At 40.9% G+C, this 72,089-nt stretch overlaps 1 protein-coding gene and 2 long non-coding RNA genes across 3 annotated transcripts; 2 read left to right on the top strand and 1 right to left on the bottom strand.

Annotated features, from left to right (window-relative positions):
- Positions 1-34,649: 34,649 nt before the first annotated feature.
- On the bottom strand, positions 34,650-35,708 carry LOC138909624 (uncharacterized). The gene is made up of 2 exons (XM_070200832.1): positions 35,450-35,708; positions 34,650-35,185 (listed from the first exon to the last, which is right to left on the bottom strand). The coding sequence occupies exons 1-2, from the start codon at positions 35,706-35,708 to the stop codon at positions 34,650-34,652; spliced, it is 795 nt and encodes a 264-aa protein (XP_070056933.1).
- Positions 35,709-39,458: 3,750 nt separating this feature from the next.
- Positions 39,459-41,375, top strand: LOC104102404 (uncharacterized). Its single transcript, XR_011412562.1, has 2 exons — positions 39,459-39,982; positions 40,805-41,375. It is a non-coding gene; the product is annotated as an uncharacterized lncRNA (long non-coding RNA).
- A 5,455-nt stretch (positions 41,376-46,830) lies between these two features.
- On the top strand, positions 46,831-49,202 carry LOC104102403 (uncharacterized). The gene is made up of 2 exons (XR_687691.4): positions 46,831-47,546; positions 48,974-49,202. It is a non-coding gene; the product is annotated as an uncharacterized lncRNA (long non-coding RNA).
- Positions 49,203-72,089: the final 22,887 nt, after the last annotated feature.

The raw sequence follows: 72,089 nt of genomic DNA, 5'->3' as shown, positions 1-72,089 counted from the left end.
CTCGCCCATGAAGCTCTCCCCAACTTGTGCTGCCCGTAAGATGTCAAGGCACTTGGCCCTAGACATGTCATGGCGCTTCTCACATTAGGATCATAATCTATGCACGCCCTGGGGGTTGGCTTAGGACATGGCTTGTCCCTCGCCCAAGACTGAGCATCGCTCTCGCATGCACAACACAATCCTCAAGCTTAGCACTTGCCTAGTGCATCCGCAACCATCTCGTGCCTCGCCCGAGTAAGGCAACCTTAGTCCTTGGTCATTGTCATGCGCGTATTTCGTGACATGCCCATACATAGACCTCGCGACATGTTTCCATCCCGAATAGTGCAGTGTCACCCCACAACTGCACATTTAGGCCAACGGACCCTTGCTCGCATGGTTGAACCCAAGCCATGCTCACAAGTCGACACATGATGCCCCTAAGATAGGTGCGTCAAGTATCCAATCGGCACAGAGGTCTCCTTCTAACATTTCAGCAGCCCGCGGGACTGGCCGTCCCACACATCAAGCCTCTAACGCTTACTTGATGCCCAACGCTATCCCGAAGGCATTGCGCCATCCATAGAGTTCCCAAAGGATACCTAGGACACTCCTTTGAGTCATCCAGGCAGGCGCTTGAGGTTTCCCCCAAGGTAGCTCGTTTAATATGGCTTGGTGGAAGCACGTATGGGGGAGGCAGGTCGGAGCTTTCATCACCTATACCCCCCTTATATATGCTTAAAATTAAAAAGCCCAAGTTGCCCGAGTAGACAGATCTACGTCAGACAATCAGAAGAGCCTTTTCTCACCAGTTCTTGGCCGAAGTCACAACCCCAAAGTGCGGGTTGTGACATCCTCCCACACTCATTCTGTCATCGTCCCCGATGACACATCATGGTCTACGACATCCCGGAGTCTACCCCCTCAGGTATGTACTTCGTGGCTCCCTTGGTCCTGTGGGTTGGACTCCCTCGAAGTCCTGTCTCAAAAGGAGTCATACCCCATGCACTTCTCCCCAAGTATCTTCCAAGCGTGCCTCTGCACCTCACCTCCATTCGGTGTTCACTTGGAAAGTACCTCTGCACTTGCACCCTCTAGTGTCTCACTTTGTAGTTGACCCACACTAGTCAACTACACTATAACTGTAACACCCCGGAAAATTTTGAAGTACTTAAGTGTAAAGCCCAGTAAAGTTTGCAAAGGAAATAATGTTTCATGGTGCCAGAATAGGCTTACGTATTAGAGGATTGTAGAACAATGTATCGGAAAGTAAAGGAAAATTTTTAGCAGAAAAGTGCATTTCTACGGTCCATTATGCGATCGCAGAACCACTATGCGGACCGCATAATGGCCGCAGAGTGAGGCAGTTAATTGGGCCAGTTGGAAGCAACTATGGGGTCGACTATGCGACCGCATAACTATTACGCGGTGCATTATGCGACCGCATAATAGTTATGTGGACCGCATATTGAACGTATACACATGCAGTTCTTTTGGCTATTTTGTAACCAATTATGCGACCGATATGCGGTCCACATATCGGTTATGCGATCGCACACCTTGTTCCGGATCTCCATTTTTGGGTTTTTAAAACCCGACTCTATTTCGTTAAATACACTCTTTGGGCCATTTTTGAGACATAATCTGATATTCTAGATGAGAGAGAGTGCCCTAGAGTGAGAAGGTGTTCTTCAATAATTTTTCTTCAATTCTTGCTCAAGTTTTGGAAGATTAAGAAGGGAAGCTCACTAGGTCTTCATCCTAGAGGTAAAATTCTACACCCTAAACCCTAATTTCGAAATTTTCTGAAAATGGGTAACTAGCAAGATAAATTTCTGGGCATGAGAGTTGTTTATTTGACATGCATGTGTTATCAAAGGGTGTAGGAAGATTATTGAGCTAAAAATGGCAAAGATTGGGTTGTGGGATGATGAAATCCTTCATAAAAAGGACATTGAAACCTTATGCACACCTAGTGTTTGATAAAATGCTCAAGTGAGCTAGAACCATGATCATCTTCCTAATTTTGGTTCAATTTGTTATATTTTTACAATAGATTGAAGTTGCTATAAATTCCGAAACATTTAGAGTGTAAGGAAGCTCAAGTGAGGTATGTTGTCTAAACTCTTCTCTTAGAATTGAATCCCACGATATTCATGTAAATTATGTAAGTTCCGAGTGATTCATTATGAAATTGGCTATTCCGAGTAAGATTGGGTTGAACGATATATGTTCAACAAGAATCACAAATGCTCTATTCATGTTATGTTACCAATTGAGGATGTGTTAAAATATGGGCTGTGCATTAATAATGTTTCGACTTTAAGTCAAGTTCAAATGAAGGCTATTATGCCAAATTTTGTGAAATATCTCTATGTGCATTAGACTCTAAATTGCTCACATGTGTACTACACACTTTGATTTGAATTGTGTTTGTTGTTGATGATGAGGATGATATTTGAAATTGATAATGTGAGCATGAAATACTGAATATGGCCAATGTGCCAAGAATGATCTTATAATTATGGCCACTAGTGCCAATGAAATGAAAAGATGTGAAAGTATTATGAAATGCGATGATTGATATAAAAATGTTGATGTCTCAAATAAGACGGCCTAACCGATCGGGTCATGATCGGACACCATGCCGCACACATGGTAGTGATTGTGCTAGAAATTATATTTGAAATTGTGATTGTGGTCGATGTCCCTAATGGATAGCCTAGCCGATCAGGTCATGATCGGACTCCGTGTTAAAGACAGTGGTATTAATATTGAGAGAAATTGTGGTTGATGTCTCTACTGCGATAGCCTAGCCGATCGGGTCGTGATCGGACTCCGTGCTAAGAGTGCGGTGGTACTGGTTTTGTGAATAATAGTATTATGAATAGTGGTATTGGTATGTTTAATAATGGTACTGGTATTGTGGACAATGGTATATCGATACTAAAAATCTCCCAATGTGAGATATGGAAATTAATTTGAACACTGTCTTGATCCTAAATTGAGGTTTGATGTTAATTAAGGCTTTCATTGATATTATGATAATCTTATTTGTATTATTTGTAATTCTATTGAGAGGATGTTTAGTTATACATACTAGTACTATTCGACAGTACTAACGTCCCTTTTACCGGGGGCACTGCATCTTTCAATGGATGCAGGTGGTTCCACAGCAGGAGATATTGATCAGTGATAGCAGTGCACATTCTTCCCAGCTGACTTGGTGAGCCCCACTTCATTCCGGGGTCATAAATCTCTTGTACTTTGTGTATTCTGCTTGAGGTATAGTCGGGGCCTTGTTGCCGGCATTATCATTGTACTCTTCTTTATCTATAGAGGCTCCGTAGACATAGTGTGGGTTGTGTATTGGTGATGGGGAAAGACAAACTATGTTATGTTGTGGATGTATTACTTGTCCATTTGAGACTTTAAAAATGATGAAACAATTGGAAATTAATTGGTATTATAGACATGAACACATTTTTGTCTAATTAATGATAATATGTATTATCTCTATTCATGGATGAGTTTAGGTAGAATGAAATCTAACAGGCTTGCTCGGTCGGGTTCGCTCGGTTGACCGCCGGTCGCGCTTCTCAATTTTGGGGCGTAATAAACTTAGTATCAGAGCCTAAGGTTTTAAAGTGTCTTAGGATATCTCGGAGCCGTGTCTAGTAGAGTCCTTATTATCAGTGTATTGTCGACCACATCTATAATTAGGATGCTACATGGGCATTTAGGAATAATACCCTTCTTTCATGTTCTTGATCGTGTGATAAAGCTTGTTGTAAGATTGTTCCTCATTTAACTCCTGAGTTGCTCTAATTTTCAGTACATGGCACCTAAGAAGAAGGCAAGAACTGGCTAAAAAGCCAATGTTACCCCAGGAGTGACAGTTGATCGTATAATTGATGATGCGGGTGAGCACCCGAGGAGTGAGAATATTCCTCCAGTTGCTACAACTGATCAGACCGCACCTGTCCCTACACCTACTGAAGGTGCAACAGTTCCTCCAACTGATATACCAGTTCCACCTCCAGTTCCAGCTTCCGATTCTAGTGTTTTTGATGTTGATCTTAGGGGAGCCATACAGATGTTGGCTCAAATAGTGGATTCCCAGACCCAGAGGTCAAATGTTGCACCCACTTCTTCTAGTCAGCCAGGGGATTCTACTTGTTCCAGGGTGAACCGGTTTCTCCAGTTGGATCCTCCAGTGTTCACGGGTACTAACCCAGAGGAAGATCCCCAGGATTTCATCGATGAGATGCACAAGACTCTCCGAGTCATGCGTGCTACTGAGATAGAGGTAGTGGAATTGGCCTCCTACCACCTGAAAGAGGTGGCATATTCTTGGTTTGAACTATGGGAGGAGTCCCGTGAAGAAGGGTGCCCTCCAGCGAGGTGTGGTGAGTTTGCCGATGCCTTCATTGATCATTTCTTGCCTGCCGAGACTAAGTCAGCCCGTGCTGCTGAGTTTGAGAACTTGAGGCAAGGTAGCCTGAGTGTGTGGGATTACCATATGACATTTGCGTACCTGTCTAAATATGCTATTTACATGCTGCAACTATGAAGGCTAGAGTTTGCCGATTTGTACAGGGCCTTAGTCCCTTGGTAATTAATTAGGCCGCTACAGCAGCCTTGAATTCTGATATGAACTATGGAAAGATGGTGGCATTCACTCAAGCCACAGAGACCCTCAAATTAAGGAACAGAATGGAGCGAAAGGGTAGTAATAAGGCCCGGTCTACGGGCAACTTTGGTGGTTCTTCAGGCGGTGGCAAGTCAACATTCAGAGGAGGGTTGTCAGGGCCATCACAGTCCTTTGCTCAGTCTTCGGCTAGTGTACCGCCATCAGGGCCTAGTCAGTAGCAGCAATGGATCCATTTCAGGCCCAGTCAGGGCAACAGGGGATCCAATCAGCAGGGTCATCATGGTGGTAGATTCCAGCAGCAGAGGAAGCCCCCATGCCCTAGGTGTGGAAAGATGCACCTAGGAATATGCTACATAGACTTACCCATATGCTACAGATACAGATTGAGGAGTCACATTCAGAGAGATTGTCGTTCGTCCCGCCAGGGTGCGGGCAGGGGCATGGAACAGCCAGCCAGTTCTGTAGCTACTACATTCGCAACACCTCCTCCAGCTCGAGGCACTCTAACACCCGCAGGGCGTGGTATAGCTAGGGGTGGAGCACAGAGTTCAGGAGGATCCAACCGTTTCTATGCTATGAGGGGTCGCCAGAATTCAGAGGCTTCTCCAGATGTTGTCATAGGTATATTAACCATCCAATATCATGATGTATATGCTCTTATTGATCCCGGTTCCACTTTGTCATATGTCATACCTTATGTTGCTATGGAATTTGGGATAGAACCAGAACAGCTTTATGAGCCGTTCTCTGTATCTACTCCGGTTGGTGAGTCTATTTTAGCCACGCGAGTTTATAGGGATTGTGTTGTTACGTTGCGTGGTCGGGACACCAACTTTTAGGACCCGGTATGGGCATTTGAATTTCTGATAATGTCTTTTGGGCTAACAAATGCTCCAGCAGCCTTCATGGATCTTATGAATCGTGTTTTTAAGCCATTCCTCGACTCCTTTGTGATAGTGTTCATTGACGATATTCTTATATATTCAAGAAGTTAGGAGGACCATGCTGACCATCTCAGGGTAGTTCTGCAAACCCTGCATCAGTACAAATTATATGCAAAGTTTTCAAAATGTGAATTTTGGCTTGAGTCGGTCATATTCTTGGGCCATGTTGTCTCTAATGAAGGAATTAAGGTTAATCCTCAGGAAATTGCGGCTGTGAAGAATTGGCCGAGGCCTACAACTCCAACAGAGATTCGCAGTTTCTTAGGCTTAGCTGGTTATTATAGAAAATTTGTGGAGGGGTTTTCTACTCTTGCCTCTCCATTGACTAAATTGATGCAGAAGACAATTAAGTTCTAATGGTCAGATGCTTGTGAAAAGAGTTTCCAGGAATTGAAAGCAAGATTGACTATGGAACCGGTGTTGACTCTACCAGAGGGTATAGATGGATTTGTGGTATATTGTAATGCTTCAAGAATCGGGCTTGGATGTGTATTAATGCAACATGGGAAGGTGATAGCTTATGCTTCTAGGCAATTAAAGAATCATGAAAAGAACTATCCAACACATGATTTAGAACTTGCGGCGGTAGTATTTGCATTAAACATTTGGCGTCATTATTTATATGGGGTCCATGTGGATATATTCACGGACCATAAGAGCCTTCAATATATTTTCAAACAGAAGAAATTGAATCTAATGCAGAGAAGATGGCTTGAATTACTCAAGGATTATGACATTGATATTTTATACCATCCGGGGAAGGCTAATGTTGTGGCGGATGCTCTTAGCCAAAAATCTATGGGTAGCTTAGCACACTTGGAGGCATATCAAAGGCCATTAACCAAAGAAGTTCACCGATTGGCTAGGTTAGGAGTTTGTCTTGTGGACTCTAGTGAAGGAGGGGTAATTGTGCAAAATAGGGCTGAATCATCGCTTGTTGTGGAAGTCAAAGAGAAGCAATATAATGATCCATTGTTGGTGAAATTGAAAGAGGAGATTCATAAATATAAGATCATGGCCTTTTCTCTTGGCATGGATGATGGTACACTAAGGTTCCAAGGGCGACTATGTGTTCCAAATGTGGATGGTCTCCAGGAAAGAATTATGACTGAAGCTCACACTTCTAGGTATTCTGTGCATCCAGGTTCTACAAAAATGTATCATGATCTTAAGGAATTCTATTGGTGGAATGATATGAAGAGGAATGTGGCAGACTTTGTGGCAAGATGTCCGAATTGTCAGCAAGTGAAGGCCGAACACCAAAGGCCTGGTAGGTTGGCACAAAACATAGAAATTCCAATGTGGAAGTGGGAAATGATTAATATGGACTTTGTGGTAGGATTACCACGCACCCCACATAAGTTTGACTTGATTTGGGTGATTGTGGATCGACTCACGAAATCAGCACACTTTTTGCCGGTTAAGTCAACCAACACAGTGGAGCAGTATGCTCAGTTGTATATCAAAGAAATAGTCAGGTTGCATGGCACCCCAGTTTCCATCATTTCTGATCGGGGAGCACAATTCACAGCTAACTTTTGGAAGATATTTCAGCAAGGTTTGGGTACTTAGATGAATCTTAGTACAACCTTTCACCCGCAGACTGACGGGCAGGCAGGCATAGCGGACTATTCAGATGCTTGAGGATATGTTGCGCGCTTGTGTTATAGACTTCAAAGGTAGCTGGGATGATCATTTACCACTCATAGAATTTGCATATAACAATAGCTATCATGCTAGTATTCAAATGGCACCATTCGAGGCTTTATATAGTAGGAGATGTAGATCTCCCGTTGGGTGGTTCTAAATTGGGGAAGCAGATTTGATAGGGCCAGACCTTGTGCATCAGGCTATGGAAAAAGTTAAAATCATTAAGGAGCGGTTGAAGACTGCTCAGAGTCGTCAGAAATCCTATTCAGATGTTCGTCTTAGGGATTTGGAGTTCAAAGAAGATGATTGGGTATTCTTGAAAGTTTCCCCCATGAAAGGGGTAATGCGATTTGGTAAGAAATGGAAATTGAGTCTGAGGTATGTCAGACCGTACAAAATCATTCAGAGGATCGGTGAGGTGGCGTACAAGGTTGAGCTACCACCTGAGATGTCATTAGTACACCCGGTGTTTCATGTGTCAATGTTGAAGAAAGAAGTTGGAGATCCGACACTCATTGTTCCGGTTGAGACCATTGAGGTAAATGAGAAATTGACTTACGAAGAGATTCCGGTTTCTATTATTGATCAGCAAGTCCGAAAATTGAGAAATAAAGAAATTGCCTCCGTGAAAGTATTGTGGCAAAACCAACAGGTTGAAGATACTACTTAGGAGGCCGAGGAAGAAATGAAGAAAAAGTATCCTTATTTGTTTGAATGACCATATATTTAAAATTGTAATCTAGGAATTTTTTTTATAAGACTTACTTTTATGAATTTTGTATCATGTGAACAATTGGCATTAAGGGTATTCCTTTCTGGATATATATATTTCTTATGAGACCACATTTGGTGTTGTTTTGTATTATGTTACGTCGTTGGAATACGTATATGTTGTTAGGATATGTTTCTGGGGCTCTCTGACAGGTGGATAGGCATAGTTACAAGGGAAACTCTGGCGAACTTTTTGGAGATTTTGGGAGTTAGTCAAATTTGGGGTTGCTCGAAAGTGGTATGAAACAAACCGAGTTGCATAAGATGCTAATGACGGATTTTAACCCTCATTCGAGGACGAATGATCCTAAGCGGGGGAGAATGTAGCACCCCGGAAAATTTTGAGGTACTTAAGTGTAAAGCCCGGTAAAGTTTGCAAAGGAAATAATGTTTTATGGTGCCGGAATAGGCTTACGTGTTAGAGGATTGTAGAACAATGCACCGGAGAGTAAAGAAAACTTTTTGGCAGAAAAGTGCATTTCTGCAGTCCATTATGCGACCGTAGAACCACTCTGCGGACCGCATAATGGCCGCAGAGTAAGGTAGTTAATTGGGTCAGTTGGAAGCAACAATGCGGTCGACTATGCGACCGCATAGTGACCACATACGCAGGCAGTTCTTTTGGCTATTTTGTAACCAATTATGCGACCGATATGCGGTCCGCATATCGGTTATGCGATCGCATACCTTGTTCCGGAGCTTCATTTTTGGGTTTTTAAAACCCGACCCTATTTCGTTAAATACACTCTTTGGGTCATTTTTGAGATATAATCTGATATTCTAGAGTGAGAGAGAGTGCCCTAGAGTGAGAAGGTGTTCTTCAATAATTTTTCTTCAATTCTTGCTCAAGTTTTGGAAGATTAAGAAGGGAAGCTCACTAGGTCTTCATCCTAGAGGTAAAATTCTACACCCTAAACCCTAATTTCAAAATTTTCTGAAAATGGGTAACTAGCAAGATAAATTTCTGGGCATGAGAGTTGTTTATTTTACATGCATGTGTTATCAAAGGGTGTAGGAAGATTGTTGAGCTAAAAATGGTAAAGATTGGGTTGTGGGATGATGAAATCCTTCATAAAAAGGACATTGAAACCTTATGCACACCTAGTGTTTGATAAAATGCTCAAGTGAGCTAGAACCATGATCATCTTCCTAATTTTGGTTCAATTTGTTATATTTCTACAATATATTGAAGTTGCTAAGAATTCCGAAATATTTAGAGTGTAAGGAAGCTCAAGTGAGGTATGTTGGCTAAACTCTTCTCTTAGAATTGAATCCCACGATATTCATGTAAATTATGTAAGTCCCGAGTGATTCATTATGAAATTGGCTATTCCGAGTAAGATTGGGTTCAACGATATATGTTCAACAAGCATCACAAATGCTCTATTCATGTTATGTTACCAATTGAGGATGTGTTAAAATATGGGTTGTGCATTAATAATGTTTCGACTTTAAGTCAAGTTCAAATGAAGGCTATTATGCCAAATTTTGTGAAATATCTCTATGTGCATTAGACTCTAAATTGCTCACATGTGTACTACACACTTTGATTTGAACTGTGCTTGTTGTTGATGATGTGGATGATATTTGAAATTGATAATGTGATCATGAAATACTAAATATGGCCAACGTGCCAAGAATGATCTTATAATTATGGCCACTAGTGCCAATGAAATGAAAAGATGTGAAAGTATTATGAAATGTGATGATTGATAAAAAAAAGGTTAATGTCTCAAATAAGACGGCCTAGCCGATCGGGTCATGATCGGACACCATGCCGCACACATGGTGGTGATTGTGCTAGAAATTATAATTGAAATTGTGATTGTGGTCGATGTCCCTAATGGATAGCCTAGCCGATCGGGTCGTGATCGGATTTCGTGTTAAAGACGGTGGTATTAATATTGAGAGAAATTATGGTTGATGTCTCTACTGCGATAGCCTAGCCGATCGGGTCGTGATCGGACTCCGTGCTAAGAGTGCGGTGGTACTGGTTTTGTGAATAGTGGTATTGGTATGGTTAATAATGGTACTGGTATTGTGGACAATGGTATATCGATACTAAAAATCACCCAATGTGAGATATGGAAATTAATTTGAAACTGTCTTGATCCTAAATTAAGGTTTGATGTTAATTAAGGCTTTCATTGATATTATGATAATCTTATTTGTATTATTTGTAATTCTATTGAGAGGATGTTTATTTAAACATAATAGTACTATTCGACAGTGTTAACGTCCCTTTTGCCGGGGGTGCTGCGTCTTTCAATGGATGCAGGTGGTTCCACAGCAGGAGATATTGATCAGTGATAGCAGTGCACCTTCTTCCCAACTGACTTGGTGAGCCCCACATCATTCCGGGGTCATAAATCTTTTGTACTTTGAGTATTCTGTTTGAGATATAGCCGGGGTCTTGTTGCCAGCATTATCATTGTACTCTTCTTTATCTATAGAGGCTCCGTAGACATAGTGTGGATTGTGTATTGGTGCTGGGGAAAGACAAACTATGTTATGTTGTGGATGTATTACTTGTCCATTTGAGACTTTAAAAATGATGAAACAATTGGAAATGAATTGGTATTGTAGACATAATCACATTTTCGTCTAATTAATGATAATATGTATTATCTCTATTCATGGATGAGTTTGGGTAGAATGAAATCTAACAGGCTTGCTCGGTCGGTTTCACTCGGTTGAGTGCTGGTCGCGCTCCTCGGTTTTGGGGCGTGACAATGACCTTCACGGCCTTCAAGTCCGTCTGAAGTTTTCCCTTCACAGGTAAGCACATCAACAAGCTCTTTGGTGCGGCTCTAGTAGCTTTTCCTTGCCCACATTACCTTGAAGCTGTGTTGGCTTCCGTACTCACTACTTCTCCCATATGCCTCTTGCATAGGCGGGATCCTCCCACACTCAATGTGGAGGATACTTCTTAGCGTTGTCGTCCCACTTGGCCATCGACCAGCTCTTGGGATGACTGTTGGTGAGTACTACATTCTCAAAGTCATAGCATCGCTGCATTCCCGAACAAAGCTCTTTGTTTTCCAACTGTCACTTCCTCAGAAAGTACCCAATGCTCCCGGTAGTACTTCAATACTCACCCTATAGATAGGTACTCTCTTGGTAGTGCCTCGCACTTGGACTCTCAATGGTCCCCGATCATTCGGCGTACCCCTTTCCAGAATGATGACACCTTCTAACTTGGAAATCCGCCCAATTCTGAAGCTTTGCTATACCCTCGGCTTCGTCTCCTCACCTTGGCAATGCCCTCAGGCAGCCCAAAAAATCTATCCCGTAGGAAAGACACTCAGCTGATGCGTTGCACGCATCCTTGGCAAAATCTTCGCTATGATCATGCCGATTGTTTATAGTCCACGGCTCCCACTCTTTTTCAATATGGTTGCACGACCTGGCAAACATGACCTTCTCTTGACAATCCGACTCATCGGCATATCACTTCATTCAGTAGCACCCTAGACTTTCGAAAGAAAGTGGAACCACCCATTTCTTTCTTCGACCAGCAGTATCGGGTTCTCGAGCTCTGGTGGCATATGAACATCAATCTCTGCTTTGACATGATCTACGCACTGACATCCAAAATGCACTCGCCATCTCCACCCTTGCCTTAACATTTTTGCCATGGCATAGTATGGCCTTAATCAGCTTTGATACCATGTTTCACGGGCCGACTCCCTTACGTTTGCCGACGACACCGTTTCACCCGTGCGGTGCCTGCAGTTCCCCTCGCTGTAGGCCAGCCTTTGTCCTTTCCCAGGTTTTCAAGCACGATCCTGTGCCTCTTGGTAGAACTCGCCCATAAGGCTCGCCCCAACTTGTGCCGCCCGTAAGATGTCTATGCACTTGGCCCAAGACATGTCGTGGCACTTCTCACAATAGGATCATAATCCATGTGCACCCTAGGTGTTTGGCTTAGGACATGTCTTATCCCTTGCCCAAGACTGAGCATCGCACTCGCGTGCACATCCCAATCCTCAGGCTTGACACTCGCTTGGTGCATCCGCAACCAGCTCATGCCTCACCCGAGTAAGGCAAACTTTAGTCCTTGGCCATTGTCAAGCGCGTCTTACATGCCATGCCCACACATAGCCCTCGCGGCATGCTTCCATCCAGAATAGTGCAGTGTCGCCCCACAACTGCACGTTTAGGCCAACGGACCTTGCTTGCATGGTTGAACCTAAGCCATGCTCATAAGTCGACACATGATTCCCCTAAGATAGGTGCATCAAGTATCCAATCGGCACGTAGGTCTCCTTCTAACATTCGGCAGCCTGCGGGGCTGGCCGTCTCATACATCGAGCCTCCAGTGCCTACTTAATGCCCAACGCTAACCCGAAGGCGTCGCGCCGTCCATAGAGTTCCCAAACTCGTATGGATACCTAGGACACTCCTTTGAGTCATCCAGACAGGCCCTTGATGTCGCCCCCAATGTAGCTCGTTTAATACAGCTCGGTGGCAGCACGTATGGGGGAGGCAGGTCGGAGCTTTCATCACCTATACCCCCCTTATATATGCTTAAAATTAAAAAGCCCAAGTTGCCTGAGTAAATAGATCTACGTCAGACAATCAGAAGAGCCTTTTCTCACCAGTTCTTGGCTGAAGTTACAACCCCAAAGTGTGGGTTGTGACATCCTTCCATACTCATTATGTCATCTTCCCCGATAACAGATCATGGCCTACGACATCCTGGAGTCTGCCCCCTCAGGTATGTACATTGCGGCTCCATTTGTCCTGTGGGTTGGACTTTCTCGAAGTCCTTTCTCAAAAGGAGTCATTCCCCATGCACTTCTCCCCTAAGTATATTCCAAGCATGCCTCTGCACTTCACCTCCTTTCGGTGTTCACTTTGAAAGTGCCTCCGCACTTCCACCCTCTGGTGTCTCACTTTTTAGTTGACCCACACTAGTTATCTACACCATGACCCTCGCGGCCTTCATGTCTGTCTGAAGCTTTGCCTTCACAGGTAAGCACCTCAACGTGCTCTTTGGCGCGGCTCTAGTAGCTCAATCGCTCAAATAGCCTTCAAACGCCCTCCGGCATAGCTCCCGCAGCCCTTCGCTCCCGTAGCTTTTCCTTGCCCTAAGTACCTTGAAGATGTATTGGCTTCTTGACTCACAACTTCTCCCATATGCCTCTTACATAGGCGAGATCCTCCCACACTCAATATGGATGATACATCTTAGCACTATCGTCCCACTCGGCATTCAGCCAGCTCTTGGGACGACTCTTGGTGAGTACTACATTCTCAAAGTCATAGCATTGCCACATTCCCGAACAAAGCTCTTTGTTTTCTAACTGTCACTTCCTCAGCAAGTACCCAATGCTCCCGGTAGTACTTCAATACTCGCCCTATAGACAGGTACTCTCTTGGTCCTGCTAGCACGGCTTCCCGGTTCGGTAGTGCCTCGCACTTGGACTCTCAACGGTCCCCGATCATTTGACGTACCCCTTTCCAGAATGATGACACCTTCTTACTTGGAAATCCGCCCAATTCTGAAGCTTCGCTATACCCTCGACTTTGTCTCCTCACCTTGGCAATGCCCTCAGGCAGTCCAAAAGTCTATCCCGTAGGAAAGACACTCAGCTGATACGTTGCACGCATCCTTGGCAAGATCTCCGCTATGATCATGCCGAACGTTTATAGTCCATGGCTCCCAATCTTTGCAATATGGTTGCACGACCTGGCAAACATGGCCTTCTTTTGACCATCCAACTCATCGACATATCACCTCATTCAGTAGCACCCTAGACTTTCGAAAGAAAGTGGAATCACCCATTTCTTTCTTCGACCAGCAGTATCGGTTTCTCGATCTCTGGTGGCATATGAACATCAATCTCTGCTTTGACATGATCTCCGCACTGACATCCAAAATGCACTCACCATATCCACCCTTGACTTTACATTGTGTCATGGCATAGTATGGCCTTAACATCATGCCGACTCCCTTACGTTCGCCAGTGGCACCATTTCGCCCGTGCGGCATCTACAGTTCCTCTCACTGCAGGTCAGCCTTCGTCCTTTCCCAGGTTTTCAAGCACGATCCTGTGCCTCTTGGTAGAACTCGCCCATAAGGCTCGCCCCAACTTGTGCCGCCCGTAAGATGTCTAGGCACTTGGCCCAAGACATGTCGTGGCACTTCTCACAATAGGATCATAATCCATGTGCACCCTAGGGGTTTGGCTTAGGACATGTCTTATCCCTTGCCCAAGACTGAGCATCGCTCTCGCGTGCACATCCCAATCCTCAGGCTTGACACTCGCTTGGTGCATCCGCAACCAGCTCGTGCCTCACCCGAGTAAGGCAAACTTTAGTCCTTGGCCATTGTCATGCGCGTCTTACATGCCATGCCCACACATAGCCCTCGCGACATGCTTCCATCCCAAATAGTGCAGTGTCACCCCACAACTGCACGTTTAGGCCAACGGACCTTGCTTGCATGGTTGAACCTAAGCCATGCTCACAAGTCGACACATGATGCCCCTAAGATAGGCGCATCAAGTATCCAATCGGCACGTAGGTCTCCTTCCAACATTCGGCAGCCTGCGGGGCTGGCCGTCCCATACATCGAGCCTCTAGTGCCTACTTAATGCCCAACGCTAGCCTGAAGGCGTCGCGCCATCCATAGAGTTCCCAAACTCGTATGGATACCTAGGACACTCCTTTGAGTCATCCAGACAGGCCCTTGATGTCGTCCTCAATGTAGCTCGTTTAATATGGCTCGGTGGCAGCACGTATGGGGGAGGCAGGTCGGAGCTTTCATCACCTATACCCCCCTTATATATGCTTAAAATTAAAAAGCCCAAGTTGCCCGAGTAAACAGATCTACGTCAGACAATCAGAAGAGCCTTTTCTCACCAGTTCTTGGCCGAAGTTACAACCCCAAAGTGTGGGTTGTGACATCCTTCCATACTCATTATGTCATCTTCCCCGATAACAGATCATGGCCTACGACATCCTGGAGTTTGCCCCCTCAGGTATGTACATTGCAGCTCCATTTGTCCTGTGGGTTGGACTTTCTCGAAGTCCTTTCTCAAAAGGAGTCATTCCCCAAGCCCTTCTCCCCTAAGTATATTCCAAGCATGCCTCTGCACTTCACCTCCTTTCGGTGTTCACTTTGAAAGTGCCTCCGCACTTCCACCCTCCGGTGTCTCACTTTGTAGTTGACCCACACTAGTTATCTACACCATGACCCTCACGGCCTTCATGTCTGTCTGAAGCTTTCCCTTTACAGGTAAGCACCTCAACGTGCTCTTTGGCGCGGCTCTAGTATCTCAATCGCTCACATAGCCTTTAAACGTCCTCCGGCATAGCTCCCGCAGCCTTTCGCTCCCGTAGCTTTTCCTTGCCCTCAGTACCTTGAAGATGTATTGGCTTCTGGACTCACAACTTCTCCCATATGCCTCTTACATAGGCGAGATCCTCCCACACTCAATATGGATGATACATCTTAGCACTATCGTCCCACTCGGCATTCAGCCAGCTCTTGGGACGACTCTTGGTGAGTACTACATTCTCAAAGTCATAGCATTGCCGCATTCCCGAACAAAGCTCTTTGTTTTCCAACTGTCACTTCCTCAGCAAGTACCCAATGCTCCCGGTAGTACTTCAATACTCGCCCTATAGACAGGTACTCTCTTGGTCCTGCTAGCACGGCTTCCCGGTTCGGTAGTGCCTCGCACTTGGACTCTCAACGGTCCCCGATCATTTGACGTACCCCTTTCCAGAATGATGACACCTTCTTACTTGGAAATCCGCCCAATTCTGAAGCTTCGCTATACCCTCGACTTTGTCTCCTCACCTTGGCAATGCCCTCAGGCAGTCCAAAAGTCTATCCCGTAGGAAAGACACTCAGCTGATACGTTGCACGCATCCTTGGCAAGATCTCCGCTATGATCATGCCGAACATTTATAGTCCATGGCTCCCAATCTTTGCAATATGGTTGCACGACCTGGCAAACATGGCCTTCTTTTGACCATCCGACTCATCGGTATATCACCTCATTCAGTAGCACCCTAGACTTTCGAAAGAAAGTGGAATCACCCATTTCTTTCTTCGACCAGCAGTATCGGTTTCTCGATCTCTGGTGGCATATGAACATCAATCTCTGCTTTGACATGATCTCCGCACTGACATCCAAAATGCACTCACCATATCCACCCTTGACTTTACATTGTGTCATGGCATAGTATGGCCTTAACATCATGCCGACTCCCTTACGTTCGCCAGTGGCACCATTTCGCCCGTGCGGCATCTACAGTTCCTCTCACTGCAGGTCAGCCTTCGTCCTTTCCCAGTTTTTCAAGCACGATCCTGTGCCTCTTGGTAGAACTCGCCCATAAGGCTCGCCCCAACTTGTGTCGCCCGTAAGATGTCTAGGCACTTGGCCCAAGACATGTCGTGGCACTTCTCACAATAGGATCATAATCCATGTGCACCCTAGGGGTTTGGCTTAGGACATGTCTTATCCCTTGCCCAAGACTGAGCATCGCTCTCGCGTGCACATCCCAATCCTCAGTCTTGATACTAGCTTGGTGCATCCGCAACCAGCTCGTGCCTCACCCGAGTAAGGCAAACTTTAGTCCTTGGCCATTGTCATGCGCGTCTTACATGCCATGCCCACACATAGCCCTCGCGACATGCTTCCATCCCGAATAGTGCAGTGTCGCCCCACAACTGCACGTTTAGGCCAACGGACCTTGCTTGCATGGTTGAACCTAAGCCATGCTCATAAGTCGACACATGATACCCCTAAGATAGGCGCATCATGTATCCAATCGGCACGTAGGTCTCCTTCCAACATTCGGCAGCCTGCGGGGCTGGCCGTCCCATACATCGTGCCTCCAGTGCCTACTTAATGCCCAACGCTATCCCGAAGGCGTTGCGCTGTCCATAGAGTTCCCAAACTCGTATGGATACCTAGGACACTCCTTTGAGTCATCCAGACAGGCCCTTGATGTCGCCCCCAATGTAGCTCGTTTAATACGGCTCGGTGGCAGCACGTATGGGGGAGGCAGGTCGGAGCTTTCATCACCTATACCCCCCTTATATATGCTTAAAATTAAAAAGCCCAAGTTGCCCGAGTAAACAGATCTACGTCAGACAATCAGAAGAGCCTTTTCTCACCAGTTCTTGGCCGAAGTTACAACCCCAAAGTGTGGGTTGTGACATCCTTCCATACTCATTATGTCATCTTCCCCGATAACAGATCATGGCCTACGACATCCTGGAGTTTGCCCCCTCAGGTATGTACATTGCAGCTCCATTTGTCCTGTGGGTTGGACTTTCTCGAAGTCCTTTCTCAAAAGGAGTCATTCCCCATGCACTTCTCCCCTAAGTATATTCCAAGCATGCCTCTGCACTTCACCTCCTTTCGGTGTTCACTTTGAAAGTGCCTCCGCACTTCCACCCTCCGGTGTCTCACTTTGTAGTTGACCCACACTAGTTATCTACACCATGACCCTCACGGCCTTCATGTCTGTCTGAAGCTTTCCCTTCACAGGTAAGCACCTCAACGTGCTCTTTGGCACGGCTCTAGTAGCTCAATCGCTCACATAGCCTTCAAACGCCCTCCGGCATAGCTCCCGCAGCCTTTCGCTCCCGTAGCTTTTCCTTGCCCTCAGTACCTTGAAGATGTATTGGCTTCTGGACTCACAACTTCTCCCATATGCCTCTTACATAGGCGAGATCCTCCCACACTCAATATGGATGATACATCTTAGCACTATCGTCCCACTCGGCATTCAGCCAGCTCTTGGGACGACTCTTGGTGAGTACTACATTCTCAAAGTCATAGCATTGCCGCATTCCCGAACAAAGCTCTTTGTTTTCCAACTGTCACTTCCTCAGCAAGTACCCAATGCTCCCAGTAGTACTTCAATACTCGCCCTATAGACAGGTACTCTCTTGGTCCTGCTAGCACGGCTTCCCGGTTCGGTAGTGCCTCGCACTTGGACTCTCAACGGTCCCCGATCATTTGACGTACCCCTTTCCAGAATGATGACACCTTCTTACTTGGAAATCCGCCCAATTCTGAAGCTTCGCTATACCCTCGACTTTGTCTCCTCACCTTGGCAATGCCCTCAGGCAGTCCAAAAGTCTATCCCGTAGGAAAGACACTCAGCTGATACGTTGCACGCATCCTTGGCAAGATCTCCGCTATGATCATGCCGAACATTTATAGTCCATGGCTCCCAATCTTTGCAATATGGTTGCACGACCTGGCAAACATGGCCTTCTTTTGACCATCCGACTCATCGGTATATCACCTCATTCAGTAGCACCCTAGACTTTCGAAAGAAAGTGGAATCACCCATTTCTTTCTTCGACCAGCAGTATCGGTTTCTCGATCTCTGGTGGCATATGAACATCAATCTCTGCTTTGACATGATCTCCGCACTGACATCCAAAATGCACTCACCATATCCACCCTTGACTTTACATTGTGTCATGGCATAGTATGGCCTTAACATCATGCCGACTCCCTTACGTTCGCCAGTGGCACCATTTCGCCCGTGCGGCATCTACAGTTCCTCTCACTGCAGGTCAGCCTTCGTCCTTTCCCAGTTTTTCAAGCACGATCCTGTGCCTCTTGGTAGAACTCGCCCATAAGGCTCGCCCCAACTTGTGTCGCCCGTAAGATGTCTAGGCACTTGGCCCAAGACATGTCGTGGCACTTCTCACAATAGGATCATAATCCATGTGCACCCTAGGGGTTTGGCTTAGGACATGTCTTATCCCTTGCCCAAGACTGAGCATCGCTCTCGCGTGCACATCCCAATCCTCAGTCTTGACACTAGCTTGGTGCATCCGCAACCAGCTCGTGCCTCACCCGAGTAAGGCAAACTTTAGTCCTTGGCCATTGTCATGCGCGTCTTACATGCCATGCCCACACATAGCCCTCGCGACATGCTTCCATCCCGAATAGTGCAGTGTCGCCCCACAACTGCACGTTTAGGCCAACGGACCTTGCTTGCATGGTTGAACCTAAGCCATGCTCATAAGTCGACACATGATACCCCTAAGATAGGCGCATCATGTATCCAATCGGCACGTAGGTCTCCTTCCAACATTCGGCAGCCTGCGGGGCTGGCCGTCCCATACATCGTGCCTCCAGTGCCTACTTAATGCCCAACGCTATCCCGAAGGCGTTGCGCTGTCCATAGAGTTCCCAAACTCGTATGGATACCTAGGACACTCCTTTGAGTCATCCAGACAGGCCCTTGATGTCGCCCCCAATGTAGCTCGTTTAATACGGCTCGGTGGCAGCACGTATGGGGGAGGCAGGTCGGAGCTTTCATCACCTATACCCCCCTTATATATGCTTAAAATTAAAAAGCCCAAGTTGCCCGAGTAAACAGATCTACGTCAGACAATCAGAAGAGCCTTTTCTCACCAGTTCTTGGCCGAAGTTACAACCCCAAAGTGTGGGTTGTGACATCCTTCCATACTAATAATGTCATCTTCCCCGATAACAGATCATGGCCTATGACATCCTGGAGTCTGCCCCCTCAGGTATGTACATTGCGGCTCCATTTGTCCTGTGGGTTGGACTTTCTCGAAGTCCTTTCTCAAAAGGAGTCATTCCCCATGCACTTCTCCCCTAAGTATATTCCAAGCATGCCTCTGCACTTCACCTCCTTTCGGTGTTCACTTTGAAAGTGCCTCCGCACTTCCACCCTCCGGTGTCTCACTTTGTAGTTGACCCACACTAGTTATCTACACCATGACCCTCACGGCCTTCATGTCTGTCTGAAGCTTTCCCTTCACAGGTAAGCACCTCAACGTGCTCTTTGGCACGGCTCTAGTAGCTCAATCGCTCACATAGCCTTCAAACGCCCTCCGGCATAGCTCCCGCAGCCTTTCGCTCCCGTAGCTTTTCCTTGCCCTCAGTACCTTGAAGATGTATTGGCTTCTGGACTCACAACTTCTCCCATATGCCTCTTACATAGGCGAGATCCTCCCACACTCAATATGGATGATACATCTTAGCACTATCGTCCCACTCGGCATTCAGCCAGCTCTTGGGACGACTCTTGGTGAGTACTACATTCTCAAAGTCATAGCATTGCCGCATTCCCGAACAAAGCTCTTTGTTTTCCAACTTTCACTTCCTCAGCAAGTACCCAATGCTCCCAGTAGTACTTCAATACTCGCCCTATAGACAGGTACTCTCTTGGTCCTGCTAGCACGGCTTCCCGGTTCGGTAGTGCCTCGCACTTGGACTCTCAACGGTCCCCGATCATTTGATGTACCCCTTTCCAGAATGATGACACCTTCTTACTTGGGAATCCGCCCAATTCTGAAGCTTCGCTATACCCTCGACTTTGTCTCCTCACCTTGGCAATGCCCTTAGGCAGTCCAAAAGTCTATCCCGTAGGAAAGACACTCAGCTGATACGTTGCACGCATCCTTGGCAAGATCCCCGCTATGATCATGCCGAACGTTTATAGTCCATGGCTCCCAATCTTTGCAATATGGTTGCACGACCTGGCAAACATGGCCTTCTCTTGACCATCCGACTCATCGGTATATCACCTTATTCAGTAGCACCCTAGACTTTTGAAAGAAAGTGGAATCACCCATTTCTTTCTTCGACCAGCAGTATCGATTTCTCGATCTCTGGTGGCATATGAACATCAATCTCTGCTTTGACATGATCTCCGCACTGACATCCAAAATGCACTCGCCATATCCACCCTTGACTTTACATTGTGTCATGGCATAGTATGGCCTTAACATCATGCCGACTCCCTTACGTTCGCCAGTCGCACCATTTCGCCCGTGCGGCATCTACAGTTCCTCTCACTGCAGGTCAGCCTTCGTCCTTTCCCAGGTTTTCAAGCACGATCCTGTGCCTGTTGGTGGGAGTCGCCCATGAGGCTCGCCCCAACTTGTGCCACTCGTAAGATGTCTAGGCGATTGGCCCTAGACATGTCATGGCGCTTCTCACATTAGGATCATAATCCATGCGCGCCCTGGTGGTTGGCTTAGGACATTTCTTGTCCCTCGCCCAAGATTGAGCAACGCTCTCGCATTCACAACCCAATCCTTAAGCTTGACACTTGACTAGTGCATCCGCAACCAGCTTGTGCCTCGCCCGAGTAAGTCAACCTTTAGTCCTTGGCCATTATGATGCGTGTCTTTCGTGCCATGCCCATACATAGCCCTCGCGACACGCTTCCATCCCGAATAGTGCAGTGTCTCCCCACAACTACACATTTAGGCGAACGGACCCTTGCTCGCATGGTTGAACCCAAGCCATGCTTACAAGTCAACACATGATGCCCATAAGATAGGTGCGTCAAGTATCCAATCGGCACAGAGGTCTCCTTTCAATATTTCGATAGCCCGCGGGGCTGGCCGTCCCACACATCGAGCCTCCAGCGCCTACTTGATGCCTAATTCTAGCCTAAAGGCGTTGCGCCGTCCATAGAGTTCCCAAACTCGTATGGATACCTAGGAAACTCCTTTGAGTCATCCAGGTAGGCCCTTGAGGTTTCCCCCAAGGTAGCTCGTTTAATATGGCTTGGTGGAAGCACGTGTGGGGGAGGCAGGTCAAAGCTTTCATCACCATATATATGCTTAAAATTATAAAGTCCAAATTTCCCGAGTAGACAGATCTACGTCAGACAATCAGAAGAGCCTTTTCTGACCAGTTCTTGGCCGAAGTCACAACCCCAAAGTGCGGGTTGTGACACTCAGGGTGCACTACCTGTGGGTGGAGCCCAGCCAGTGGCAGCAGCTACACCTGAGCCCATGCCAGCTGCAGCCACTAATCCTCAAAAACTATTGGACAGATGGACTAGACTACATCCTCCTGTCTTTGGGGGTGAGTGACATGAGGATCCCAAGATTTCATTGATCGGTGCAAGGATAGACTGTACAACATAAGGATATTGGAGTCTCATGGGGTAGACTTTGCTACTTTTCAACTAGAGGGCAGAGCCCGTAGATGGTGGCAGTCTTATGTTCTTGGCAAACCAGCAGATTCTCCTCCCATGAATTGGGACATGTTCACCTGTATCTTCCTGGATAGGTATATTCCACCCTCCCAGAGGGAAGAGTTGAGGTTTCAGTTTGAGCAGCTCCAGCAGGGTCAGATGTCAGTGATCGATTATGAGGCGAGGTTTTCTGAGTTATCTCGCCTTGCACTTATGATACTCCCTACTGAGGCGGAGAGAGTGTAGAGGTTTGTTGTGGGTTTACATACTGGCATACATGCCACTATGGCTCAAGAGGTTGAGATGGGAACTTCTTATGAGCTAGTCGTGGAGATAGCCCGCAGGATTGAGGGTGTACGTCAGCGGAGCCGAGAGCATGTTATGAGAGATAAGCGGTTCAGGTATTCTAGAGAGTTCAGAGGTGCTCCGTCTGGGGGCAGAGGTCAGTTCGTGAGAGGACAGTCCAGCAGGCCCCCATATCCAGCACCACCACCTCCTCGAGGTGCTCCCGTGTGAACCTATCTCAGTGATATACCGGAGAGTTCTTATCGCCCATCGGCTATTCAGGGTCCTTCCAGTGGGTAATTATTTCCCCAAGGCCAGACTCTTAGTCATCAGCCCATCACACCGAAGAGTTGTTACGAGTGCGGGGATCCAGTCACATATGGAGATTCTGCCCCAGGCTTCGGGGTAAACTAGTGCAACAGGGTCAGCAGCCTATGATTACCGGACCAGTTGCTCCACCAGTTGTCCGACCACCAAGAGGTGGAGGACAGGTGAGTAGGGGCCGTCCTAGAGATGGAGTCCAGTCAGTTGGTGCTCCAGCTCAGTTCTATGCTTTTCTGGCCAGACCAGATGCGGAGGCTTCAGATGCCATGATTACAGGTATTATTTCTATTTGCGGCAAAGATGCCTTAGTATTATTCAATCCAGGATCTACGTATTCATATGTGTCATCTCTATTTTTTCCATTCCTGGGTGTTTCTCGTGAGTCCTTGAGTACTCCTGTTTATGTGTCCACTCCTTTGGGCGATTCTGTTATTGTGAACCGGATCTACCGGTCCTGTATTATTACATTCTGTGGTTATGAAACTAGAGCAGATCTCATATTGCTTGAGATGACCGATTTTGAAATTATTCTGGGCATGGACTGGTTATCTCCATATCATGCTATTCTAGATTGTTATGCCAAGACTATTACCTTGGCTATTCCAGCATTTCCTAAGCTGGAGTGGAAGGGTTCGTCTGTTAGTTCATTTCATCGAGTTATTTATTTTATAAAGGCTCAACACATGGTTGAGAAGGGTTGTTTAGCTTATCTAGCTTATGTTTGGGATACTACTACAGAGACTTCTACTATTGATTCAGTTCATGTAGTTCGGAAGTTCTCTGATGTATTTTCTTCAGATCTTCCAGGTATGCCACCTGATCGTGATATTAATTTCTGTATTGACTTGGCTCCAGATACCCAGCCTATATATATCCCACTGTATCGTATAGCTCCGAAATAATTGAAAGAATTGAAAGAACAGCTTGAGGAGTTACTAGCCAAAGGGTTCGTCAGACCGAGTGTATCGCCTTGGGGTGCACCGGTATTATTTGAGAAGAAAAAGGATGGAACAATGCGGATGTGTATTGATTATCGCCAATTGAACAAATTCACTATTAAGAACAAGTACCCGTTGTTGCGTATTGATGATCTATTTGACCAGTTGCATGGTGCTAGGGTGTTCTCTAAGATCGACTTGAGGTCAAGGTACCATCAGTTGAAGATTCGGGATCCGGATGTTCCGAAGACTGCTTTCCAGACTAGATATGGTCATAATGAGTTTCTGGTGATGTCCTTCGGTTTGACTAACGCATCGACATCGTTTATGGATTTGATGAACAAGGTATTCCATCGTCATATATTGATTCGTTTGTCATTGTCTTCATTGATGACATCTTGATCTACTCGCGCAGTAAGGAAGAGCACGAGCAACATATGAGAGTGGTTCTTCAGACGCCGCGGGAACAAAAGCTATGTGCTAAGTTCTCTAAATATGAGTTTTGGCTAGAGTCTGTAGCATTTTTAGGGCATATTGTATCGGGCGAGGGTATTAAGGTTGATCCCAAAAAGATTAAGGCAGTTCAGAATTGGCATCGTCCCACTTCGGTGACTGAGATCAGGAGTTTTCTGGGTTTAGCAGGTTATTATCGTCGGTTCGTGGAAAGTTTTTCATCTATTACAACACTTTTTGACCAAAGTAACCCAGAAGGGTGCTCTATTCCAATGGTCCGATGATTGTGAGGCGAGCTTTCAAAAGCTCAAGACAGCATTAACTACAGCACCAGTGTTAGTGTTGCCTTCTGGTTCGGGGATGTATACAGTGTATTGTGACGCTTCACGCATTGGCTTGGGTTGTGTATTAACGCAGGAAGGGCGAGTTATTGCATATGCTTCACGTCAGCTGAAGCCTCACGAGAAGAATTATCCAGTGCAGGATTTGGAGTTAGCTGCGATTATTCACGCTCTTAAGATTTGGAGGCATTATCTTTATGGGGTGTCATGTGAAGTTTACACTGATCATCGCAGTTTGCAACATTTGTTCAAGCAGAGGGACCTAAATCTAAGACAACGCAGATGGCTTGAGTTACTAAAAGATTATAATATTACTATCATGTATCGTCCGGGCAAAGCAAATGTGGTTGCATACGCCTTGAGTAGAAAGGCGGAGAGTATGGGTAGTTTGGATTTCATTTCAGTAGAGGAGAGGCCATTGGCTTCAGATATTCAGTCCTTGGTCAACAGACTTGTGCGGCTAGATATTTCAGAGCCCAGTCGAGTTCTTGCATGTGTTGTAGCTCAGTCTTCACTATTTGAACAGATCAAGGCTCGCCAGTATGATGATCCACACTTAATGGTTCTTCGAGCAACGGTACTGCAGGGTGGTGCCAAGGAAGTTACTATTGGCGCGGATGGTGTTTTGCGACTCCAGGATCGTCTATGTGTTCCTAATGTGGATGGACTGAGAAAAAAGATCCTAGAGGAAGCACACAACTCTCGGTATTCTATTCATCCAGGTGCTACCAAGATGTATCGTGATTTGAGGCAGCATTATTGGTCGAGATGAATGAAAAAGGACATAGTTGAGTATGTGGCTAGGTGTTTAAATTGTCAGCAAGTTAAATATGAGCACCAGAGGCCAGGTGGTCTACTTCAGCAGATGACTATACCAGAGTGGAAATAGGAACGCATCACTATGGACTTTGTAGTTGGGTTGCCGCGGACCTTGCAGGAGTTTGATGCAGTTTGGGTCATTGTTGACAGGTTGACCAAGTCGGCACATTTCATTTCGGTTGTGACTACGTATACTTCAGAGAGGTTGGCCCAAATTTATACTTAGGAGATAGTTCGGTTGCACGATGTGCTAATTTCCATCATATCAGATAGAGGTCCTCAATTTACTTCACATTTCTGGAGAGCAGCACAGAGTGAGTTGGGGACCCGTGTAGAGCTCAGCACAGCCTTTCATCCACAGACCGATGGGCAGTCAGAGCGGACAATTCAGGTTTTGGATGATATGCTCAGGGCATGTGTGATTGACTTTGGAGGTCAGTGGGATCATTTCTTGCCTTTGGCCGAGTTTGCTTATAATAACAGTTAACAATCCAGCATCGAGATGGCTCCATTTGAGGCTTTATATGGTCGGCGATGTCGTTCGCCCATAGGATGGTTTGAGGCCGGTGAGTCTAAGTTATATGGTACTGATTTAGTGAAAGATGACTTGGAAAAGGTAAATTTGATTCAGGAGCGACTTCGTACAACACAGTCCAGACAGAAGAGTTACGCAAATCAGAAAGCGCGTGATTTATCATTTATGATGGGTGAAAAAATTCTCTTGAAGTTTTCACCGATGAAGGGAATCATGAGATTCGGGAAGAAGGGCAAGTTGAGCCCAAGGTTTATAGGCCTATTTGAGGTGTTGAGACAAGTTGGGGAGGTTGCTTATGAGCTTGCATTGCCTCCCAGTCTATCGGGAGTTCATCCGGTTTTCCATGTATCTATGCTCCGGAAGTATCATGCCGACCTATCACATGTGTTAGACTTCAGCACAGTTCAGCTAGATAATAGCTTGGGTTATGAAGTAGAGCCCGTTGCCATTGTTGATAAACAGGTTTGCCAGTTGAAGTCAAAGAGGATTTCTGCAGTAAAAGTCCAGTTGAGGGGCCAACCAGTCGAGGAAGCAACTTGGGAGGCCGAGGAGGACATGCGGAGCAAATATCTACACTTATTCGACACTTCAGGTATAATTCTAAACCCGTTCGAGGACGAACGTTTATTTAAGATGTGGAGAATATAATGACCCAACTGGTCATTTTAAATTTTGGAACCTCGTTCCCTAAAATAAAACTTCCCGTATGTGCTTTTAATGATTTATGACTTGCGGGGATGGTTGGTTTGGGATTTGGTAGTGTTTGGGTTGAAATCGGAACACTTGGTTCCTTAAGTTAGCCTTAAAAGGCCAAGTTTGACTTCGGTCAATATTTTGATAAAACGACCCCGGAATCAGGATTTGACGATTCCAATAGGTTCGTATGATGATTTCGAATTTGAACTTATGTTCAAATCGAATTTTTGATAACCCGGGAGCGTTTTGGCGCTTAATAGTAAAAATCAACTATTTGAAGGTTCAAAATTCTTTAAATTTGGTTTGGAGTAGGTTTTTGAGTAATTGAAGTCCGTTTGGAATTTCGAGTTTGGGAATAGTTCCGTATAGTGATTTAAGACTTGCACGTAAAATTTGGTGTCATTCCGAGTAGTCTAAGTATGATTCGGCGCATTCGGAGAATTTGGAAAACTTGAAGTTCAAAGTTTGATCCAATTTGGTTTTGGGGTGTGATTCTTGGATTTGTTGTTGTTTTACACGTTTCAAGAGTTCGAGTAGGTCCGTGTTATGATTACAGACTTGTTGGCACCTTTGGATGAGGTCCCTAGGGGCTCGGGTGTATTTCGGACCACCCGAAGCTAAATCTAGAAACCAGAATTTTCCAGTTCTGGTTTCCTTCTTCGCGTTTCCGAGAGGGAAATCACGTTTGCGAAGAAGGATTTGGGGCAGTGGCAGATTTCCCTTCGCGTTAGCAAATAGGCTCACGCGTTCGCGAAGCTTTATGAGCATAGGCCTTCGTGTTCGCGAATCCCACCTCGCGTTCGCGTAGGGGAAATGGGGTTAGGGAGGGCCAGTGAGCTTTACTCTTCGCGTTCGAGAAAGAGATGGCGTTCGCGATGCTCAGTTAGCGTAGGCCTTCGCGTTCACGAGACCCATGTCGTGTTCGCGAGACCCATGTCGCATTCGAGAAGGGTAAATTTTAGGCTATGGAATTTTGCCTTCGCGAACGCGAAGCCTTGATCGCGTTCGCGAAGAAGGGGTCATCAGTGCTGGGCAGAATGTCTTAAAAACGGGGTTTCACCATTTTTAACCCCTATTTCTTCCATTGTTGGGCGATTTTGGAGCTTTTTGAGAGGGGAGTTCGACTAACAACTTTAAGATAAGTTAATTCTTTATACTTTGAATTAAATACATAGGTTTTGGGTAGATTATAACTAGTAAATCTTAGAAATCAAAGGTTTAGATGAAAAACCTAGATTTTTATAAAAACGTGATTTTAACCATAAAAATAATTATGGAATTGGGTAGAAATTATATATCTGAGTTCTTGAGATTATGGGTAATGTTTTCATCCAAAAATTTCCAGAATTCGGACACGTGGGCCCGGAGTGAATTTTTAGAAATTTTACTGTTTTGGTTAGGGTAATTTATTTAATTGCCTAAATTCGAATTATTGAACATGTATTAATTATTTTGTATAATATTTGGATAGCTTCGGATTTTTTGGCATCGAATTGAGAAATTATCGCGACTTGGTAATCAGAAAGTGGACTTTGAGACAAGGTAAGTCTCTTGTCTAATCTTGTGAGGGAGAAATTACCCCATAGGTAATTAAAGTAATAATTATTGCTAATTGTGGGAGCTACGTACGCACGAGGTGACGAGAGTCCGTACGTAGCTATTATTAATACTAAAGTCCAGGTAATTTAGGACTCAAAAGCATGAATTACTTATGCAAGTTGTATTCTTTACTTAATTAAAATTATTTGATATATATATATATATATATATATATATATATAAGTGAATTGTTAGATAAAAATATTAAAGATGAAAAATCTCATATGCTTAATTTTCTGTTTAAATTAATTAATTGTTAAAAAAAATTGTTCATCCTCCCGAATTTATCTTATAATAAATATACTCTCCTTCCGGAGGTACATAAGAAAATGTCCTCCTTTCTTGTGGAGCGGGTCGAATGCCTCGGCAGGATAGATGCATCTATGGATCGCGCCGCACGTCCCTCGGCAGTGTACACGATACTCTGGATCAGGTCGTACGACCTCGGCAGAAATCGTGCCTAATAATAATAATTACACGATACTTTGATAGTTTATTGCAGCTTGTGAAGCTAATTTATAAATTAGAAATCTTTGGAATTTAAGAAATTAATTATCTCTACTTGTTAAGGAATTATTGTTATCCCTATAAATGAGGCTAATTAATATATTGAGAATTGTTGCATTTGAAGGAATTTAATTATTTATGCTGGTTAAAGAAAATCATTGTAAATTCTATAAATCATGTTGATCTAGATATTGCTATTTTTATTTTATTTATTATTATTGACTCTTAGTGAGTGTCAAAGTCGGTCATCTCGTCTCTACCATTTCGAGATTAGGCTTGATACTTACTGGGTATACGTTGTTTACGTACTCATGCTACACTTCCTGTACTTTTTGTGCAGGATCTGAGGCAGGTACTAGTGGAGGACCTATCATCGTACATCCATGTTATCCAGAGGCGTAGTAGTGAGCTGCCTTGTTGGGCCGTTCTGTACCAGTGCCTCTCCTTGTATTTTTATTCTGTCTATTTTTATTTCAGACATTATTTGGGGTTTTGTTTAATCTACTAAATGCTCATACACTTGTGACACCAGGTCTTGGCACACACATTGGTAGAATTTGGAATTGTATTATTTTCTTGGAATTAAGTTAATTAGTATCTTTTTCTAATTTCTTCAATATTGCTATAAAAAAATAATAAAATTACTTAGAAAATTATTCTGAAAATAATTGTTATATATTTAATTTATTTGTTGGCTTGCCTAGCTATAGTGTTGGGCGTCATCACGACCTATAGCTGAAATTGGGTCGTGACGCTGACTGAGAAGATTATTAAAGGAGCTAAATTTATCACAAATTGAAGCTATAGAGACAACAAATCCGCATAGACACTTGCCAAGAATCCGGTGTATCATGATCGAAGCAAGCATATAGATACAAGGTATCACTTCATCAAAGAATGCATTGCCAAGAAGGAAGTCGAGCTCAAATATGTGAAGTCTCATGATCAAGTTGCAAATATTTTTACCAAACCTCTCAAGTTTGAAGATTTCCAGAGATTGAGATCAAATCTTGGAATGAAGAAGAAAAATTAAAATTAAGGGAGAAATTTGTGGGACCTATTTAAATAAAAAAGGAATAAAGAAAAGAAAGAGAAAATGATTTAGAAAAGGAAAAAGAAAAAGGAATGCAAGTTGAAATTAAAGGTCAAGCATTGTAGGCGGACAAGGAATACAGTTCAAGCAATTGTGGGCACCCGTGAGCAATTTGCATTTTGCAATTGCAAAAGTCAAATTTGATTGGCTGAATTGGACGAATCCTTCCCTTATAAATAGAGTCATTCAGTTTCATCTCAAACACACCAAAACATAGAGAAGCAATAGAAGTTAGAGAGAGTAATCCACAGATTGTAGTCTGTGAGATAAATAGTGAGTGTGAGTAATATTGTAGTGAAGTATTTTAAATAAAGAGTGTTATTTCGTTCAAAATTATTATAGTCTCTTAACACTACTAAGTTGTAATATTATAGTGATAATATTACTTCACTTGGGTATTGTATTTTACCCCAATAAAAAAATTGGTGACGTTGTTACTCTCTTGTGTTATTGTTATTTTCGTGTATATTATTCCCGGGGATATTATTTTTACCAACATAGACGGGTACATGTATCCTCAGTGTCTGTTGGGATATTTGACGAATCAGTTTGGATATTATTGCCTGTGTTCTTCGACAATCAAGGAATTACGATGATTACCTGACTTATGATTTAGAGCATGCGGAAGTATCCCTTAAACATATGATATAACATCATTACTTGTAGGGTGAGCTATGAAAGATCCACACAGACCATAAGAGTTTACTATATGTTTTTAGCGAAAGAATTGAACCTAGGACTATGACGAGGGCTTGAGTGTGTTAGAGATTATGATATCACTATCATGTAACACTTGGGAAAGGTGATTGTGTGCCAAACGCCTTGAGCCGGGAGTTCTTAGGTAGCTTAACACGTGTTGCAGGTTATGGTTATGACTCAAGTTGAGGAGCTCATAGTGATTGATTGAGATTACAAGAACCATAAATCTCATAGCAGAGTAGAGATACCACATATAAATTCGTAGTGTCGCAATCCATCACATGGTGGCTTCTTGCATATTGATAAAATTATAACGTGACATGACACATGAAATTCTACGCATAATCCGTTAGCATGTTTTCGTATAGTAAGGTTCTTATTACAATATTACTTTACAACAACAACATCAACAAATCTAGTGTAATCCTACTGGGTTTGTTGTTGTTGTAAAAGTAAGCTGGTAATAAGAACCTTACTATACAAAAACATGCTAACAGATACAAACTTCTCCTCCTAATTGGATCATATTCTTACCAATCTAAAGAGCTACTAATGCAATGCAACAAGTATAGATGGATGATGTACTAGCACTATTAAGTCAGATTCTTACACAATTGTTAGCATGAAATTCTGATACGATATATCGGTAGTCCCAACATTCGTTTTAAATAGACTAGTACATTTAAATATGTAAATATGTAAAATTACAATCAACTACCTGGAAACAGCATGAGCAAATGTCCGATGATTCACTTGCATGTGATTGATGGTACGGAGTCGCTTAGAACTCTCTAGTAAGTTGGATAATATGTTATGACGGTTGGGTGTTGTTAGCTGTTTCCAGACAAGTATAAAAATAGCATTAGTCTAGGGGAGATGCTGCCAAAATTTCGATAGATTTGAGAGATTTGCTAAGATGAGGAGGTAGTATTTTGAGTAATTCAAGGTCAAGCTAAGGATACTACACCTCCAATCTGAGACCTGCCATTTAATTCCAAATGTGATTGCGTAAGTCTCCTGTGATCAGAATCATCCCTAGGCCACGAGTATGAAGTTGGCTTTCAAAATTTAGTTTAGAAATGCTCCAACAAATAAATATGCTAGATCTTTTGGCACTTCTTAATCAGGTATTATTCTGTTATTCTTGAGGAATTCCTTGAAATACTGTTTATTACTCTTAATTCACCTCATGTATTGATTGGGTATTTGCATTGAATTTTGCACAAAAGATTTTCCGTAAGATTGTCTAGTGTTATGCTAAACACATATGCAACTGAATATGGGTTATCACCGACTCTAATGTCAAAATAGACAATCAAATTCCTTGTAGTAAGCTGAAATAAAAGTGGTTGTGTTACCTTCAAAGCTTTTTTTGTCCTCGCAGGTATACACTATGGTTTTCGATAAATAGTACTCTCAGTTGAAAAGGTATAACTCATTTAATATGAAGCCACCGTCAAAGAAGTTTTATGAGTAAGATGTTTGAGAAATATCATGTCAAGTAAATGAGAATTGGTTGGTTCGAATAGAACTACAACAGGTGTATGGGTTGTAAAGCATGGAAAGATAGGGTGAATATTAAGGCTAAGTGTCCATGCCCCTCTTTGCGACGAATGTTTATATTAGTGGCGGGGAATTTAACGCCCCGTAAAATATTTCTTTAACTTTGAAATAATGAGTGCATAAGGGGCTTATACATGTATAACACTGTTAATTTAGAGTTCACTCACATACAAGAAGGGGCATAAATTATGTCTTACCCGATTTTTTTTGTAATTTCTAAGAACCTGGTTCTTTGAACTAATTGACCTGACACAAACAGAAAGTAAAGTGCGAAATTTAACTAACACAGATATTTTACGTAAAAAATCTCCTTGTTCAAGGGAGTAAAAACTATGACCTACCCCAGTAGGATTTGCTTTATATTTCACTTCAACTGAGCCATTTTCGGTTACAACTCTATAACCAGACTAACTTCTAGTACCCTAACCCCTACAATCAACCAAATTGTAGCTACCCCTTCCCAAACTAACTCTAGTCTATGAAGCGAACAAAAACTCAAAGTCTTGAACTAACCTATAATTATACTTCAAAAAGAAATAAGTTACAAATTTGAACAATTGAATCAATCTAAATAAATAAAAAACTTCAACGGCTTCGTCTTCGGGAACAAGTTCTTTTATTGAGTAGCCTGAATCTCCCAGAAGACTTTCTTGCCGAGTTTGCTATTGCCAAGAGCAATTCTGTGACTTTGTTCGAATAGTGTAAGTCTTGAATAGCTATAGAAGGTCTCTTTATATAGGTGTGAAGTTGGCCGAAAATCTCCTCCAATTAATACTCCAAAACCTAGAATATTTCGGTTAAGAAAAACCTCTCCTATTTTTATTTGATTTTCTTAATTATTCCAACTCCTCAATCGTATTCCTCTAATAGAAGTATCTCCATAATTATCGAATTTTTTTTTATTACGAATTCCTAGATTTGTTTTTGTCGCGCACAAATAGGTTTTCTTAAGGAATCCAACATGCACAAAAACTCTGACATTCCGCGTCAGATTAGCACTCAGCCCTTTATCGGCTACGTACCTGATTCTTGCATTATCCATATACCACACCTGCTCACTAAATTAGTAGAATAACCCCCTGTCCATGAACCATATTTTTTTTAACACAGTAGATTGTGTTTGTTAATCATCAAAATATTTGTGCTCAGCTCAATAAAGTCCCCCTTTTTGATGATGACAAACCTATGTGCAAATCATCCCACTGCTCGAGTCATCCCTCAACATAAGAACCAGTTTCATTGGTAGCATTCTTCACCAATTTTGTCTATGATTGCACAAGTGTAAGGGACTCGCCTTTCATTCCTCACAACCCTAAAAATGGCTATGTATAATTCAATTTTAGAACCCGCAAACAAAAACTTATTTATAGCAATATTTTATTAGTCCAAATGCTTTGTCCAAGTGCGTAAGAATCAGGTTTACTGATCAACAAATATGCACATACTTAACTTTTCTCTTTTAGAATCATCGAAAAAATAATGCGTTAGTAGAGTAAAAAATGAGAATGTAGCAATCTCAAACTCATGGTCACTGGGGATTCACTAACATGAACACAATGTCAATAACTCAAACATTTAATCCAATAAATTATCCAAATATAATTTTACTAGTATTAGCCAATAAACGAGGAAATTTGATTGATTAAGTAATGTACCACATTAAGCCTAAATACCCCAAATCAAAAGATGGTTGAACAAACCATTCAAACTGCCATCGTAACCAAAACAAGAAAACAACAAAAAGAATCAGACATTGGTTATAGAAGGGATATGACTAGGGGTTGACTAGAACTAGTATAGGACACCTAACAGGACGAGGAACCAGGTTCTTTGCCGGAAGATAATTTCCCATAAAGAAGTCCTAGAAGCTTATCAAAGTGAGCATCATAAGCATCCTGCTCTCTCTTCATCTCCTCTTTCAACCTTTTGTTTTCCTCTTGCAAAGAGGTATTTTCTTCCTTCAGCTTATCCTTTTCTTCATTGGTAGCAACCAACTCTTCCAACAAGTTGGTGACCATACGTTTTCTCTTTGTCCCCCCGAGGTCTATACAGTCACAATCCTTCAAGGCCCCCTCGTCAAAAAAGTCCTTCTTGGTCCCTTTCTTAGGTCCTCTTAATGGAACCTTGAAATGCTGGAATACCCTAGTTAGCAAAAATTCATATGGCATCGCATGAGTACATATGCTTGATCATCAATGAGGGAAGGTTAATTAGCCTATTTTGATCCAGCACTTGCATCATTGCCAGGTCTAAGTAAGTGGTCTTATGCCTCCCCTCAAATCGAGGCAGCAAACACTTGTTCACAAACTCAAATAAGAGATTGTCAACTGGTTCCATCTCCCCATTTCCTACTTTTCTTCCAATTCGTTTCTCCCTCTTCTGAGTGTACTTGGAGGTCAAGTACATGGAATCCTCCTTTTTACCCAAATGGGACCACTCACACATTCTAAATCTCTCCTAGTATTGTAGCATCAAGAACCAGGTCCACTCCCCTAACGTCAGAACTCAGTGTGATATCCTCAAGCACTTTAAATTTTTTATAAAAATAAAACATTGTTTCACCATACATAACTGGGAGTAGGCACAAAAATAGGTGTGTCAAGCCCTTGTTCTCAATCTTCTCCACCAGCTCCTTCATCCCAAACATGTTTACAGTGATTGGGATGATTACTCGGCCCTTCAACATTTTCAACCTAGCAAACCAATGCTCTCTCCCCGCAATAACAATTATCCTTTGAATTTTCTTCCTATGCTTGGAACTGGTTCCTTTCTCCGTAGACTATAACAATCTAACCTTCCTTTTTTTGGAAGACCTCTTCTCCTTAGGTGTGGCTGAAGAGGATTCAACCTTCTTCTTTCCTTTCCTTTGAAGAGATACTTCCTCTACCTCTTTTTTTTTCTTCTTCTTCTTCTTCTTCTTCTTCTTCTTCTTCTTCTTCTTTCTTATCATCAACCTCACTCACAAGGTCAACTTCCTCCACATCAGACTCATCTATCAGCATGAACCCATGTCTCTCTTTTTTCTTTTTCTTGCTTTCTTCTAAGGCCTTTTTAAGAGTATCCTTTCTCTTCCCTATAGTGTTTGTAGTTCTACCCCCAAGAATAATACACCCTTGAGGCAACACTGCTTTCTTTGCTACTTCTTTCAATTTACCAGATATTTGTACTTCCTCATCCACTTTCTTTTCTCTGATCCTAGCAATCAAGTCTGCTAGCACCTCATCATCACTATTAGCACTGCTTTCTTTTCTCACCTCTTCTTCTTCTTCTTCTTCTTCTTCTTCTTCTTCTTCTTCTTCTTCTTCTTCTTCTTCTTCTTCAGTATTAGTCCATCCAAGAGATTCAGATTTGTATGGATCACCGTTTAGAGAACCCAATTCTTAAATTTGATCAAGATCGTTTTCAACACTTTCTTCAGCAACTCCATTTCCAACCACCTCTCCCTCACCAGAAGAACCTGGTTTCTATTTAGGGGCTTCTAGTGTTTCTAATCCTGTACTAACAATTTACCCAACTAGTTCTTCTGGCCTAGAGCTAGCTATTATTTCTTTTTCAATGACACCCACATCATTAGTTATTTCTCTCTCACCTTCCATTATTCCCTCTTCTTATTCCCCCTGAGTTTTAGATTCCACCACATTACCATTCTCCTTCTCCTGTTCAGTGGTTTCTTCCCTCTTAATTTGTGGCTCCTCCACTACCATATTTTCATCGTCGGAATTTTCACTGTCCTCTTCATCAGAATAGCTGACCAACCATGTAAGAACTTTTGGGGCACTTTGGGAGAGAAATTGGTCTTGGACAGACTCGAAAAGATTGAATAAGGAAGGATGGGTATTATCAACAGGAGTGGTGTTTGATTCAAGGGGACCAAATGTGGCTTGGCTTGGAGAGCTCGACATTGTTAAGGGTTTGAGAATTTTTGGAAGAATTAGAAAACTAGGGTTTCGATTTTGGACTTGTGTTCTCTAAGAAGGAAAGAGCACGATTTGACAGTTACTCAATCACACTAATTGCTCTTAATCCAGCTCTAAGAAGGAAAGAGAGTAACAACCAATTTTTAAATTTTTTAAAAAGGCGGCTAGTGGCTCTGATTGGATGATAATGATGTGTTCTGAGGAGTTTGAGAAACTAGTCCTAATTTCACGTGGACTAATATTAGTCATGATTATTCTAGGAATAATGAATTTTATTTTGGAACCTTATCCCTTTTAATTTCATGAGTTAAAGAGAGTTGTTACCGTAGGATATGAACAATTGATTAGGAACCTAGTTTTAGTGATGTGGCAGTTTAACAGTTAGGCACAACTATCAGATGGAAAGGAGGTATATACGTCAGTGTCATACACGTAAGTTCTTTGACTGATCTCCTCAATGTGGCCAAAAGAAACTTTTTCTAATTTAAGATTTCATCATCAGATTAAACGTCTAAGCCATTGATATAATGTCATGCGTGCATACCTGTTAACTGAGTTAGACATTTATCACACTTAGAATCACTAATTACTTCACTAATATATAGTCAATCATAGAGGGAAATCAAAAATATCCTAGTTCATTTTGATTAAACCAAGCTCCAACCGTTTTATTTCAAAGTGATCCCTGCTCAAAGCCTTAGTAAATATATATATGCAGTCTGCTCCTTTGTCTTGTAAAGTTCCATAGTGATGTGACCCTTTTCAATGTTGTCTCTCAAAAAGTGATGTCTCACATCAATATATTTGGTTATCTTTTGATGAACCAGGTTGTTTGCCATGTTCATTTTGCTTGTATTATCACAAAATATAGGAACTCTTCCAATCATTACTCCATAATCTTCTAGTTGTTGTTTGATCCAACATAGCTGAGCACAACATGAGGCAGCAACTATATACTCAGCTTCTGCAGTGGATAAAGCTATATAGTTTTGTTTCTATGAAGCTCATGAGACAAGAAAGTGAGCCATCCATGATATGCTCTTCATGTTTACCAAATACCCAGCATAATCAACATTTGTATATCCAATTAGATCAAATGAATATCCATATGGGTAACAAAGACCAAGGTTTTGAGTACCTTTGAGATATCTCAAGATTCTTTGAACAGCCATCAAGTGTGACTCCTTGAGATTGGACTGAAATCTTGCAAATAACCCTACACTATATACAATATCTTGTCTACTTTCAGTTTGGTAGAGCAAAGATTCAATCATACCTCTATTTTTTTCTTGACAGAGAGACTAGATTCATCCATACCCAACCTGGTTGTAGTTTCTATGGGAGTACAGATTGTCTTTGCATTGTCCATCTCAAACCTCATGAGAAACTCCTTGATATACTTCTATTGATGGATCATTGTGCCTTTTTCCATTTGCTTAACTTGAAGTTCTAAGAAGAAATTTAGTTCTCCTATCATATTCATTTCGAACCCACTTCCCATTAATTTTTCAAAGTCATTGCATAAAGATTCATTTGTCCTTCTAAAGATGATATCATCAATATATATTTGAACAATCAACAGGTTCTTGCAACTCTTCAACAAAAATAGAGTGTTATCAATTTTTCCTCACGAGAACCTGTTCTCCAGGAGAAATTTTGACAATCTTTTATACCATGATCTTGGCGCATGCTTCAAACCATACAATGCCTTGTCCAATTTATCACACATGATCTGGGAACTCGTGGCTCTTAAATCCTGAAGGCTGAAACACGAACATTTCTTCCTTCAAATACCCATTCAAAAATGCACTTTTTATATCCATTTGATATAGCTTGAAACCCATGTAGAATGCAAAAGCAAGAAGCATTCAAATTGCCTCCATTCCTACGACTAGAGTAAATGTCTCATCATAATCGATACCTTCTTCTTGATTGTAACCCTGCACAACCAACCTTGCCTTGTTTCTGGTAATATTTCCTTAATCATCTAGATCATTACTAAATATCCACCTTGTTCCAATGATTGTCCTGTCTTCTGGCTAAGGAAGCAGGTGTCATACTTTATTTTTTTCAAACTGATTGAGTTCCTCCGCATCGCCACTATCCAATCTGCATATTCAAGTGCTTCTTTGATGTTCTTTGGCTTAACCATAGATATGTAGGCTGTGAAAGGGATCATATTTCTAAATTTTGATCTTGTTACTATTCCAGAGTTTACAGGTATGAGAACATTTGTAAGTGGATGAGAGCTCTGGTGCTTCCAAGCTCTCACTTGAGAATATGTGTTCTTCTTGTTCTGCATTAGGAACGGGTTAAGTCACTTCTGCATTGATTTCCATATCTATTCCCCCTACTTGTTGTTGTGCATCATGCTTAGCTTCCAAGGGACCAGGTTATTATGCTTGATCTGTAACATCCCCTAGAATTTCTTGATTAGATTGATCATCATATTATAACACAAAGTATTCAAGCTTAAACCTAGAAACTACCAATCTTAAACATATAAAATACAAACCCAAAACACATAACCTACCAGTCCTAAACAGAAGATAAGTGTTAACATCACAATAACCACTACAAAAATAGCAGCAACCCGGAATTTCAACATTCCCACCCTTCCCCCGACAATAACAACCATCAGTCTTCTTAAGAAGTTCCATAGTAATAGAATTATTTTGTTCATCAATAACTGGATCAAATCATGAAAGTAGTCACAACCTTTACCACTTGTGTAACTTTGATAGCCTAGAAACTTTCTTCCATGTTTGGTTGGCATCATATAATTTTTAGTTCAACAACAACTCACAATAGCATAAAGGTAACTCCTTCATTACGGGCGCATGCAACAAGAGAGGCAACAATGGTGTTTTATACGATAGAGAAGAAGAAATAGACAACCTTTGAAAACAATGGAGCTTCAATGGAGATACCCAACAAACTATAGACTCAGGAAAAATAAAGAAGAAAAGAAACAAGATTTTGATAATATCTAAAAGACGATTCCATTGTTCAACAATGGAGAATGAAGAAGGAAGCTTTTAAATAGGGCAAAATTACTGTTAGGACCTTTTTCCTAGGCCCCATCCCCTTAAAGGCATGTGAATCACGCACTAGTGCCTACTCAGTCTTAAAAATGACACATAGTCTCAGTCACAATCATAAGCATTTAAAATATAGAATACGCACATGTCCACTTTATAACCCGTGGAGTATAGAGGTAAGAATGTATATGTGTCTCCTGGGCTATTCTTCTGCTTTTTTAATGTGATATATGTTGTGTCTTTAATTCTTACGTCCAGGATCCAGGTTTTACTTTTGTAATGAAAAAACCTTTCTTTGGGTTTGAAATGTTTTATGGTAGTTCTCTTATTTTGATTTTTCTGTAAGAATTTTAAATAGTAAAAGTTATGTGATATTCCAAAATGCCCCTCTCGGTAGCATTAATATTTTTAATATACTACTTGTGTTTATGACCCAACTCTTTGTAAATGTTAATTAATTATCTATAAATACACTTTCATTTTAGGGAAAAGAAGGCTTTTTCAAGACATTCAATTCTATGAGAAAAACCCTAAATTTCCTAAACTAACTTTTACATGAAATCCCCGGACACAGGGGCGGATATAGTATTCTAATGACGGGTTTAAATAAATCTACAACTTTCGACGCGGAGTACAAATTCATGCATAAAAATTTACCAAAATTGCAAAAATAGTAAATATGAACCATATTTTGAAAATATAACGGGTTCAATGCTAAAAACTTTAAAAGTTGAACCAATAAACTTTAAATCTTGAATCCGCCTCTATCCGCGCATGAGATTAAGACAATGTGAAATCATATGTGTTATGATCGGCTTTTTGTAGGCTCTAACTTCTCGAGGGTGGCTTATAAAGCACACGTGGAATTTTTCAATTGCCCAAAGAAGGAATTTTCTGAAAACCACAAAGAAATTCAGAAGAAAAACCACAAAGCAATTCAGAAGAAAGATCTTCTAAACAAAGAAGGAATCATTCTCTTCCCGATTCCCATGATTGAAATCAAAGCAACGTAACCTGGTTGGCGCATTTGATAATTGATGCCTTTATAATTTATAAATGAATTGGAGAGAGGAATCAGTTGGAAGTCTATGACATCCTGAACTAAAACTCGAATGGAAGCCAATGTTGAATTAATTGGAAAGCAAGCATATTCTGAATTTGATCCATATAGCGAGTGGCAAAAGGAGGAATTTGATGTTCTTATAGTCCATATCCCAGGTATGAATTAATATGGTTCCATACTCATATACACTCCCCCCCCCCCCCCCCCCCCCCCACAAAATCATGGGAATAGGAATTGTTTTAAAAGAATTGGGTTCATAAGTTTTTCTAATATGCAGAGGTCAATTGATAGTGGTTTAATGACCGGAATACGAGCTTTCATTATTCAAGGTTCTAAATCATTTCTCACAAGTTTCTATATAACATCTTGAAGTTGGCTAATATTTATTCTTCTTTTTCTTTTATCTCGATCACTTGAGTGCAAATACTAAACTACAATATCTGCGCCAAATAGTGTGTGTAATCCAACTATTGTGTCAAACTATTTGGCCTATTTACTTTCAAAGTCTGAATACACTTTTTGAACTAGAGCTAATTGATTAGTATATATCATATAATAAACTAGCAAAGTAATTATAAATAATATATTGCTTCGGTTGCAGGTTTTACGCTATTTAAACAAAAAATAAAACTATTTCTAATTTTTGTTTGAAGATTTATATTTTAAGTGTTCAACCTTTAAGATTTTTAATATTGAACACTTAATATTTTTAAAATTATGGGTTCATACCTACTGTTTGTTGCGATTTTAGTAGATTTTTATAGATAATCAAAACAATAAAATAGAATAAGCTCTTTTTTAAAAAACAATTATCAGCCCACTTATTTGCTTTATAAAATCGTTATTAATTTAGGCTCCTTACGAATCCTCCATCTTTTTTTTCCCGCAAATGTATATCAAAATCTACTGAACAGGTAGACTAACGATGCAAGTTTTATTCTTCTCCTAACGTTCATTTCCTATTTTGCGGTTCCAAGAATTCACTAATAAACAAGGCTTGAAGGTGCAAATTAGCAATTTGGGAGTGGTCAAGATTTCTGGAGATCGTCAAGTCGGTAATTTAAGAATTAGATTTTATAAGGAATTCCCAATACCAAAATACTGTAATACAGATGCAATCCAAGCAAAATTAGCAAAAGGTTCTCTCAAGATTTCATTTCCAAAGAAAGTTACAGCCCCTCCACCATTAGCTGTTAATCCTAAAGCAGATGAAGAAACATCACCAACTCTAAAAGAAAATAACTCAACTACATCCACGAAAGTAGAGGACGAAACAACAAACAACTCAAGATTGAAGAAGATCAAGAATGTAGCTACGAGCGTTGCAGCTATGGTGGCTGTGATTTCTGTCATTACTTACTATCTGTATAGCTCTACAAATAGTTGAAGGATAGTTTAATTATTTATGCAAGAAATAAGTTGGGATCTTTGTGGTCGTTTATAGTTATACTCTTGTGTAAATCGTCCAAACATTTGGGAATTTGTATTAGATGGATTTCTCTTATCGTTTAGGACTTTAAAGCAAATCCTATTATTTAAACTTTCTTATATCAATTCAGTGACCTGAGCAATTCGAATGTAAGCAGAGAAGAGGGAAAAGAGATGAGTGTGTGAGAGAAGCTAAATATGTATGGAATGAAATGAGCTCTTAGCTCAAATGAACAAGATACAAGGACTAAATGTAACTAACTTGACTAACTACACTGCCAGCTGCAATTAAACTAACTCTACCTGACAGCTGTATCAGTAAAACTTTTGAGCAGGGGCTATCTACTTCGTTCCATCCAGTGTCACGTTGAAGATTTTTATTAAATATGTATATATAAATAATAAAAAAAATAAATTATCGGATATAAATATAAAAAATGAGCGTTATAATAATTTATTCAATTTTTCACTTCTTCATACGTAAATATCGCTTATGAAAATCTGAGTGGCGTGGACAAATGAAAAAACAAGGACAAAAATTTGTATGCACACACATGGGGCTGAGAGATACATTCTCTTAGGAAACTACCTCTCAATTTCAAGCATATGCTATCACAAGCTACACAAACAGCATATACTTGCGGTGATTAAAATACTTGTAAGGCCAACGTTTTAATGTTGTGCACGTATATGCTTCTACAACCTTTCCTTCTCATTCATGCTCAGGGTTTTGGCTAAATCATATTCCAACAAAAAGAATTATAAGACGCAAATCTTACAATTATGGCGCGTCACTGTCCCTTGTATAGTAGTGGTGTTAGGTGAGTCCTATAGCCTAAATGCATGATGCCTTAGAGCCTGCATGGCCACTACAGCGGAGGTCCGGGTTATGGTATATTGTGCTATTTGTTTATCCATCCTTATGCACTTCGTGTATTTGATGTTGATTTGCATATAGTTGTTGATTTTGACCATTATTACTCGATGTATTTCATGTGAACTGGTGTTTGGATTGGGTCACGCATTGCAGGCAGAGATATATTGGGTTATGATCCTTTAGGTTGATTTCGTGTGTCTTGATTCTCCCTATGTGATGGGTTTACATCGTTATGCTCGTGGTGGTACCTGTTGAGCTTGCGGGACAGTTCTCCCATTTGAGTCATTTTCCATGTTTGAGTACATTTGAGTTGTTGCTTATTGGTGCACGGATTGAACGGTTTGTGGCTTTAAGTTGTACTAGTGTAGCATGTTAGTAGAGCAGCTGTAATTGATGGGATGAGTTCATTGGACCTGGAATGGGTGCTATCAGATTTGATTATGGTATATTTGGAAGGATAATGTCACTGGTCGGCTTAGAATTTGGCTATGGTTCATGTCGAATAAGAGTGAGCTCCATGACTTATTGATCTGATGAGTGTTTATGAATTTTTGCATGTTTCATTCACCATTGGCAGTGGACAAAGTTTTGGAATAAGGTTTTAGTTGATATGAGGTTTGTTACCGCTGCTGGGTTTTTTTAGGCAGAATCGCTGTAAGTATCTGAGTTATGTGGTATATCATGTGATTATATCTTGGGTTATGGTTATGGCTTGGTACAGCTTGTTCAGACTTATATAATGTGTAAATGGGAGATTCGGGTTTTCTAATGAATTTCGGATGTTGGAAATAGGGTTCTAAGGTTTATAGACTAATGTTGAACGAAGAATCTTCGGTGAGGTTGAGTTGACAAACTTATATGGATTGGGGTGATGCGGGATCACCTCCGGGTATGTAAATGGTAAGGTTACATAGTGATTTGATGGTTTTGGAACGACTCTTGGCACGTTCGAGGATGAACGTAAGTTTAAGTGGGGGAGAATGTAACGACCCGACCGATCGTTTTGAGCGTTTGCATTTTGTACGATGGTTCGAGGGCATGAGTAGCTTCGTATGATGTATTATGACCTGCATGTATCGTCGATTTTGTTTTTCAGGTGAATCGGAATAGATTTGGAAGAATGATTCTCATTTTAGAAGCTTTAAGTTGGAAGAATTGACCAAATTTGACTTTTATGTATTTGACCCTGGATTGGAGTTTTGATGGTTCTGTTAGGTCCGGATGGTGATTTTAGACTTGGGAGTATGCCTAGAATAGTATTTGGATGTTCCTACATGGTTTCAGCACTATTTGGCAAAAGTTGACAATTTAAAGCTTTGGAAAGTTCATAGGTTTGACCGGTAGTTGAATTCGATGTTATCGGGTTGGGATTGTTGTTACGGGAGTTAGAATAGGTTCGATATGTCATTTGGAACTTGGAATGCGAAAAGTACTATTAGGTGCTTGATTTCTATCTCGATTTCTTGTACAATCTTGAGTTATGAGAGTGTTGAGGGATATTTCATGTTGTCCATATATGGGATGAAATAGATTCATATGTCCTGTTTACGAGTTCAGACTCGGGAAGATTAAGTGATTGCGTAGTAGTTTTGGCCGTGAAAAGGCATAGAGAGATGCCAATTTGAGGCTAAGCAGGTGGGTCATCTCCTGCGGAATGTTCTGAGGTTGTGTGATTCTTATGATGTTTGTGTTGGGAGTTTCTTTCTACAAGTGGGTTACATATGTTCAATTTGAGTTTGGATCGCGTGAAAAAATTGACTTGACTATCACAAGAATGAATGTGCGTTTAGCAAAAGATTTGAGGTGTTTTATTATTAGTGCTACATGAGTTCATGAAGGATTTTGTTGAATTGCAGTGCAGGATTATGGCAGTAAAGGAGTAAAGGTATTGTGGGTTATCAGATATTGTGATCTATGGCTTTGAGCCAAGTGGTGGGTGGGGGTGGGGGCAAGGGTCTGCTATCGACTAATGGATTACATGGTTATGTATTATATTAGTTTTGGCCTGAAGCATGCTTATGGATCGATTATGACTTGAAGAGGTTGATTTGGAGGGTTACTCGAGTAAGGAAATTTCTGGATGCATGATGTATTACACCTTATGGATATATGGAAGTCTTGGAATGGTTTAGGTTTGTTGTTCGTGATAGATGTAAAGTTCTAAGAAAAGGGAGTCACTCGGTTGCGTTAAGGTGCGGTTACTTCTTTGAGTGTGGATGGGATGATGGAGCACAGACCGTTCGGCTTGTTTGGGAGGTGCATTTGAGATTAGAATAAGGTGGATGACTCTTGAGAAGGTTCTAATGAATTCAAGGTTCGTATGTGGTATTTGAGGAATTTCCAAATTTGTGAGTGGCTAAGACCTGATATTCGCATAGGAGGATGTTGGGACTCGCGGTATTTCTATATCATTATGGATTCTACATTTCAGTATTAGAAATGTAAAGGAAATAATTTTAGATTCACATACGGTCTCTTCATAGTAGGTATCTCGAATGCGGTATTTTGAGTAGTTTAATGGGAATACAACGGCTTATGGGCCTTAGGATGATGTTGTTTTATGCTAGGATCTCTCGGAGTGAGCGTTGGGTTAAGGGTCGTAGTGTGCTGACAAAGAGAAGTGTTAACTTGAAGGTAATTCAGAAGAAACTCGGAGGAAATAGGACATCTTGGTAGTAGGTTGGATAAGTATGGTAATGGTATGCTCGGTTTTTCTGGTTCTTTATGTGATGAGGATTTACAAGTGTTTTGTAGCAATACTCTTGGGCTTGGAAACCTACGTCACTTGGTTGAGTTAGAGGAATCCAGTTCTGATAGCTTGATTATGTGCAAATGGATTTCGAAGTGTTCTCGATGATTTCTGCCACGAATGTAATTCTCGTAAGATGATTGTGCATGAGAGACGAGTCGGTCATTTGAGTGATCGAGTCGGGATCGGATGTGGCTATTTTTTTGTATTCTCGTGATTTGTAGACCGGGAGTCTAAGAGGCAGATTATTTCTTGGTTGCGGACTATGAATATATGGCCAAAGTTAGCAAGCTGGGAGTATGTGTCATGGTTAGGTTATTGTACACTTTTTGAGGGTTATTTATCTATTTGAGAATTTTCGGAGTTGATTTGGGTGTCAATTGGTAGACATAATGAGGATGTGTATTCTATAATGGGTCGGGTCAGTTTACTCTGCACTACTATTGTTGAAGGGTGTGTCATTCGGCTAGAGTTGAGTTGTTCGTGTTCTGATATGTTTGTGAGCACGTAGTTTTTGCCCTAATATGAAATATACTCCTAAAACATTCCAAGACAGCTTTTAATTATTCTATAGAATTTTCGGAATTATTCTTTTTTTATTTGATTTATTTTGTGCGTATTTGTGTTTTGTACATTTTTAGTAGCATTCTAAACCATAAAAATGACAAAAATATTTTATATTTTAATCTTTACATTTTTTAGATCTTAATTACATGTTAATTGCATTGCTAAAATATAAAATTACAAAAATGCTTTAGTTACTTTGCATTTCGCATTTTAGGTTTAATTAATTAGTTTCTTTTATTTTATTTTGTAATACTAATTAATTAGGTATTTAGTGTTTAAGATTTAAAAAAATTTAAAGAGTTTGATTTCGCAAAATTAGGCTTTAATTAGAATTTTTAGACTAGGTGACTAGTTTTGAAAATTAAAACAAAGGAAAAGAGGGCTGATGAGTTCAAAGGTGAAAGACCGCCGTTTTAGGCCCAAAATCGCGCTTTAGCCTGCCCCATACCCTGTCCAAGTGTGGCCTCAAAGGCACCCAAAAAGGCGTAGTTCAGGAATAAAACTATGTCATTGCCAAAGTACCCATTTTAATAAAGAAAATTTGTAAAAATCCGATCCTTACACACCACCCTTAATCCTCATCGGTGTTTTAAAAGGCGTGGGGCGTAAGACGGGACGTTTTACATATGCCTCAACGTGGCGTAAGCCCCGAGGCACGAGGCGTAAGCCCCATAGGTATTTAATTTTTAATATTTTATAAAATAATATAATGATAGTAAATATTTATAAACAGGTAAAATTGCATAAAAATTGAAGAAAACTATAAATATGTGAAATATATATGTGTGTGCGCGCGCGCGCGTGCGCTTCATCCCCACAAAAAACTAGTCAAACAATCTATTATACGCTACTTACAAGCAATGTTTTAAAAGGCGGAGGCGTGAGGCGGGGCGTTTTACTTGATATGGGGTGAGGCGTAAGCTTGGGGGGAGGGGTTAAGCCCCATGTCCCATGGATCTTTAAAAATTTTAATTTATAAATTAATAAAATAACATAATAACACAAAAAAAATAAATTAAAAGTTAAAAATTAAATGAAAATTAAAGGAATTCATAGAAAATAAATATATAGCATGATTCTTAAGTATAACTAATGCATACAAATCACGCATAACGTCTTTAACTTTTAAATAATTAATAACTTACAATTTCTTTAAAAAAATGATCAAACTTCACATTTTACCTTCCTAAAAGTAAATAATTAATAAAATCTTATTAGTACGCTAATTAAAATATTACTCCTTCATGAATAAATACAAATTAATTTAAGATATCGAATTAATAAAAGTGTATAACAAGGAGGGACAAATGAACTAAGACACAACCAATAACAAGTGAAGATATAAATTCGCAATACTATGTCTCATTCGATGAATAGAACTTTTATCATTAATTTGTTAAAGAATTTTGAAGGTCAACAATATTAATTAGAAAATTCGACATGTGATTTGCGTTAGAACTGTTAGGCGAGCCCTAGGCATTGGGCGTTAGGCGTGTTTAGGGCGCACGGTCGGGCGCTTAGGGCGTAAGCCTCACAGAACTAAGCCCCAGGACGTTTTGCAAGTGCCCCGCTCAAGGGCGAGCCCCGAAAATGCCTTTTAAAACACTGATACTCTTTCTCTCTCATCTCTCTTGGGCGGCTGAAAATCGCTTCTGCCGCCCACCGTCGTCCCTCCGCCTTCACGCTATCGTTGACCGCCGTCGAAAATCACCCCACGGCGTCAGTCCATCTCCTCATCCCTAATCCATCATCCATTTCTTCAAAAACTCACCCAAATTCCACGATTAGCGGATATGAGAATCCAAGAAAATTTGAAATTGCCCCTTTTCGATTTCTTTACCCATTTGAGGTTAATATTCAAACCAATCGACATCTCTTGATGAGTATTGTTGGTTGGTGGTGGTTACGCCCCATTGTCCATTATCGCCAGAGTCCGGCTGTTTCCTCATCGACCGGCCAGCGACGGTTTCTTTTTCCTCTGGCAAAGTAAGAGGCATTGCTACACATAGCATTGGCCCCTGAGATTCCCGCTAGTGCTTGTGTAACAATCTCCGGCTTGCTGGAATCCACCATTGTCAATCCAATTGAGTTCTAATAGGTATATTTCTCTACCCTATTTGCTTGAGACTGTTGTTTCTAGGTTTGTTGTTTCATGCCTGTTATTTCGCTGAATATGTCTTTTAATCAAATTATCAGTTAACTAAGCCCACGTGTCATTCTTAGGTGTTAATAGTTTGTTGTTTATTGTTAATCATTGAATTGTAAATCCGTTTGAATGGATCTTTGTTTTACTTAGTCTGCAGTTAATTAGGATGGTTTATAGAATTGATCAATCCATTTAGGTTAGTTTAATTTGGGCTGTTGAAAAGATAAAGAGATTGGGTCTGGGCAGTGTGCTTGAATTATTTCGGCCCAGGTCCACTCTTACAAGTTTTGATGGGTAAAAATAAAAGGGGGTAAAAGAAGAAGGCAAGAATAAAAGAAAGAGTAAGAAACATTGGTCTAGAGGGGCAATTGGAGAATTAAATTTGAGGAACCTTATTGTTAGCTGTCTAGGGAGCTTCTAGAAGAGAGTAGTAAGGGCTTATGTGGAATAAAACAGTACAATAGGTCAATTATCTAGGAGCTGAGCATGTAAATAACAAAATTGAGAGGGAGTAAAAAGAAGGAAAATAACAGAAGCAACAGCGGGAAAATCTGTTATAAAAGATGCCTTCCCCTCACGGGCTCTTCTCATTCATACATATTCACTCATTCATACTCATACTGTCACTCTCTCACCTTCACACATGGATATTCACAACTAGTAGCTTAAAAAATTCTGGAATTCAAATCCAGATCTAGAAAACTCAAAAAAAAGATCCAAAAGAACAAAACAAAAACAAAACAGAAGAGTTTTTCACAAATTGGTTCGATTTTCTGTTCTTCTGCTTCATTTTCCTGTAATTCTGGTTGATACTTGAGCTGTGAAGTTGCTGATCTACTGTTCCTGTTTGGCTGAGCTGTAATTTTCTCTTACTTAGCCTTTATTTGGCATTTCTAATGTGATTCCTGCACAATCAGGTACTCACCTTTGATTTTGAATTACTGTTGTTGGCAAAATGAATTGATTCCTCTTTTTCCATGACATTATGATTTGTTACTGCTATATTTATTGAATCTCTTCTGATTTAAGCTTAGTGATGATTTGAATTCAGTTAGTTCAGTGATGAATTGTTTATGTCTGTTTGGTGTTTTGAATAATGGAACTATGAAGTCTAAGATGAAACTTCTGCTCGTTTCAAATGTTGATTTTTGTTTACATGTTTGAATACTTGCAAGGATGGATGTAATGGTTGGATGAATAGGTTAAAGCATACTGAGTTTAATAGTATGGTGAAGAGTAAAGTTGCATGCGATTAATTGCCCTATGAATGATTTATGAAATTAATGTCTGCTAATAATCTGCTCATGTCCTTATTTTGATTGCTATGCACAAATCTAGTTTGCAAGAGTATCCCAGTGACTATTTTTCTTGCAAATTAGGGAGCCTACTTGGATTAATTAAGGCATAAGGAGGCACGAATTAAACTGCTTGAGACTTGTTTGTCGTAATACTTTGGGACTGCATAATTGCAGAATGATAGCTCATAGGTTTAGCTATTAGTCATATTCGATGTAATAAATTAATTGATACATGAAGATTGTATGGGAGATCACTATAATTATTTTTTAATTATCGAATCACTGTTCCCAACAATTAGTTGTAATTAAAGTTGCTGTTCTCGTAAATTTGAAATTATGTTTTTCTGATGCAATTATTTTGCTCGTGTTTATATGTTACACTCTGTTGAAACTAAAAATTGGACCTGTACGCTAATAAATGTGGCTCAACTTTAATAGACCTCAACTTGTATAATGATGATTTATGGGCTGTTACTGTAAATTTGAGTCATGATTTTCCGTATTGACTTAGTGCTGTAATTTTAAACATGGATGATCATGTATTAATGTTTGGAGCAATTTGCAATATCCCCATTTTGTGTAATGACGCATGTGGAGTCATGCTGAAAGTTCAGGTTGTGGTGCGCTATTGGGCCTTTGTATTCGTATGCTTCTGGGCTAAACATGGTTGCGGACCCAATTTGGGGCCTGATTGTGTCACGACCCAAAATTTCACTAGTAGTGATGACACCTAACCCAACCCGTTAGGTAAGCTAATTTCCAACTATCCAATGTCAATGAAATTAATTAAAAGAAAATATCTAAAATCAATACATCTTCCCAAGAACTGGTAGTACAAATCATGAGCTTCTAAGAATAGAGTATACAAAGTGCAAATGAAATAAATACATAGTCTGTTTGAATAATACATAAACAGAGCTTATATAAATCTAAGGCTACCCTGAACAAGAGGCAGCTACAACAGGAACGCAGGTACATCTTCAAATCCCGCAATCATCGAGCATAGCAACAACAACAGCCAATATCTGCACGCAATGTGCAGAAGTGTAGTATCAGTACAACCGGCACCATGTACTGAGTAAGTATCAAACCTAGCCGTAGGTTGAAAGCAGTGACGAGCTTCTACCAAGGTCGGGTCCAAAACCACTAGTCCACAACAATCCATAACAACATAAAACAAATAATACCAGAAGAAACACAGAGATAAAATGCTCAGCCAAATCATGATTTTAAAAATAATAGTTCTTCCTTTCAAATACATCAGTGAAAACCCAAATCGTTTGCCGAAGTTGTCAAAAATATGAATAATTTGAGAACAGTAATTTTTTCCAAAAATCATTTCAATAATAAATAATATGTTTCATTTTCCTTCCAGATAACATGCGTAAAACAAATGCATCACTATGCCCATCTGTCAACATGCGTGAGAAATCATGAATAATGTGATACCGTACATCATGAGGAAAAACACATCTCTATGCATATATGTCATATGTGCATGTCAATGCAATGTATCTCAGAGATTGTACTCATCTCACTGTCTCGCATTCTCTCACACTATGTTCAGCACACTCAATCACTCAGTGCTATATAATAACTGCTACGGCGTGCAGCCCGATCCCTGTTTATAGTCGACTGCGCTCACTGAGGGTGTGTACAGACTCATGAGGGGCTCCTACAGTCCAAGCGCTATAAGCACAGACAACTCACGTGCTGCACGGACAAGTCACGTGCCATAATATCAATCCCTGGATCCGCACGGTCAACTCACGTGCTACGCGGACAACTCACGCATTATGGTATCAATACCTGGATCTACACGGACAACTCACGTGCTATGCGGACAACTCACGCGCTATGGTATCAATACCTGGATCCGCACGGACAACTCACGTGCTACGCGGATAACTCACGCGCTATGGTATCAATACCTGGATCCGCACGGACAACTCACGTGCAATAGTATAATATATATAAAGCCAACATGGCCTGGTGCGGCATGCAGCCCGATCCAAAAATATCCTCACAATTAGGCCCTCGGCCTCCCTCAGTCATCAATCTCTCCAGTCTCTCTCTCATGGGCTTACAATGTCACGAGAATAGTCCAAATATGATGATATGATGTATCAATAATTAACAACAGAGATTGAGATATGATATGCAATGAAATGAATATGACTCAGTATGAAATTTTAATTTAAAATAAATATTTTACAGCAATATGACCTCTGTGGGTCCCAATAATACTGACACATAGCCTCAACATGATTTTTAATATGCTTTTTAGCTCAATTTCTTTAACTCATAAAATCACATGAAAAATGCCAAGATCATTTAACTACAAAATTCCACAGAAACATTTATGTCACAATTTCTACAGTGCACACCCATACGCCCGTCACCTAGCATGTGCGTCACCTCCCAATAATTTACAGAATACATATATTCAGGGTTTATACCCTCAACTCCAAGATTAGAAGAGTTACTTACCTCGAACAAGTCGAATCCAATGTCGAGTAAGCTAAACAATGCTCCAGAAATCCCATTATGCGTGTATCAATTCCCGAACGGCTCGAATCTAGTCACAATTAATTTGATTCACCCTACAAAATTTATAGGAATTAATTCCATATCAAAATACTAATATTTCCATAAAATCCGAAATTACGCCCCAAAAATCATCCGTGGGACCCACATCTCGAAATCCGCCGAAACTCACAAAATACGACAACCTATCCAATTACAAGTTAAACCATACTAATTTTACTCAAATCCTACTCCAAATCGGTATTCAAACTTGAAAAATTCGTTTTGTGACATTATAGAAATTTCTTCTATTTCTCTTGAAGATTCAATAATCTTACACCAAAAATGAAGATTAATTCATGGAATATAATCACAAGGGAGTTAAGAACACTTACCCCAAGTTGTGTGGAAAGTTTCCTCTCCTAAATCGCCCAAACCGAGCTCTAAAATTCGAAAATGGGTGAAAATGTTGAACTCTCGAATTTAAGGTTTTGCCCCAGCGATTTCCGCATATGCGGACAATATTTGCGCACCTGCGCATCCCCTTGTGCGAGAAAAATGTCGCATTTGCGGACTCCACTCGCCTGCCCAGTTTGCGCATCTGCGAGGAAACCATCGCATTTGCGAGGCCACATCTGCGAGAAAGACATCGCAGATGCGAAACTCCTCAGCTTCCAGCCATCTCGCTTCTGCGCGCAATCTTCCGCATCTGCGCTCACGCAGGTGCGGAATTTCCCTCGCACCTGCGACCAATGTCTCACAGTCCCTGCCCGCATCTGTGCTTGCCAGGCTCGCTTCTGCGAGCTCGCACCTGCGATGGAATTTCCGCAGGTGCGATTGCATCAGATGGCAGAAACTTCAGTTTTGTTTTTTCTCCTAAGTCCGAATTGATCCGTTGGCCATCCAAAACTCGCCCGAGCCCCTCGGGACCCCGTCCGAACATACCAACAAGTCATATATCAACATACCAACTTAGTCAAACCTTCGAATCACTCAAAACAACATCAAATCATCAAATTACCCTCAGATTCAAGCCTAAGAACTTCTAAATTTCCAAATTCGGCAACCAATGCCGAAACCAACCAAACCACGTCCGAATGACCTCAAATTTTGCACACACATCACAAATGACAATACGAACCTACTCCAACTTCCGGAATTCCATTCCGATCCCGATATTATATTTTTCACTGCCGACCGAAATCGCCAAATTTCCAATTTCGCCAATTCAAGCCTAATTCTACCACGGACCTCCAAATCACATTCCGGACGCATTTCTAAGTCCAAAATCACCTAGCGGAGCTAACGGAACCATCAGAATTCAAATCCGAGATCGTTTACACATAAGTCTCCGGTCACTATTTTAACTTAAGCTTTAAACCTTGGAATAAGTGTTCCAATTCCTTCAAAAACCACACTGGATCCGAACCAATTACCCCGGCAATTCACACAACCGTAAAGTACAATTTGAGAAGTAAATGGGAAAATGGGGTTGTAATACTCAAAACGACCGGTCGGGTCGTTATAGATTGATTCCACACTCTATTATAATTTGGGCTCAATAGTAGGCCCACAAATGCTCACAACAGACCTGGTGGAGGTCTGAACATGAGTATTTCCTCATGTATAATTCACGATATTTTGGAACCAACTATTAACCATTTTAGTACTTAAGTAAATCTATTGGAAGCATTAATCAACTCATATAATCAACCGTTTCACATCCTTAGTTAAAATTCATAACCAATTAATCTTTCCATTAATTCAGGGCCCCCAGTTTATGATGTAAAGTATTTTTTTAAATAACATAATAGTTTTGTAGGCAACAATGGCATTTGAACTCACACTTTCACAATGTCTAAATTCACAAACTCTTGACCTTCATACGCAATCCCAAACATAGGAATAAATAACTCATGAATATGCGTAGTTGCTTTAGGCGCGCTTTAATAATTCGTCATGGTTATGGGTACGGTTCCTATGGCATAATTTTGACACTTAATCCCAAATTCAAGTGCACGTTCGTGTGACTTGACCCCAGCTTTAACGTAATAATAAAATTTAAATATGTCGTAAATTGCGGGTGCATTTCACGCGGCGTGATTTGCGATGTGTACAAAACAATAAATGTACGATATCGTAACTTGTTTTAAGATAATCCCATAAATGCCTAAAACGAATTAAAATATATAATTAGAAGCGGTAAGAAGGCAAAAATGCACATAGGTTTAAAAAAGCAATAATCGGATAATTAAGCCAGGTATAATTGTGAAGCGATCGTGATAAAACCACAAAATCCGGGAGCGCCTTACACATTCTCTCGGGTTAACAGAATTTCTTACCCGGTCTTCTGTGATTCACAGACTTAAACATAGTCAAATTTTCTTGAATTGGGATTTGACATAAATTGTGACTTGGGACACCATAATAAATAGTTCCAAGTTACGACTCTTTAAAAAAAAAAATCTCATTTCAATAATGTCACTGAAAGTGGAAAAACTCCTTCCCCCCGTAAAAAAGAGGCGTGACAATGTTCTAATTGATCGGTTGGGTATTTGCACACATGGTGCGTTCTGTAACGACCTAATCGGTCGATTTACTTTCTAGATCCCCATTCCCCTAATTAAGACTCCCCGTATGTGCTTTTATTATTTTATGACTTGCGGGGATGGTTAGTTTGGGTTTGGAAGGGTTCGGGTTAAAATTGGATCACTTAGTTCCTTAATAGTGGCCTAAGATGGGCAAATTTGACTTGAGTCAATATTCTTAGTAAACGATCTCGGAATCGAGATTTGATGGTTCCAATAGATTCGTATGATGATTTTGAACTTAGGTGTGTGTTCAGATCGAGTTTCAGGTGACCCGGGAACGTTTCAACGCTTAATGTTGGAAGTTGGTTCATTGAAGGTTTTCTAGTTCTTTAAATTTAGTTTGGAGTAGATTTCGGTGTTATCGAAGTCCATTTGGAATTCCGAGCTTGTGAATAGTTTCATATGGTGATTTATGACTTTTACACAAAATTTGGTGTCATTCCGAGTAGTCTAAGTATGATTCGGCGCGTTCGGAGCTAGTTGAAAAGTTTGATGTTCATAAGTTGATTCAATTTGTTTTGGGGGCGATTCTTAGTTTCATTGTTTTTTTACGTGTTCTGAGGGTTCGAGCAGGTCCATATTATGTTTATGGACTTATTGGTGCAGATGGACGGGGTCTCGGGTGGCTTGGGTACGATTAGGATCGCCCGGAGCTAACTCCTAAACCACTGTTATGCTGGTTCTTGTTTCCTTCTTCGCGAACGCTGAAGTCCTCTCGCGTTCGCGATGAAGGATTTGGGGACTGGGTAATTTTGATCTTCGCGTTCGTGAAGAAAGGGTTGCATTCGCGGAGGCTTGGAACTAGTATCCTTCGCGTTCGCGAGTACCACGTCGTGTTTGCGTAGAAGTCCTGGGCATGGTCCTTGGCAACTCAGTTGCCATTCGTGTTCGTGAGTGGAGGCCCGCATTCGCGAGTGGATGCCCGCGTTCGCGACGAGAGAGCAGCTCAGTGCATCGTGTTCGCGAGTGTGTCGCCTTGGTGTGCACCAGTATTGTTTGTGAAAAAGAAGGATGGGAGTATGCGGATGTGCATTGATTACCGTCAGTTGAACAAAGTTACCATTAAGAACAAGTACCCGTTGCTGGGTATTGATGATTTGTTCGACCAGTTGCAGAGTGCCAGGGTGTTCTCTAAGATATACTTGAGATCTGGGTATCATCAGCTCAAGATTCGTGCTTCGGATGTCCCGAAGACGGCTTTCCAGACTAGATATGGCCACTATGAGTTTCTAGTGATGCCCTTCGGCTTGACCAATGCCCCGACGATGTTTATGGATTTGATGAATCGAGTGTTCATGCCATATCTTGACTCATTTGTCATTGTCTTCATTGATGACATATTCATCTACTCGCGTAGTATGGAGGAGCATGAGCAGCATTTGAAAGTTGTGCTTAGATTATGTGGCATTCTTGGGGCATGTTGTATCAGGTGAGGGTATTAAGGTAGATCCCAGGAAGATCAAGGCAGTCCAGAGTTGGCTTCATCCTACCACAGTGACCGAGATCAGGAGTTTCTTGGGGTTAGTAGGTTATTATCGTCGGTTCGTAGAGGGTTTCTCATCTATTGCGGCACCTTTGACTAGATTGACCCAGAAGGGTGCTCTGTTCCGATGGTTCGATGATTACGAGGCGAGCTTTCAGAAGCTCAAGACCGCATTGACTACAACACTGGTGTTAGTGTTGCCTTCCGGTTCAGGGATGTATACTGTGTATTGAGACTCTTCACGCATTGGCCTGGGTTTTGTATTGATGCAGGAGGGGCGAGTTATTGCATATGCTTCACGTTAGCTGAAGCCCCACGAGAAGAATTGCCCCGTACATGATTTGGAGTTGGCCGCGATAGTTCATGCTCTCAAGATCTTGAGGCATAATCTATATGGGGTGTCCTGTGAGGTTTACACCGATCATCGCAGCTTGCAGCATTTGTTTAAGCAGATGGATCTTAATTTGAGGCAGCGCAGGTGGCTTGAGTTACTGAAGGATTATGATATTACCATCCTTTACCATCCGGGCAAGGCAAATGCGGTTGCGGATGCCTTGAGAAGAAAGGACGAGAGTATGGGTAGTTTGGCATTTATTTCAGCAGAGGAGAGGCCATTGTCTTTGGACATTCAGTCCTTAGCTAACAAACTTGTGAGGTTAGATATTTCAGAGCCCAGTTAAGTTCTTGCATGTGTGGTGGCTCAGTCTTCATTATTTGAGTGGATCAAGGCTCGTCAGTACGATGATCCACACTTGCTAATTTTTAGAGAAACGGTACTACGAGGTGGTGCCAATGAGGTTACTATTGGTGAGGATGGTGTTTTGTGACTCCAGGGTGGCCTATGTGTCCCTAATGTTGATGGCTTGTGGGAGAAGATTCTACTTGAGGCACACAACTATCGGTATTCTATTCATCCAGGTGCTACGAAGATGTATCGCGACCTAAGGCAACATTATTGGTGGCGGTGGATGATGAAGGAAATAGTGGAGTATGTAGCGAGGTGTCTAAATTGCCAACAGGTTAAGTATGAGCACTAAAGGCCAGGTGGCCTACTCCAGCAGATGGTTATACCGGAGTGAAAATGGGAGCGGATCACTATGGACTTTGTAGTTGGGTTGCCGTGGACGTTGAGAAAGTTTGATGTCATTTGGGTCATTGTCGACAGGCTGACCAAGTCGGCACACTTTATTCCCGTTGTTACTATGTACTCTTCAAAGAGATTTGCCGAGATTTACATTCAGGAGATTGTCTGATTGCATGGTGTGTCTATTTCCATCATATCAGATAAAGGCCCCCAGTTCACTTTGCATTTCTGGAGAGCAGTACAGAGCGAGTTGGGCACCCGGGTTGAGCTCAGCACATCTTTTAATCCACATAATGACGGGTAGTCGAGCTGACAATTCTGATTTTGGAGGATATGCTCAGAGCGTGTGTGATTGACTTTGGAGGGCAGTGGGATCGATTATTGCCTTTGGCCGAGTTTGCTTATAACAACAGTTATCAGTCCAGCATTGAGATGGCTCCATTTGAGGCTTTATATGGTCGATGATGTCGTTCACCCTTCGAATGGTTTGAGCCCGACAGGGCTAGGTTATATGGCATTGATTTAGTGAAGGATACCTTGGAGAAGGTAAAGTTGATTCAGGAGCGATTTCGTATAGTACAATCTAGACGAAAGAGTTACGCGGATCAGAAGGCGCGTGATTTATCAATTATGGTGGGTGAGAAAGTTGTCTTGAAAGTCTTGCCGATGAAGGGTATCATGAGGTTCGGGAAGAAGGGCAAGCTGAGCCCAAGGTTTAATGGCCCATTTGAGGTGTTGAGGTGAGTTGGGGAGGTTGCTTATGAGCTTGCTTTGCCTCCCAGTCTATCGGGATTTCATCCGGTCTTCCATGTGTCTATGCTCCCGAGGTACCATGCTGATAGGTCACATGTGTTAGAGTACAACACGGTTCAGCTAGATGAGAGCTTCGGTTATGAGGAAGAGCCAATTGCTATTATTGACAGGCAGGTTCGTCACTTGAAGTCTAAGAAGATTTCTGCGGTAAAGGTTCAGTGGAGGGGTCAACCAGTCGAGGAAGCAACTTGGGAGACCGAGGAGGAAGTGAGTAGCAAATATCCACACTCATTTAGTACTCAAGGTATGATTCTAGACCCATTCGAGGATGAACGTTTGTTTAAGAGGTGGAGAATGCAGCGACCCAATTGGTTGTTTTACTTTCTAGATCCCCGTTCCCCTAATTAAGACTCCCCGTATGTGCTTTTACTATTTTATGACTTGAGGGGATGGTTGGTTTGGGTTTGGAAAGGTTTAAGTTGAAATCAAAACGATTAGTTCCTTAACAGTGGCCTAAGATGGCCAAGTTTGACTTGATTCAACATTTTTAATAAACGACCTCGGAACTGGGATTTGATAGTTCGAATAGATTCGTATGATGATTTTGGACTTGGGCGTGTTCTCGGATCGAGTTTCGGGCGATCCGGGAGCGTTTCGACGCTTAATGTTGGAAGTTGGTTCATTGAAGGTTTTCTAGTTTTTTAAATTTGATTTGTAGTATACTTCGGTGTTATCGAGTTTTGTTTGGGATTCCGAGCCTGGGGATAGTTCCATATGGTAATATATGACTTGTACGCAAAATTTGGTGTCATTCTGAGTAGTCTAAGTATGATTCGGCGCGTTTGGAGCTAGTTGGGAAGTTTGAAGTTCATAAATTCATTCAATTTGGTTTTCGGGTGCGATTCTTAGTTTTGTTATTCTTTTACATGTTCCGAGGGTTCAAGAAGGTCCGTATTATGTTTATGGACTTGTTGGATGGGATCCCTGGCTCGGGTGCATTTCGGACCGCCGGGAGCTAATTCCAAAACTGTTGTTATGCTGGTTTTGGTTTCCTTTTTTTGGGAACGCGGAAGTCCTCTCGCATTCGCGATGAAGGATTTGGGGACTGGGTGATTTTACTCTTCGCGTAGGCGAAGAAAGGGCCGCGTTCGCGGAGGCTTGGAACCAGTGGCCTTCACGTTCGCGATTGCCACGTCGCGTTCGCGATGAGAGGGCGACTCAGTGCATCGCATTCGCGAGAGTCTTCTCGCGATCACGAAGAAGACTTTCCTGCGCCTGGGAGCTTTGCCTTCGTGATCGCGAGGTTTCTTCCGCGATCGCGAAGAAGGATCAACTGGGCAGTGACTTTAATACAAATGAGACTTTGGCCATTTTATTCATTTCTCACATTTCTTGGCCAATTCTAGAGCTTCTTGGAGAGGGATTTTTACCTAGCTATTGAAGGTAAGTGATTTTTATACAATGTAAGTTAAATACATAGATTATGGGTAGACTTTAACATGTAAATTGTGAAAATTTTAGTAGTTTGTTGAAAAACCTAGGTTTTGATAAAAATGGGATTAGACCACGAAAATGGTTATGGAATTGATTGAGAATTATATATTTATGTTCGTGAGGTTATGCGAAACAATTATTTACAAAAGTTTCAGAAATCCAGGCACGTGGGCCCAGGGGCAAATTTTAAGAACCTTCCAAATTGGGTTGGGTAATTACTCTAATAGTTAAATTATGAACTTTTGTGAAATTATTGATTAGTTTGTACAACCTTTGGCTAGTTTCGGATTGTTCGGCACTGACTTGAGGCTTTTAGGGTGATTTGTGGACCGAAAAGTGGACTTGAAAATGAGTTAAGTCTCTTGCCTAACCTTGTATGAGGGAATTAACCCCATAGGTATTTAAATTATTATTTGCTACTAATTGTGGGTGCTACGTACGCACGAAGTGACGAGAGTTCATACGTAGCTAAAATTCATGTTATGTCCGGGTAGACATAGGACTTTATTATGCAATTACTTGTACTATTTGAACTCAATTTGCTAGTTTAATTGCTTGTATTAATAAGTAAAACTTGGTTACAGATTATATTAAACGGAGCGTCATTACTTAGTGATTTGGCGAAATGATTAATTATTGATGGAAATTTACATTCTTTTATGGGCTTACCTTGGAACTGTAAACACTTAAATTCGCAGTCCGAAAAGTTTTCCTTTTCTTGTGGATCGGGTCGAATGCCTCAGCAATATTTATATATATAATGTGATGCATCCATGGATTGGGCCGTACGACCTCGGTAGTATATGTACACGATGGTTACGGATCGGGCCGTACGACCTCGGCATAACGCGTGTGTGTTGTCACTAGGAGTTCGATTATACTTGATACGTCCTTCATGACTTGAGAATTTGTAAATACGTGTTGGCATTTACTTGTTGAGATTAGCATGTGATATTTGGATACTTTTAATTTGTTATTTTGTTAAAGAATCATTTAATTATTGCCTCTTATTCCATTATTGTTGTTGTATTTCGTGCCTATTTAATATTATTGCACATTATGTATAATACCCACTAGTAAGTGTCGATGTTGACCCCTCGTCACTACTTCTTCGAGGTTAGACTAGATACTTACTGGGTGCACGTTGTTTATGTACTCACGCTACACTTCTGCACATATTGTGTAAGATCTGAGGCAGGTACATCTGGAGTTCGTCCAGGTGCGCATCCGCACTGCTCGGAGGCTTAGTGATGAGCTGCTTCTCATGCTCCGTTCTGCAGCACTTGGAGCCTTCTCTTGTTATGTTTATCATTTCTGTCTATTATGTTTCAGACAGTAGTTTTAGGGAGTTTTGTATATTCTACTAGATGCTCGTGCACTTGTAACACCGGGTTTTGAGAATTCTAGTAGACACTCATGGTCTTGATTATTTAATTCACTATCTTACTCTCATGTTTTGTGTATGTTTTACATTACTACGCTCACTTACTATTTGTTTCTTTAATAAATAAAAATCAATGACTTTGGAATATTAAAATGAGCAATTAAATGGATATTTCACCGTTGGCTTGCCTAGCGGCGACGTTGGGAACCATCACGACCTATAGTGGGATTTGGCTCATGACATGTTTTGTCTGGGTCTTGTGGTAAAATTTGAGCGAGATGGTTCTTGAGGCGTTGAATGGTTGATTGCACCTTGGTTATGGCCTTTCCGGGTTGTGGTATATTGTGATATTCGTTTCTCCATGGTTATGGTCATGCACTTTGTGTATTTGATGTTGATTTGCATATGGTTGTTGATTTTGAGCATTATGACTCGAGGTATTTCATGTGAACCGGTGTTCTGATTGGGTCACGCATTGCAGACAGAGTTATGTTGGGATATAATCCTTTGGGTTGATTTCGTGTGTCATAATTCTCCCCATATGATGGGTTTAAAGAGTTATGCTCATGGTGGTACCTGTTGATCTTGTGGGACGGTTCTCCCATTTGAGTCATTTTCCATGTTTGAGTTGTTGCTTATTGGTGCACGAATTGCACGGTTTGTGGCTTTAGGTTGTACTAGTGTAGCATGTCACTAGAGCAACTGTAATTGAAGGGATGATGTCATTGGACCTGGAATGGGTGCTATCAGATTTGATTATGGTATATTTGGAAGGATAATGTCACTAATCGGCTTAGAATTTGGCTATGGTTCTTATCGGACGAGAATAAGCTCCATGACTTGTTGATCTGATGAGTGGTTATGAGTTACTGCATGTTTCATTCACCATTGGCACTGTATTAAGGTTTTAAATAAGGTTTTAGTTGATATGAGGTTTGTTACCGGTACCAGATTTGTTTTTGGGTAGCTATTGTTGTCAGAAGTTATCGCTGTGAGTATCTCAATTATGTGGTATATCACGTGATTACATCTTGGTTAATGGTTATGGCTTGATAAAGCTTGTTCAGACTTATACAACGTGTAGATGCGAGTTTCGGGTCATGTAATGAATTCCAGATGTTGGAAATTGGGTTCCAAGATTTATGGACTAAATTTGAAGGAAGAATCTTCAGTTATGTTAAGTTGACAAACTTATATGGATTGGGGTGACATGGATCACCCCCGGGTATGTACATGGTAAGGTCACACAATGATTTGATGTCTTTGGAATGACTCTTGGCACGTTCGAGGATGAACATATGCTTAAGTGGTAGAGAATGTAATGATCCGACCAGTCGTTTTGAGCGTTTGCATTTCGTACGATGGTTCAAGGGAATGAGTAGTTTCGTATGATATATTATGACTTGCGTGTATCGTCGGTTTTGGTTTTCGGGTGATACGAAATTGATTTGGAAGAATGGTTCTCATTTTAGAAGCTTTAAGTTGGAAGAGTTGACCAAGTTTGACTTTTGTATATTTGATCGCGGATTAGAGTTTTGATGGTTCCGTTCAGTCCGAATGGTGATTTTGGACATGGGTGTATGCTCGAATTTGCATTTGGATGTTTTGATAGGCGTTGTGAATCGCGATCAGAGAAACCATTCTCAGTAATGACCTGACCGGTCATTTTGAGAATTAGCGTTCCGTTCGGTGGCTTAAAGTCTCGAGTAGCTTTGTATTGTGTATCATAACTTGCGTGTGTGGCCAGGTTCAGTTTTTTGATGATTCGGGATTGATTTGGAAAAATGATTCTTGTTTTAAAAGTTTAAGTGGCAAGAGTTGACCGGAGTTTGACTTTTATGTAGAAGACTCTGGAATGGTGTTTTGATGATTCCAATAGGTTCGTATGGTGATTTTGGACATAGGCGTATGTCCGGATTTGGATTTGGAGGTCCGTAGGTTGATTTGTTGCATTTTGGCGAAAGTTGATAATTTGAAGGTTTGGATTGTTCATAAGTTTGACCAAGAGTTGACTTTTATGTCATCGGGTTTGGATTGTTGTTCCAGGAGTTGGAATTGGTTCGATATGTCATTTGGAACTTGTATACAAAATTTGGATTCATTCTGGATTGGTTAGGCTTGAATCAGATGCTTTGTTCGATGTTTCAAGTTAATGAACTTAAGAGATAGATTTTGATCGACGATTCGTGGTTTTGATGTTATTATGTGTTATTTGAGGTCTCGTGCAGGTTCGCAATATATTTTGGGACTTGTTGGCATATTCGGACGGGGTCCAGAGAGCCTCGAGTGAGTTTCGACGTGATTTCGGACCATTTGTAGGCCATTTTGTAGTTGCTGATTTTTGGCCACAGGGGTGTGCATCGCGATCGCGGGCTTTTGGTCACGTTCGTGAAGAGCAAATTGCTGTCTCGGCACTGTGAATTGCGATTGCGGAAGCTTTTTTGCGATCACATAGAAGAAATTTCTACTGCCACAGGATTGACTTTGGAAGCTTATATCTAGCAATCTATAGGGAAATTGGAGATGATCCAAAAAATGAAAGTTGTAGCCCTTTGTGTCTAGTTTTGAGAAAATCAAACCGTTTGTCATTTGGAGTTTTGTACAAAAAGTTATGGCCATTATTCTAGAGGTTGTCTGCAAGAGTTGGGCAAGCTTGTTGAAATTTGTTCATGGCGATCGCCGGAACATGGCCGCAATCGCGAATGGTAAAAACTGAGATGAATTTTTTTTTGAATCGCGATCGCGAGGTTGGAGACCGCGATCGTAAAGAAGGACCCCTAGTAGTGCATTAAAACATCAAATTTCAGGATTTTTGAGTTCATTTTCTTAACTGTTTGAGTTAGAGAGCTCGGTTTTGGGCGATGTTTGAGGGGTTCTTCACGATTTGCATTGGGGTAAGTGTTCTTGACCCGGATTTGATTATATTTCATGATTCTATCTTTGTTTTTTCATTAAATTAGTGATTTGAATTGGAAAAAAATGAGAATTTGTGTAAAAACTTTCAAAAATGTAAAATGATAATTTGAAAGCCGATTTGATGTCAGAATTGGATAATTTTGGTATGGTTGGACTCATATCAGAATAAGTGTTCGGAATTTATGAATTTTGTCGAGTTTCGAGGTACGGGCCCGGGTTGACTTTTCAATTTTCATTAAAGATCGAAGCTTTATTATCCGAAATTATTTCCTATGATTTGTATTTATGATATTAAGTTATTTGGCTAGATTTGAGCCGTCCGGAGATTGTTTCACACGAGAAGGTCATATTAGAGTATTGATTTGGCTTTTTTGAAGTAAGTATCTTGCCTAACTTTGTGTGGGGGAACTACCCCTTAGGATTTGAGTTGTTTATGCTATTTGTGTTATGTGAAAGCCGTGTACGCGAGGTGACGAGTGCGTACTCGAGCTTATATGTGGAAATTAACCGGTTTAGACTCTTAGGCTTCTTTCATGTATTTATGTGGAACTGTTAGCACATGTTATATCTTTTATTCGTCATGTTTACTATCACGTGCTTTATTTGAAGTTGTCGTTACATGTCACGTCCTTTACTTGTCAAGTTTACTCTTATATGCTTTATTTGAAGTTGTTACCTCTTTTATCGTTATGTGACTTCTTTTATTGTTGAGTTACTGTTAATTGAAATTGTTGTCACGTGATATCCTTTTTGTTGATCGGGTTATTCTCATGCATTTAGACGTAGTTGCTAGTTCGTGCCATCTCTTTCATTGTTAGCCTATTTCGTACACTAGAATCCGAAGTTTGCCATTTCATGGAAATACTTTCATTATCGAGTTTATCCTTAAGAAATTAATTGGATTTGAAGTTATTGAAAGTCATTAATCTATTTTAATTGAAGTTGTGTTTAAAGAGGGTGTTGCTCATAGTTGAGTTACTTTCCCGTTCATTTTGTTGTTATTGAGATTCTGTACATGTTGTGTTTGAGCCGTGGGCTATTTATTGTGGAAATATTGATATTGTTAGTTCTTTTAGAAAGGTTGTGGCTGATAGGCACTTGTGGTACGAGTTGATGTGTCGTGTTGTTGTGATGTTAGCACATGTGAATTGTTGTGTGGATTGGTTGTTGTTATGAAGAGCATAAGGGTGACATCTCACTATTGTTGTTATGCGAGGCATAAGGGTGGCATATCGCTGTTGTTGATTGTGTGGAGTGATACAGGTGGGTATTGTGTTATTGTCCGGGCGGAGCGATAAGTATGGCTATTATGCGGAGTGATACGGGTGGCTAATGATATTATCAGGGCAGAGTGATACGGGTGGCTAATTATATTGTCAGGGCGGAGTGATACGGGTGGCTATCAGAGAGATAAGGGTGGAAATGTTAGGGATGATGTGTGATGGCCTAGAGGCATTATGTTGACGATATTCGTGTGTTAGTGTGATTCTACTTGTGTATGTCATACACCTTACGTGACTTGTTATGTTGCTTTCAATGAGATACTCGATGTATTTGATATTACTTGTTGACTTGGGCTGTAATTGTACAATCGCACAAGCATACATCGTAGCATGCCACTTATACTAGTTCCGGAGTACGAAACATAACATTAATTGATCATGCCCATGTATTCTTGTATTTTCTGCTTCATTGTGATATTGAGTATGTGACCATGCCGGGCAGATTGTGATATTAAGCCTGTGACCATGCCGGGCGGATTGTGATAGTGAGCATGTGACCACACCGGGCGGATTGTGATTGTGAGCCTTTGATCATGCCGGGCGGATTGAAATATTGGCACGTGAGTTGTCCGTGCGTTTGTGATTAGACATGTGGTCACAAGGTGCCGTGAGCATATTGTTTGTGGGTTGAGACTCGTGACTTGTGATTATGAGATAAGGTATCTCAAAGTAATTTGTTGTGAGACTTGTGTTAGAACGACTTGATTAGTTGGTTGCCATTTGTTTCCCTTTTATGTTTCCGCTGGTACTTTAACGATGTTCTTATTACCTTACTATTTATATCACATGTTGATTCTTGTTGTCATTTACTGATTCCTGCTTTCATTATTAGCTTTATACTTTTATACTGCACATGTTATTTTGACTAGTAGGTGTCTTGACTTGTATCTCGTCACTACTCCACTGAGGTTAGTCTTAATACTTACTGGTTCCGACCGTGGTGTATTCATACTACACTTCTGTATATTTTTTGTGCAGATCCAGGTATTGGAGATATAGAACTCAGGCAGAGTTAGCTTATTGATCGCGAGGATTCAAGGCATAGCTGCTTGGTCATCATAGTCCTTTGGAGTCCTTTCCATTCATTGTACTGTCAACTTGTTATTTGAATAGTATTGTATTTCGATCTTTTCATGCATTCAGCTAGAGTTCGTGACTTTGTATTACCTAGTCTTGGGAGGTTGTAGTGATTATTGCCGTGTAGGCTTATTTCATATTTATTCGTTATTTATATAAATCTCTTATTTAAAATATCATTTAAATTGGCTTATTTGTTGTAAGTAATCGACTTACCTAGTCTTAGAAACTAGGTGCCATCACGACGCCTAAGGTGTGATTTTGGGTCATGATCCAAAAATGAAAGTTGTAGCCCTTTGTGTCTAGTTTTCAGAAATTGAAATCGATTATCATTTGGAGTTTTGTACAAAACGTTATAGCCATTAAACTAGAGGCTGTCTGGAAGAGTTGGGCAAGCTTGTTAGAATTTGTTCATCGCGATCGCGGGGACATGACCGTGATCGCGAAGTGTAAACACTATGCTGGATTTTGTTTTTAATCGTGATCGCAAGTTTGGAGACTGCGATCGCAAAGAAGGACCACTAGGAGTGCATTAAAACTTCCAATTTCGGGATTTTGAGTTCATTTTCTCCACTTTTTGAGTTCATAGAGCACAAGTAAGGCGATATTTGGAGGAGATAAACACCCAAATCATGATGCTAAGTAATTTTATCTTTGTTTTGATTATATATTTTATTTTTCCATGGATTATTACACCTAAATCATGGATTTGAAGAGACGAAATTGAGCGATTTTTGACTTGAACTTAAGAGAATGAATCTTGGGGTTTTGAACATGAAGTTGAGGTCATATTTGGATGAAATAATATGGTTAGACTCGTATTCGAATGGGTTGTCAAAATTTGTGAGTTTTGTCGGGTTCTGAGATGCGGCCCCGGGTTGACCTGTTGGTTGAATTTGAGTTTTTGATTAAAGATTCGACCTTTATCGATTGGGTTTGTGCCCCATGGAATTATTTGATGTTTTTGAGTTGCTTTTTGGCTAGTTTTGAGCCGTTCGGAGGTCGATACGTGCGAGATGGTATTTCTAGAGTGTTGTTTGGCATTCTCAGTGATTGTTTTGGCTTGTTTGAGGTAAGTATCTTATTTAAACTTGGTTGAGGCACTAGTTGCTTGGATTATTTGTGATAGCTACTTGCTACGGGTGCGCATATGTGTGGGGTTTGAGCCCATGTGCGAGCACCGGGGTATTTATCCATGCTTGGGGTAGTTCTTAGACTATGATATGCCTAGAATTGTCCGTTAAGCTTTAAACTATAATGTTTCTCATATTTGTAACATTGTTGTGAACTATTTGAGCCATGTTTGAGGTTACGAATAGGCTAATTCCCTGAATAAGCTTGGTAATTGCTATTTCTTTGATGAAATTGCTGATTTGACCTATGATAGCACACTTTGCATGCCTACATCTGATATTTATGCTTCATATATATGTGTTCGTGTATACTTGCTTGTGTGTGATATGATTTGGACAGGATTTCTGTGACCATGCCGGGCGGATTGTGTTGTTATGCTTGTGACCATGCCGGGAGGATTGTGATATAGCATGTGACCATGCCGGACTGGTAGCACGTTGAATTGGCCGTGCTTGCATGTGGATAAGGATCTATCCCCCTAGGGTCACCCTCTCATGTTTCTCTCTTGATGGTGAACACGCAAATTTTGAGAAACCGACAAGTTTCTAGTTGATGTGAGCTCTAGGAGACATGGTTACTATTATTTGGATCGGGTTGCATGCCGCCATAGGCCTTATTGGCTTATTGTTATTTGGATCAGGTTGCGCGCCACAACAGACTGATATTTGATTATTGCATTTCATCTTTACTTGCAATTTCCTTGTCTGTTTACCCGATTTACTTGCATATCTTCTTTATATGCTAGTTTGTTGACTGAGTAGAACACTTTAAATAAGGAATTGTAAGCACCAAGGTGGTTTTACATAAGGTTTCCTAATTTGATCATATATCTATTTTATACTTGTTGAAATTATGAACTGCATAGGTGATAGCGAGTATCATTTATAATTCTTACTTCTATTACCTCGCCGAGGTTAGTTATGATACTTATTGAGTACATGAGATCGGTTGTACTAATGCTATACTTCTGCACTTTGCGTGCATATCTTGGAGTTAGTGCTGATGTGCATGGCGGGAGCTGGCATTGTAGATGTACCGCATTCCAGTTATGGCTATCACTTGTTCTTGATAGCTTTAGTTTCGAGTACTGTTCATGTATATTCCAAACAGTTGTTGCAATTATTTTATTTCATTTTTGTAAATCTAAGTCTTAGTGGCTCATGACTTGTACTACCAGTCCTTGGGTTGTTGTATAAAAATTCAGTTAATTCAACATTTATTTCCAAGTAATCTTATTTGGATTTTGTTGTTGTTAATTGACTTACCTAGCGAGTTGAGTTAGGTGCCATCACGACTAGTTTGATTTTGGGTTGTGACAAAAATAAGACAGGATGACAGAGTCTATAGTCAAGTGAAGGAAAAGACAAGAGTTGACATGATTTGAGACTACAAAAGAGTATAAGCCATAAAGTCATATCCTCACTTCGAGAAATGAGAAATGAGTTGGTGACTCCAACGTGATTACCAAAAGGCTAAGTTAGAACACTAGAGTAATAGAAATCAGTAGGGACTAGTAAACAAGATAAACCGAACATGAATTAGGGACAGGAGGATTCAATAATAGTCGACATCGTGAGAATTTCAGAGACCGCGTTCCGATAATAGTATAATGGACAACGGAAGAATAACCTAGGTCATTCATGAAAATGCCTTTCTTTAGCAAGCGCTATGAGCAAAGTTAATCTTAAGGGACTAAGTGTGCAAGTTACACTAAGTGTCACCCTCGTGCAAAAGAAATTTAGTTATCCCTGGTACCGAAGGGTTACCGCAAGGTGAGTAAGGGTCATTGAAAATGTGAAAAGGAATCGAAGATAAAGAGGTATAACATATACAGGTAAAACTTCATAGCATGTTAGTACTCCCCTAAAGGGGGGAAGATGGCGTGATATGGTGTTAAGTCAGAGTTAAGTGGTTCAGGTGAATATAGAATGGTAAAGGAATAATGTTGTAAGAAGGCGAAAGGAATGAGATTGCATTATTCAGATCCTATAGATATGTTACAACTCCAGAATGTTATGCAAGCACGACGCCGTGATAGTCAGTAAGAGTTATCGGCCAAGATATTAATTGATAAATAAGTGCGAATAGACACTTGATACATAAGGAGCCAACACGAGAGTTAAGTTAAGACAAAAGACATAACCCAAGAGAGGTTACACATAATATAGATATCAGAATGGGCCAATGAGTAGTTAGTAGTTTATTGAGAAAGAGCCTAGTTATGGATAGACAAGAGGTCATAGATAAATCAGCAGATCATGAAAGGTAAACATAGTGAACCCCAACTTAGGGAATTCAGTCTCGCTGGTACGAGATCGTAATCCTTGAAAAATATTCATATAAGAGTTAAGGTAGTTAAAGTTACCCTTACGCAAATAAAAGAGAGTCCCACAGAGGAGATAATAAAAATTTGAGTTTGGAAGTAACCCTACGAGCACAAGGGCACGGAGGTAAGTAACTAAGGACAATTATAGGCAAGTAAGAATATCGAAAATTATGTCGGGGTATACTATGTAATAAGCTCGCAGCTTTCCAAAAGTTAGAGGGTCTCCCCCAAGTACTACAACGAAAGACTAGCTGAGGAAATAAGGAAGAAGACTTTGACCTAAGTATAGCAACATGAATTCAATATTATAGAAGAAATGATCTTGTACCAACGGCCTCATTAGAACATTTTATGCACTCCATAAGAAAGTGGCACCTATCGTGACTAATGAATGTGAAGTAAAATCAAAAGTAATACTCAAGATCATATGAGTTGCGCAAAATTTCAGTATGTGTGGGCACTAAGATAAGCGAAGTATTCATGTAACAAGTGACATAACGACCAGAAAAAGTAATTTCTTACGTTTAAAGACAGCTGAGAAGGCAGAAAAGGAATTATTGGATCTATGACCCAGAGTTAGTTACGTTATAAACACACTTAAGATTTTAGAGTATTATCCATGCAACATATATGTTGATATTCTTACAGCTATAGGATACTTCCGTAAATCATTAAAAGAAAGAATTGAGTCCACGTCACAGACAAAGGCTTGAACTTTTAGAAGATTATGACATGGATGTTCCATAGCGTCCACAAAAAGTTAATGTAATAACTAATACCCTGAGCCGCAGATTGGAAGACAACTTAAGTCTACTTAAAGGCTGAGAGAGAAGAGAAAGCTCAAGAGTTACATCAGCTAAGTAAATCAGGAGTCCGATTATTATACTCAGATGATTATATAAATCATGACTCAGAACGTTTGGGAATCACTCTTAATAGCAAAAGTACAAGAGAGATAGTACAATGGCCATATTCTATAACAACTCTATGATAAAGCCAGTTAGAAGAGTACCAACCTTGGAGTAACAAAAGATGGAATGGATATGACATGATGAGTATGTGCCCCCACTATTGCAGGACTCCGAGACATAACCAGGGCGAGGGGGCATCATTTTTAACATTTGATTAAAGAACACAAATGACAACATCGTCATAATCTAGAATACTGCAGAAATAAGATGACATGATCTGAGACGAGCCACATTATGTGGTCGTTATTTCAAAGATGACCGCGGACTATAAAGTATAACATGGACGAATGATTCTCCAGATTGACTGTTCAGTTCAAAAGTGTCTGTTAGGACAAGCTATGCTAAAAAATAGAAATGTGTCAGCTTTTACAAAAGCACCACAATTAAAAAGATCAAGAAGTGAGTGAGCTAAGATGACAAGTCAAGTACAAATTTTAACGAGATCGGGGATAAGTCAGGAGGCTAGAATACGAGGTTGAGAAGTTGAAGCCTATCATAAATCACTCACTCCTTAAGAGGATAAGAAATATATGTATATCTCTATAAAAGGTATGATAGAAGGGTTGAATAGCAATGTTACAAGTACCAAGCTGATAACTAAGCTTAAGAAAAGTAAAGCGAGAATTATAAGAGCCAAGGTGAGGATCGTATTTGGTTCTAAGAGCACCGAAATAAAAATTATATGATCGCTAAGGTTGTAGGAATAACAATTCCTAAAGTAAAAATGTATGGAAGTCATAAACGACTAAGTATTCCTAAAGATGTCGCCTACGAAAGGCTTTACGAGATCTGGTAAGAAGGGCAAGTTAAGCCCGAGATATATGGAGCATGACGAGCGCAAAAGACACACTTAAATTATACTCGCTAATCAAATATAGTATAGTATAATATCGTATCCACATGGATTGGATTTAAATAGTGTTCTCATAGTTTCTAGGTTGGGTGCTATCCAAGATGATCAACAGTTGAGATTTATAAGATTTCTAACGAAAATTAACTAAGAATCTAAAGCTATTGACTAATGACAATCGAAACAAAGAATAAGCAAGAAAGTTATCAATGGAGAAGATAGGGTTTTGATAGGATATGTGCAAGATAATTGTTCGGGATCTAACTATAGATAATTCACATCTAATTTTCAAGTGAGTCTCTCAAATTCACTCAATTATTAGTTCAAATGTTTAGCAAAAACTCCTCTCTCGATTAAGTTTTAACCTCACAAGATGAACCAATTTAAGCACATGAAGATATGCAAGAATGCATAATGGATTGGTCTTTAGAAAAACCTCTTTCTGTTATTCTCCTAACTAGGTTTAATCAATGATTCAACTTGCCTCTTTCGATTACTTAGAAGAATTTGTGAACTCAACCAACAATATAATGCAAAGATATCACAAGTTATGCCTCTCTCGATTACATGAACTAGTGAATATAGATGCAACAATTAAATCATCCAAAAACGCTTCAATACATAAAACTATAGTTATAATCCACAAACAATCATCACTACACCAAATCCATCAAACCCTAAAGGTAACTAATCCATAGATATGGAGCAATTCATCACAAATAAAATTAAAGTATAGGAAAACATAAATTCAATCCAAACTCGGGTCTTGAGTGAGGAAAGAATGATGAAATACTTGTGCTTTTGTTCTTCCAGCTCCTCCTTAGCCTCCTTGGGTCGAATATGTGTCAAAAGTCTAGAAAATAACGTTTTCCCATGTATTTATACCAAGTAGGGTCGGGCCCAGATGAAACCACCTTCTCCTAGCCTAAATAGGATATTTACTCTGTAACAACTACACAGGCGCACCGCATGGGGCAACGAGCCATGTGGGGGCATTAGTTGGGAAATTCAGAGAGATAACAATTTGACAGACAATAGGAAATGGGCAACCACGACACCCCACATGCCGAGACAGTGGGGTTTTCTCAGAGTACGACACAAACTTTGCTTTTTGACGTCTAGACTTGGTCCTCGACCCCCGAACACGAACCCATCTTAATCCCTTGGGCGTTTACTCAGACTTCAAAGCTCCAAATCGCTCGAATTCATTCCATAACATCTACATAGCTCAGAATCATTCCTACAGGGCATAAAACACACAATAAGTGCAAAACACTATCAATTAAAGCTCAAACACAAATAAAGTGCAGTGAATTAGAGTGCAA

This window comes from Nicotiana tomentosiformis, chromosome 1, assembly GCF_000390325.3.
Source record: "Nicotiana tomentosiformis chromosome 1, ASM39032v3, whole genome shotgun sequence".
Taxonomy (NCBI): domain Eukaryota; kingdom Viridiplantae; phylum Streptophyta; class Magnoliopsida; order Solanales; family Solanaceae; genus Nicotiana; species Nicotiana tomentosiformis.
The sequence above is the reverse complement of the archived record's forward strand: the minus strand, read 5'-3'. Positions and strand labels throughout refer to the sequence as shown.

Coding starts and splice junctions, on each gene's coding strand:
- LOC138909624 (XM_070200832.1), bottom strand. CDS start 35,708: ATGTCGAGCTCTCCAAGCCAAGCCACATTTGGTCCCCTTGAATCAAAC. Junction 35,186..35,449: donor TGAACAGGAGAAGGAGAATG/GTAATGTGGTGG, acceptor ATCAAATTTAAG/AATTGGGTTCTCTAAACGGT.